This window comes from Spinacia oleracea, chromosome 5, assembly GCF_020520425.1.
Source record: "Spinacia oleracea cultivar Varoflay chromosome 5, BTI_SOV_V1, whole genome shotgun sequence".
Classification (NCBI taxonomy): Eukaryota; Viridiplantae; Streptophyta; class Magnoliopsida; order Caryophyllales; family Amaranthaceae; genus Spinacia; species Spinacia oleracea.
Window position 1 is genome coordinate 9,540,314 of NC_079491.1, and position 51,929 is coordinate 9,592,242.

Consider the following 51,929-nt stretch of genomic DNA (forward strand, 5'->3'; position numbering starts at 1 on the left):
CCGTTACGTGTTTTCTTTGGTAGAAAAGTAAAAGTATACACTTACGTAGTGTATTATTTTCAGCCATACGTTTCCCTAAGGTGAGTCTGAATCACTAACGTAAATAACAATTAATAACTCCTACGTGAGTAAGATAAAACAATTGATAACTGTTGAGTAACATTTTGTGTCACGTTAGTACTTCACCAACTTTTTTCAAAAAACAGAAGGTAGAATATAACAATTGATAACTCCCAAATAATTCCTAGCAAACCATAGTTCTCTGTTCTCTAATTGGGGTCATAACTTATAAAGTAACCTCTATACTTGTTTAAACAACTTCATATCAGTGCAGTAACCTGAAACTCTAATGAACAGTTTTTCCTTACAGACTCCTGAAATTTTTCTGAGTGATTAGTAGAATAACACATTCCTTCCTGAAATCTTCCATAGTACAATGATAAAATCTGCATAGCTTTACAAAACCTGAATTAAATTAAATAATGCCCGCCTGCATACACCCGACTCAGCACTCAGCCATGACAAGCTATTAAAACCCGAATAACTACTGATAGAACCACACTTCAAAATGCCTAGCAAAATTTGCAGCTAACAGAGTAACTTAAGGACGAAAAAACTAGGCACCTAAGGCTAAATTACTACAGTACATACAAGCCATAGCTGAACACACCAATTTATTTTACTCGGCAATACTGCTAGTTGCTCTAGCCGCCACAAAAATGCAACTAACCTACAATGTAGAACGGTTGCTAGAGCCTAGAGCAAGTGCATCCGCTCAACACATGACTGCTGCAACCATCTGTTGAGGGGCTCACCGCATCCCACAAAGCACCCAGAATTTCCATTTTCAGTAAAGAATGGAAAGCTAAACATATCAAGCAGCTCCTGAACAGACTGCCTTACCAATGATGCTCCTGTCACCTTGCTCCGTCGACCCCACCCAGTCACAATGTCGATTCTGGTGGGACCCACCCCTGACATCAGAAGCTGGCGGCGGAACCAAGCAAGTGTCCTAGAAAGGGCAGTCACTGCCGTTCCATCTGACATGACGTGCAAGTTGATTAGCCAATAGCAAGAGCTTTTCTCCCTCACGGCATCAGGGTACACATTCTTCATAGCTGCTACCTCCCACACAGAACCAGCCTCCTCCTTCAAGCCTGACTTGTGAAGAAAATCCACCACGGCATCAATCAGCCCCCGTTTGCTTTCCCTGTCTTCACTGTGCATCACATCCAGGAACCTTCCTACGTGGTCCCGAACATTCTGTCCATCAGGCCCTGATGCTGGCATATTCAGCAGAAAAACATGGGCTGGATGGCCCGTTATGGACATAAGTTGCCCACAAAAGCCCATATTGAAGGATGTTTTAGCTTCCGTGCAGCAACTGAGGAGCAAAGTGTAAGTTTGCAGTGAAGGACTAAGTCCCATGTTCACCATGCCTAAGAGCACATTATAAGCATCTGAGAGTCTGTGAACTCGAAGAAAAGCACTAAGTAGAGAGTTACAGGTTGGCACATTAGGATACAAGCCTGCTTGCAGCATTGCTTGATACCATTGCAGGGCCTTTTCAGCATTCCCAGCTTTACCCCATAAGTCCACAAGAAGTCCGTAAACAGGCTCGTCAGGAACCCACTTCTTACTCTTCATCTCAAAAAATATTGCTTCTGCCTCCTCGAGATATCCACAATGTCCTAGCACTTCCATCACTATACTGTATGTGACTTTGTCGGGCTCGTACCCTGCGTTTTTCATGTCACGGTAAATCTGCAGGGCAACAGGGTAGTTTCTTGCCTTGGCTTGCAAGGCAATCATGATGTTGTACGTAACAAGATTTGGGATACAACCTGAATCAACCATCTCACAGAACAGCTTGTGAGCAGCAGACAAATGACCAGCTTTTCCTAAGCAGTTGATCATAACACTGTAAGTAAATGTGTCGGGAGAAAGGCCTGCCTCCTGCATCCTCTGATACATGTGCAAGGCAACATCGAGATAACCTGATTTCGCATGAATATCGATAAGTGTGCAATAGGTGACTCGGTCAGGTTCACAGCCAGCTTTCTGCATTTGGTGGAAAACACCAACTGCGTCATTGAGATAGTTCGCACGTCCATAGCTATGAATCAGACGGTTGTAAGTCACTACGTTCGGTTCACATCCATCTCTGACCATCTGATCAAGCAAGACATTAATTGCATCAAACTGTTTGGCCCGACCTAAGATGCCCACCATAGTTGTATATGTATGTCCATCATGCTTAAAACCTACTCCCCGTTTCAACCAGTAGAAGAAGCCAAGTGCAGCAACGTAGTCTGGAATCTGCTTCAGAACTTGATTTGCTTGATAAGCATCCATCGAGAAATTGAGATTCTCAAGTGCAACTTCTGCTGTAGGACCCCATTTCAGCCTTTTCAATATTTCTAAAACAGTATTAACTTGTCCAGTGCTCACATACTGTCTACCAAAAGGAGCTGTTCCCGCCTGAGATTTAAAATCCCTTGCATAATTATTGACATAATGAGGATTTCTGCCAGTAAACTTAGGTTTTGAAGCCTGTATATTAGGGCTATTCGTATATGCTTTGGGTTTCTGAGAACAAAAATTCTTCTTTTCAGATGAAACACTCTGAGTTCCTATGTAACTTTTCTTTTCTGATGCTATACCCTGGGTTGCTATATAGCTATTCTTATCTGATTTTATACCCTGAGTTCCTACTGAACCTCCTACCTTTCTACTAGTCTCATGGCTCAAAGTTTCTGCGGGCCCATGATTATCGGTTTTACCTTTGGGACCCTGATAACTCACTGAGGGACTAGAAGTAGTCTCCTCTCTTGAAGAAGGTTTCTCATGTACATAAAAATCGTCTCTCTTTACAGATTGTACAGTTGATGGTTTGACAGTTGATCTGGGTCTACTATGACCAACCATGTACGTTTGAGCAGAAGAAGCCGTTTCACTTCCATCTGTCAGAGGAATCTTATAATTTACTACATCCGATATAAAACCCACTGCAGCAATACCTACTTTAACCAACTGGTCTGTTATGTGAGCTGACGACTGTGTCACGTCATTCTGATCAGAATTAACACTGGTGGAATAACTTGCACAGTCTTGTTTCCCTAAAGCACTTGAAAGAGAGACAACTTGTGGGCGAGAAGTTGAGCAGTTGACCTTTTCTGGGTTTTGAGAAGTTTTCCCAGCATCCTTTGAGACTATAGATTCAACCCTTGCAGTAGGTAAAGACACTACGGCTGATGGTTTTGGCCGAAGCAATGTAGTCTGTCTCCTTGAACCACATTTATCATCATCAGGGCATGAACATGAGCTCCCATCTGTACTACATCTTGACCCACTATACAATATGGATCTAGCACAATTGGAAAAGTTAGTGATCTGCTTGGCTCGAAGCATAGCATCAAAATGTAGTCAAACCTGCAACAACAAGGTTTCACGTGTTTCGTCAGCAAACATCATATATTGCAAATGCAATAAACTCAAGCCCTTTAGAATCCCATACTGGCTTGCAGTAGAACCAATATATGTAAACCAATGTGACAAGTTTACTACTTTGTAATGACATAACATTGCCACAACAACTAACACACAGTAGGGTCCAGCAATTATGTAATCCAAGCAGAAACAGGCACAGCCCATGTCACAACTATAACACACAGTAGGGTCCAACAATAACACACAATTAGGTCGGCTTATACATAGCTGCATGCTGTACAAAAACCAAGAGATAGTCATTTCATAACAGCTTCTGAAAGACATTTGCGACTAGATGCAAGGCAATGCAATGTTAACTGGATGACACCCTATAGATTTGCTGCCAATCACTCGCAAGACACACCACTCTCAAAAGAAGTTCAAATTAAGATTCATTTGCAATTCAAGGGTTATGAACCCATTGCAAAATGCAAGACACATGCATAGCATCAATTGTCTCGAGAAGAGGTCATGAAATCTAGGTAAAGAGCCAAATTTAGATTTTCTCCATAACATAAAAGTATCTGGCTGCTACAGCCATATTACAACATGTATAGCTCAAATGACGGGTATCCAGTCTAATCATAGACATTTCACAGTTTCAACAACATCACACATCAAACTTTCTAGTCAAAGGAGACACGGTTTTATTGGAATAGTGCTGGTCAGTACTACAAATAATTTATCCCCACCAAAGAATCCAAGAAGATGAGTAAAAAGGCTCATTTCATATAAAAGCAGATTATGTTTATCTGTGCTAATCAAATTAATATGAAATTAAGAACATATGGCAACTTCATTTTCTATTGCTTCTCACATGTTGTTCGTAGATATCCCAGTACCTACTTCCACTGTCAAGGAGACACACAAACACACAAGCACGGCAAACACACCCTAATTTCAACTGGTTTATGTTCATTTTCTCTAATAAAGAACTTAGCTTCAACATTTTAACTGCAGAGTTATTATAACCATGTTATAACTCAAAGGTTTTAAAATAAAGTATTACAGAGTAAACTAAGTACAAGATACTGATTAATGAAGAATCAGAACTCTCTGTCCAAGGCACAACTCAATCCACAGAAATAGCTACTATATATGGTGATGTATGTTGTTCGGAATAGGTATAGGGGAGAGATCAGGTCTAAGTATAAGTATGAGATTCCGAATATTGTGAATAAGACCAAACGATAACATTGCATTCAGGACAACAGGTCTTGTTCACAAGTCACAACTCACTTTTTTTAATGATACCACCAGAAATTCATCAGTAGTTAGACAAAAATTAAACAACCTAAATTATGAACAAAAACAAATTGAAAAAAAGGGGGAAAGAACAGGGAAAATGGAAGAGATCCCGAACACTGTGTTGATAGAAGCTCTCGAAAATCGACTTCCACCACCAACGATCATCTTCCATTGTCACCAAAGGTACCCCCAAGAAACAAAATTATTTAAATTGGACCCTGAGTTGCAAAAACACAGGGCATCATTAGTAAATTAACACTCTTCTTTTACAATTGACCTCAATTTCACACCAAAAATGTGAACAATTCTGGAACTTTTAAACATATTCACCCAATTCACGTAAAAACCCGCAAAATCATTCAATCATTTAATTACAATTCTAATTAAATTGCCAACATTTCCAAATTAAACCTATGAAATCTATCAATTAAGCACACGAAATGCAAGAATCAAGAATACCCATTTCACCAAGTTCTTAATTTAATAAACAGAATCAATCTTTACATTAAAGATTCACAAAATGTAGACCAGAATTAGAATGGAAACAAAAAGAAACAGAACAATTAAAGTTAATGAAAAAAAGAGTAAGAATTTTTTTTCAAAAAATTACCTGAATTCGCATGTGGGTTATGAAGATTTCACCAGGAAAATTAGAGAAAGAATGATGAAAGGTGAGCGGCTCTTCTTCTTCGCCCGCTTGCAGTCAACTCTAGAGTTTTCTCCAAGCAAGCTGGGGGAGGCTGTAAAGTCTAAGGAAACACCCTGCTTTGTTTCAGCTTTTTATTAATTTTGTTTGCCCTAATTTTTTCTTATTTTTTTTTACCTTTTTACCTGGTTTGCAAAATTTACCCCCGTTTTCAAAAGTAAAAAAAAAAAAGTTGAAATACGGAGTAGTTAAAAAGATTTAGATTGATTCCCAAAAGGCAAGAAGTTCTCCACTTTTGGCATAAGTTAAAATAAGTATTTCGAGAGAGACGACTAATGCAAATAAGTTTGGATATACCGAAAGTTAGAAGAAAAAAAAAGTGGAAATTATTATGAGGATCTAAATATAGAAGATTGAAAAACAATTTTTATTTTTAGATCTTTATACACTATGTAGCTCTTCCATATATAGTGTTGAAAATCTCTCATTAAGGTTTGAGTTGTATCGAAATATGTGAATCAAGTATATGGTACGAAAGTAACATCGATCTTTGCTTCAAAACAAAGAGGTCTCGTTTGATTTTTGAATCCAGGCTCTGTACGTCATACGTTATGAACTTATGATCGATAATCAAGTCATGACGTATTATTTGTATTTATTCCGTACCTTTTACTCCGTAGTATGTAAAAATAAAAACTCTATTGAAACAACACATACTCCGTCTCTTTGATTAGTTAACCCCAACTGTACAAGTCAACGTTTGAGCCACTATCAAACACAAAATAGCTTATAAGGCTCGACCTTTTGACCTCCAAGTCACAAGTGAGTTATTATCGAATAAATTGGATACGAGTAAGCAGTAACACTAGCCTGTAATACTTCATTTGGGTTATCATTTAGATAACATCAAACCTCGTGAATTAAAGTATCACTTCATACCATCTTAACTAGGTACAATGTATGATATATTTTCACATATAAATATAAAATACAATCTTTTAAAATAGGTACATTTTTACGATAAGTAAACTCCACTAAAAGTAAAACCGGGAGCAACGCACGGGCCAAACACTAATCTATACTAATATATTAAAAGGCGTTTTGGAAAACGTCTATGTGTCACGTAGCACTCTTCCCTTTGCGCTACATCATTCATTCACCAAGTGGTATGTCATGTCATGGATAACCAAAAATCAATACAATGAGGTTCGAACTCTAAACCTCATGTCTGGATGATAATTCTCATTACCATCTTAACCAACCACCAATTATGGTTTATTTCTTCACATTAATTTATAAATAAATGTTAACATGAAGTCTAAACCAACTAAATTTTTATTTGATTTTTTATTTTCTATGAAATAATTTGAAAAAAAAATAAAAAATAATAATTAGGACAACTATGAAGAAAAATGATGTCATGAATCTCATAAGCATCAACTATAGAAATACCTTGCATGGCTGCTTATATCTAATTTGGTGTTATTAATTTGAAGTAATTAGTTCCATTAGAAAACAAATTATACAATTGAAAGATGATCTAATTAAAAAGTTACTTGACATGATAAATGACATAGTGTGTCTGTGTAGTTGACAAACTTGATTGATGTTTTTCACTTTAAGGTATACATGCATTTCGTCAAATATTGAGCTCAAGAAAAATATAAAATTTTAACTATTTAATGTAGCGATCGGGGCATCGACCGGGTCACACACTAGTTTTTATATCATAAGGTGAGTTTTCCACCAACTTAAAGTTTCGTTGTTCCTAGCCCTGACTCCCTGAGCCTTTCATATAATACGTGGCTAACTGGTAGTGGTTGTTAACTTCTGGTCTTGTTTTGTTGGTAATTGAGAGGCAGTGTCACAACTCACGTGTTATGGGATTTATATCTTGTTGTTCAAGATAACTACTAACCACTTGTCCAACTAAAAATCTCAGTCCGTGGCTTTGTCATTACGCGTTATTATTGAATGGGCTATAACTCTATAAGGCCCATAGCTAACAAATTCATGGATATCCAACTTTATAAGTTTAGTGTTTATTGGTGAAAGATCGAAATAGTAACCGGATTTCAGATAAAATATAAACTAATCCGAAAAAGTCTATTTATTTAGGCCATGTTTTTTAGAGCTGAATTGAACTGAATTGAACTGAATTAAATGCTCCTGAACTGAACTGAACTGAATCGAACTTAACTTAACTTAACATGAATAATGAATAATACTCTCTCCATTCCTAAATGATCTTCCTATTTGGTGTTTGGGGTGGAAAGTAATAAATAATAATATGTAATTGGTTACTAAATAATTATAATAAATGACAAATATTAATAATAATAATAATAATTCATAATTCATAATTAATAACTAATAACTAAATAATTAATAACCTTAAAAAAAACTAAATAATTAATAACAAATAACTGAATAAGCCGTAATTAATTAATAAAAATAAGCATAAATTATAAATAATACATTATATTAATTAATATAAATAATTAGTTATAAATAATAATAATAATAATAATAATAATATAAATATAAATATAAATAATAAGTAATATAATAATATAAATATAAATTATAAGTAATATACTATAAGTATAATAATAATAATAATAATAAAATTGAATTATTTTTATTAAGTTAAATTGAATTGAACTGAACTGAATTGAACTGTCAAATAAGTCCTGAAACTGAAACTAAGCCAAAAAGAACAGAGCCTTAGAAATTAGAATCGTAGTCCTGACCGTAGGATCGTTAGTGAGATGAGATCGTTCGCTATCGTATAGAATCGCGATCCTACCAACGATTTTATACGATTCAGCTTTTAACCTTTTAAATGAAGCCCAAATTTGAGCGAAGCGTGTCACTGTTACTATGCCCTATAAATCCTATAATCGTCTTCTCCGCTTCTCCCCTCTTCTTTGCTCGAATTGAAGCTGACCATAGTCGTACGCAAAGATCAAATTGAAGCTCGAATCAAGGAATCCCCTCTCTTCTTTAAATGAATCAAAGTTCTCCTTTTTTGTAGGAACGAGTTCAACCAAATTTTCGACTAATACAAGGTAAATTTTTGCTTCTTGTTCTTCACCTCTTCTATTTGAGCAATTCAGATATTCTGTTAATTTTTTCGCAACATTCATTTGATTAATTGATTTTATTTTCGAAATTTCAATTTGATTTATGTATTATCGAAATTTTAATTTATAAATGTCCCGCCCAAATCAATTTCATCGAACTAAATGTTGTTACTTAACTTGATTTGATGCGATTCATTCCTGATCAATTTGTGAGTAAGTGAGTTAGTGTGTGACTGTGAGTTAGTGAGTGAGTTAGTCTGCAATTTCAGTCAAGTCTTTCATTGCAATTACATGTTAGTTTACTTATTGTAGTCTGTAGACTTGTGGTGCTGGCGTGCTGCTCCCAATTCCCATATGATATTACCATGTTTTAGTTGGTTAGTTTAGTTATTGTGATTTGTGGTGCTCCTGTTTTAGTTGGAAAAAAACTACAAATCCCAACTAACATTGTTCACTTCTGCAAGTTTTTTCTTGTACTTTGTTCATAATTCATGATTTTGTTATTTCAATTTGTGCAAAACGATCCTTGTGAATTATTGTTCAATTGTCGAATTTGATCAACCCTCATTTTTAAAGCTGTTGTGCTTCAAATATGCTAATCTGTAGCTTATGTTCATTTATTGTTGAATGTTGATTGAAATTTCACTGTTTTATTGCTTATGTTCGATGAAATGCTCAAAAGAGTTTGATAACAACTTATGAAGAAGTTGTAGTTCATAGTGTTGTGGACTGATAAGGCCATCCGCAATCGTTGTTAGTTGTTGTACATGTCATTAATTTGGTGGAGTGTTGAATAAATTGTGTACTTTTTTCTTTTTGGTTTTGCAGGTGTGTCCGTCTTATCTTCTAAATAGTTTCTCAAGAATGGAATTTTGCCCCAGTTGTGCAAATTTGCTTCAATATGAAATGCGTATGCCTGCTAGATTCTTTTGTCGGTCATGCCGTTACATATGTCCGATAGAAAAAAAGGTATATCTATATGTATCAGCTGTTCCAATAAGTTTTTAGTCCCTTAAATATATTTTAGAAGAATGAACGTCAACTCCCAATTGGTATCAGGTGAAAATAAAGAGAGGGGTAATTCTCGCCCATAAAGAGGCAACGCCAGTTGTTGTGGGAGAAAAGCAGCATGTTGGGGCTACTACTGATGGTATGTGAATCCTTTTCTATTTTCTTGAGTGGTACGTAGTGTGTTTCCTCTGCTTAACAGCTTATTGTACAAAGAACATACGGAGTACTTATAATTTCCGCAACATAGTGTGATTAACAAAATTTGATGAGATTAGAACTTTCTGTATTAGATTTATTCCGTAGTAGATTTTTAGGCATATGGTAATACGTTATGTTACTCTATTTTCAGCTGTTGAGAAACTCGAATAGCAGTACTAGTCTAAGAAATTCATTGTTTAGAAGTGTTAATTTTTGATGCGTTACCTGTAAATGAGAGGTGGTCTTATAGAACACTGAGACGGTTATACTATTTGCTTTTTATTGGCAATTAAATATTTTATTACCAAGAAGGAACACAAAAAGTACAAGGCAACAGCCCAATTACAACAAAGCTGCACCTCAAAGCCACAAAAGCCTAGAACACCAAAGAAACCACAACAAGCAGCATCCCAAGAGTCTCCACCTTCTAGGAAGGGTTAGACCAAGGAAACAATACGTGCTCAGTTTCTAATCAAAAGCATACACATACTATCAGGAACTCTACAAGCCATTTTGAAAAGAATTTCTCTATAAACCTGCAAGGGGGATTACAAACCCCTTTGAAGACCACATCATCTGGATCCAAATAGCGTACACAGCTTCAGCAAACAGCATAAAGCTCTACAGTAAAGCTCTCTGGTTGTCTGCTAAACGACACCTGAAAAAGCTCATGCCATAATGCCATAATACCATATTGGCCTAGAGTAAGGACATAGGAAGAACATGTGATCAACATCTTCTGCACATCTCCCACATAACCTGCAAGAATCAGTATCTACCACCTTCCATCGCGCAAGCCTAACAGCAGTAGGAAGCCTATCCAAGATAGTCAGCCACAAAATGAAAATGCCTTTTGGAGTTGCTAATTTATCACACACAATCCTCCTCCAATCCATGCCACTTTAGGGAAATCACCTCTTAAGTGTTGATACGTCAACTTGATAGAGTGATTTCCATTAGATTGGACATTACCCCACCCTCCAACATCCTCCACATACTTTGAGAGTTTGAGCATTCAAAAATTTTTCCTCAATATCCATGACATAGGCTTAAGGTTAACCCATGTCCCAGCTTCCCTGTTCTTCAAATAGTAACTGTTACCCACCTGACCCTGACCCATAGTTTGTCTTTCTTATTAGTAATTGCCCACAACAACTTTGAGACAGCAGCTCTATTCCAAGCGATCATATCCATGACATTCATCCCACCTGTAGACTTTGGCATACACACTGAATTTCAAGCTACTATAGCCTTTTTTGATACGTTTGCAGAGCCTGTCCAAAGGCATATCCTACATTTTCTTTCCACTTCTTTTATCACCTTTTTTTGGGAGAACAAAGAGTTGGCACCAGAAGGTTGCAAGCTAAACAGAATAACTTTCACTAGTTGTAACCGACCAGCGTAGGTTAGATGCCTAGCATCCCAAGACCTGATTCTTGCAAGCACTCTGTCTACCAAGGGTTTATACGGATTATAGCCCAACTTCTTAGTGGAAAGAGGAACCCCTAAGTACCGAAACGGGAAATCTCCAGTAGGCATTTGAAGAATTTCAAGCATTCTTTGACTAGCATGATAACTGATCCCACCAAAATACACATTGCTTTTATCAAGGTTTGCTTCTAGACCAGAAGCAGAAAAGAAGAGCATGAAAGCTTTAAACATCAAGTCCACTGAAATCTCATCCCCACGAGAGAAAAGCAATAAATCATCCGCAAACATAAGATGAGTTATTGCTAATTTCTCACATTTTGGGTGAAAATTAAAATTTGGATACTTCACAAGTTGTCTCAAACACGTACTCCTTTCCTAATGCAAACAGGAAGGGAGACATAGGGTCCCCTTGTCTCAAACCTTTCCTAGCTTCAAAAGGAGGGCTTGGCCTACCATTGATGAGAATACTGAAAGAAACTGAAGTAATACATGCAAACACCCAGTCAACAAATTTTACCTGGAAAACCCAATTGAATCATAACCCCCTGTAAGAATGGCCACTCTAAGGAGTCATACGCCTTTTTCAAGTCAACCTTCATCATGCATCCAGGAGAAATGTGAGATCTATTGTACCCCTTAGTTAACTCTGTTGCTAATAAGTTATTATCAGAAAGATGTCTCTCTGGGATAAAACCTGCTTTCTCACTCAAGGCTCACCACTTCTGATAGTTCAGTAGGAACACTTGACAAGAGGGGGGTGAATTGTTTCTTGGGAACTTGAGTAAGTTTCTTGCGGAATTTAAACAATAAAGAGACTGAGAACAATGAGCGAAGAAAGATATAAAACGGAGGAACCTTCTTGACCCTAATCAAGAAGAACCTCACTACTCTTTTGTATTAATGCAATAACTCTATTACAAATACACTCTTTAACTCGAGTTCCTCTCGAACACGAGTTCCCCACAGCAATCCCCTTCGATTACTGTGCTACTATTTCTCTCTCTGACTTAACTCTAAGTCGCTCCTTTTCTCTTTGACTTAACTCTAAGTCACTGTTTCTCTCTTTGACTAAACTCTTAGTCGCTCTTTCTCTCTTTGACTTAACTCTAAGTCACTCAAGGATCACTCAATCCTTAAACCCAAAATACAATATGATAGATAGATTCTAGTACGTAATAAAGCTTATAGTAATAAGGAACTCAAGGAACACTCTATTTTGCCAACTGACTTTTTTAAAACGTTTAAGCTCTTTAAGATAGATTTTGTAGAAATCAGTTGTGTTTTGAAAAGCCAAAACTCTTCTCCTTTTATAGGAGAGTTTTACCTAAGGTTGGGTACCCATGTTCTCCTCAACTACCCACTAACAGTTACTGCTCAGTAACATGGGCATACTTGGAGAGAAACAGGGAGACCAAATCAAAACACTAAATGCACGTTTAAACAGAAATACGTGGGAGAGTTTTAAGGATCATGGAAAATCTTTTGCTTGAGAAACAAGGAGAATGAAAACAGAATCCTATGTTTACATTTATTAATTAAATTCATTTTATTTATTAACAAAGATTTTCCAACTCTTTTATAATTACAGTTAATATATTTCAATTTAAAACGTACCAAAATACTTAGGTTCCTTTCGTTCCAAATTACGTATAAACAATATTAAATACTTACATAAATCCTAAACATAAACTCATATGTTGTAGTCTTCATGTTGCACCTTTAGAAGCTTCACTCGAAGACTTCCCAATTTGTTCCTTCTCTGGAACATCGAGGATCCACATAATATATGAGGATCTCGCCTTAGGAACTCGCCTAAGGATCTCGCCTTTGTAAACTTGCTTAATGATTATATCTTCAATGTAGTGTCTGACATGGATCAATTACTTGCTTATATTCCACGTTGCTTAGTTTATCCAACTCAGGATCTCCTTAACTTAGCATTATCCCTCTAAGGATCTCGGAACCTATTATGCAACATAACTTAACCAATTGTCAGGAGTTTGTTTTGTCATCATCAAAACTTTAGGGTCAACAACTTCACCTATCACAACTTGCATTCTTGAGGTAAGGATTTTAGAAATGATTTAATAAATCCAAGTGCAGCAAGCTATAGGTCTAAAATCTTTCACTTTCAAAGCATTTGTCACCTTAGGGACAAGGGTGATAGATGTACAATTAACTTGCTTTAACATAACCCCTGTTCTGAAGAACTCCTTGACTGCAGAACATACATCGTGTTTCACTATATTCCAACTTCTCTTAAAGAACACTGCATTGTATCCATCTAACCCTGGAGCCTTCCCATCCCCTATACCTTTCAAAGCATTATCGATTTCATCATTTGTGATCTCTGCATTCAGAAAATTCCTTGCAGCTACACTTAATCTAGTACCATCTATTATAATAGGAGTATTCACCATTGGCAGCCTTGATGCAGCTAAGCCAAGAAGCTTTTTTTTAGAATTGCAGAATTTCTTGTTGGATTTCCTTCTCATCCACCAGCTTTCTTCCTTGACTATCATAGAGCACAGTTATTCAATTCATTCGCAGCCTTTCCTTGACAGAAGCGTTAGAAAAATTGGTGATTAGAGTCACCAATCGAGAGCTATTGAACCCTAGATTTTTGCTTCAAAGCAATTTCTTCCACTCGCATCCACTTTTTAGCTCCAAGGAACCCTGACATTCAGTCAGCCTCCAGTAAACTTGTGTTCCCAACATCACTTTGCAGATAGGATAGAATTATCTCAAGCTGCGGTCTAGCCTGCTCAATTCTTTATGGATTACTAGAGAACTCTTCACTATATAGGCCCTTCAATTTTCCCTTTAACCGCTTTAATTTTCGCCAAAGAACTTCCATTGCGGTACCTGAGTTTCCTGTACCCAGACCTCTGTAACAATATCATTAAAGAGCTGTGATCACAAAGGTAATTAAAGAACTTGAACGGCCTCCCCCCTCCTTGGGAAGGAGGTAACCAGCTTATAAGAATTGGTGAATGGTCAGAAAGTAGTCTGCAACAACATCTCCGTAATCATTCATCCACTGTGCGTTACCAAAAGCTCTGTCTATTCTGCTTGCTGTCTTATTGCTCCCTGCCCCTTTACGCGAAGAGTAAAAATGACCCACGGATTTCACCTCAAACAACCCAGCAACATCCATGCACTCAGAGAAATCTTTGATCTCATGAACTGTAACAGGAGCTCCCAAAATTCTATCAGTCATGCTTAAAATTGTGTTGAAGTCTCCAGATAACAACCAAGGACCGTCTCCATTAATTGCTGCAAGTCTATGCACACTTTGCCAAAGAGGTTTCCTGGTTTCTATTGTATGCAGCCCATAGATGGCAGTAAAAAAGAAACAAGCAACACCCTGATTATTTAAGACTTGACAATGTATATATTGCTCATGAATATCAAGAATACAAATATTGAGTTCATTTTAGTTCCACCCAAGCCAAATTCTACCTCTAGGGTTCAGATCAGTATTATTCACCCAAGACCAATTTCTATCAAATTTCTTTTCTATACATTTACTCTTATAACTCTTAACTCGTGTTTCAATACGAGCAGTTAATTTTATACTATGCTTTCTTATAAACTGTTTCACCTCAGCCACTTTAAGAAGCTCATTGAGCCCTCTCACATTCCAAGTGCACAGATTCATGAAACCAGAGGGGGGATCCTGCTTAACTCACCATGCACTGCTTCCTCATTGTCATGTCCTGAAACACCCTCTGCCGCATTGTTTCCCTCCTCAAGTTCAGCAACTCCCTCCAACACAGAGAAGTTGTTGGAAGAAGGCATTTGCCAACCATCAGCATCAGATTGCATTGAAGGAAGACTCTGCCCTTCAGGAGTTTCCATACTAGGAGTGACAACATGATCTTGTGCCATACCCACTAGTTGAGTAGCTTGCCCCTTTTTAGGCACCACCCCTCCTTTTTTGAGTCACAGGCTGCTTGTTTCTAACTTTCTGCTGCTCTTTTCTTTGAAGTGAACAATCGTGCCCCACGGCTATGCTATTTGCTTTTCATATTGGGAAATTGCTTGGATATGGGTACGCAAACGGTCTACTAACTTGTGATTGAAGCCTCTGTAGTATAATTATCCCACTCAATTGAACTTTGTGCGGAGTAGTGTTTTTGATGAAACTGCTGAATGATAGGATGCCAATTACACTGCTGATAAATGATAATGCTACCATTTGCTTGTTAAGATAGGTTAAAATATGCCCATAATTTGTTTTCTTTCTTCAGTCCTTTGGTTTAACAGGATTTTGTTTGCTTAAGTTGGGTTCATATGGCCACGCCTTTTGTAAATGAAACGAAAATGATTGGCAAACTAGTATAAGTTGGTAGTTTATCCAGGAGGAACGGATAGATTCATAGCTTTGCCTTGTCCAAAGTATTGAATAGTCCCTCCATCTCGTTTTACTTGCTCGATTTGACTATTTTTTGTGAGAGTTTTTTGGGTCAAATGAAGCAAGTAAAATGAGACGGAGAGAGTACGAAACTGTGAAGTATGTTTGTAGTTAAATGACTGACTCCAGTATTCAATTTTATGGCTAGCTCCGTTCTGTTTTCTTATTGTAGCATGAATGCAAAATATCAACTTTTGACTGGCTAAACCAGAACTGATCAATCATGTATTTTTATCTGCAGCGACATGTCCAAAATGTAGCCATGGCAAAGCAGAATTTGAACAAATGCAGACCAGATCGGCTGATGAACCCATGACAATATTTTACAAATGCTTGAACCAGAGTTGTAAACATAATTGGAGAGAAGATTAATCAGATTCCTTCATCATTTGTCATCAGTTCTCGTGAAGGTTTTGCTAGCGATCATGTCATCTTTTCCTTTGGGTCGATTTTGTTTTCTTATTATAGAATTTTCTTTTTCTTTGCTCATAGTTTACAGTTTTTTCCCCCAGAGTTCATCTTGTAGTTTTCTTGGAGTTTTGGTGTTTGTGAATAACTCATGGCAGGGTTTAAGACTCCATTAGGATGAGTTATTCTCGACATTTAGGATTTGCAGTTATATACAGAATGCAATTTGTGATTAAGATCAAGGTTGTGGTTGGTATGGAAACTTCTACATTTCCTATGGAGAAGTTATTTTCAATGAATATGAGTATACTTAAAATCTCATTTTCTCTGGTTTGGTTCATTACTAGAAACTAGAAAGTAGAAAACCAAGACAAGAAAGGAAGGGAGATCGGAGATGGAGTGGACCCGAGGAGAGTCTGGGATGGAAGGGAGGAGGGAGGAACAAATGTAAAAGACGAGAAGGAAAACGTGACATTCCTTTTGCGAGTGAAAAAGTATGATACGGGTAAACTTGATTCTTCATATGAAGTACTTTGTATAAAATTGCACTAATAGAAGACAGACCGAAAAGGAAATTGGGGCAATCTTTCAGGAAATGAGGGACTCATTTTCGTGTGGAGTATAATGACCATCATAAAATCACACTCTACAACTCCGTGTTAATGGTTGAGCAAGTTCGACTAAGGAAATTATATGAAATTTAAAATCCAACATTGTTACATAATACTGTAAAACAGATCTAAAATTTGCATATTTTTCTCAGTAGTGATTATTGTGCAATCCAAAATCAATATTTTCATTATATATGCTATGGATGAACTTACGAAGATAGGACTCAATCAAAATCTACTTAAAATTAGAAAAATAAATTAAAGTTGAAGTATACTCCTTCCGTTCCTTTGTTCAATTTTCCTTTTTAAATCGTACCTAAAAGATTGTTCACTTTTCTCTTTTGTTATGAAATATCGGTTCTTATAATTCCTCTTACTTTACTTTTTTACCCCATATGTTAAATGACAAATGCACCAAACTTCACAATACAACACTAACGAAGTAAAAACCGAGAATAAACAATCTTTAGGGACCGAGGGAGTGGCGAATTGCCAACATCAATTTGGGTGGGAAAGTAGATAATTGTGTGGCTAAGTAGGGTCTAATTGACCTTGTTTATTATATGAACCATAAAAAAAGATGAATAGGCTGTAAAGTGAGATGAAAGCAACAAGAACTTTTAGTTGCAAAAGCCATAATTAAGATGATGAAGCATAATTATGGACTCACGTTTGTTGCAACCAACCTTTTATTGCTTAAATTACCCTATAAATTAGCATTATATCATTATAATTAAGTTTGCTCCAGGTATAAAGTTTCAAACTTTCAATTTTGTACTAGTATAATGCCCTACATCACATTGCTAGCTCGTACACACCCTGTTTATGTTTTTGCATGGGGGTGATGGACCAATACATTGTTTTTCTATACTAGCCATGTTTGATGCATGTATCAGCCGGGCTACGTACTACAGAGTACTATTCATGAGATATAACTCGGGCCAACAATCCCTGACCGACACAAGTCTCACACGATCGAGTCACAACACGATCTTGATTTAAAGTTATTGAGAGAAACCCAAACTCACACATAGCCCTGGAAAACGTATCGTATCAGGTCGTGTTGAACATGTCCGGGTTTAATATTTTGGATTGTGTACCAGTATAATACCCTACATCACATTGCTCGTACATACTCTTTATGTTTTTGCATGGGTGATGGCCAATACATTATTTTTTTCTATACTAGGCATGTTTGATGCATGTATCGGCCGACCAGCCAGGCTACATACTACTTACTACAAAGCAGTGGTGAGATAGGGGTGTCAAGACTCAAGAATGGGCTGCCGACCATCCAATTTTGTAAAAAAAGAATTTATACCTCTCATTTATTAGAAAAAATAAATTAATACGGATTAAATAACTGTTTACTAACATGTCGACACCCGATTCAAAAATCCTGGCTCTGCCACTGTTACAAAATACTATTTATGAGATATAACTGGAGCTGACAATTCATGACAAAAACAAGTCTTATAACATGATCTTGATTTGAAGTTATTGAGAGAACCCGAACCCACACATATACAATTCAGTTATATGTTAATTGTTTATCTGTTTATTTGCTTACATTTCATTTCAAACCAAAATATAAAACAGATGGGTTAATTAGTTGGATAAAAAGAGTTTACAATTTGCATATAATTGTCGATGTACAAATCCAGACGAAAGATGGCAAAAGAATGATTTAATTAATCTCCCATAATATGTAATCAACTTTAGTTAATTAGGCCAGGTGAAATCTTATCCCGACTCCCTAGATAGCAAATTATTACTTCTACTTTACTAAAGCTAGTTTTTTTTTGGGTTTTTTTTTAAAGTAAAATAAAAATTAGTGGCAAGTCGTAGATAAGTGGATTTATATCTTGTTCAAATGAGTCATAAGGGCATTGCTGCAGATATAAACGAAAGAGAAGGATCATAACCTATGTGTGATATGTCCTGTGCCGCTCTACTCGTATAATACAACAGATTTAAGGTACACCGGGATGAATACTCTATTTATTCGATGGATTTTTATTCGATGGATTAGGTAAACAACTTTCTTCGTCAAGCTTGTGAAAACGAAGTTAATAAAAATTGAAACTCTATTTCTAATAACTACGGAATAAGATTGTTGGTGTCGACTTAATTGGTCCTGTGAAAGTTATGGTCAAAATATGATAGGTTATTAGTAAAGTCAAACTATTGCAACTGTTTAGAAAGGGAATTTGTAAAAAAGTTGTTACTTCATAAACAATTTTCCTTTGGTGCTGTTTTGTGTTTTTATATGTGAAGGAACAACCATCTAGTAGAAGTAAACACACAATATCCAAAATCCAACCACTACATTAAAAAGATTAGTTGATGATGTTGGCACAAAAACTATATTTAGGTCATATCCTTAAATATATAATGAGTTGGCAGGAAGAACCAAAGACAAGGCACTAGTAGTAAACTTGCTAAGTTATGTTTTCAGAAATATCTGAAAGAAAAAAAATCTTGAGATATAATTCCTTTTCTTTTTTACTTTATCATCTAATTTGACTTTTATACTATTAAAATACTCTCTTTTTAACCTAGGTTATGATTCATACGTAAGGGAAAACATAGTAATAAAATATCTTATTATACTCGTCTCAATAAGTGCAAAAATATCAATTAAAACACAATCATAAGTATCAATTTAATTTTTCAAAGTAATTTCTACTTATTCATTTATACTCGTAATTAAAAGATATTGATGGTTAGCGATTGACTAGAATAAGAAATGATAAAAGTCAACCAGAACATACCACATGACATGTTTATACATCCCAGAAAAAGCACCATCTTTTTTCCGCTGACGTGACATATTTTGATTGACTTTTCTCATTTTAACAAATTCCGACATGATTAAAATCTTAAACATACGGAGTATTACTATGTACGAAGTATTTAAAAACATGATAAATGAAACAAGTCAGTTTACTAATCAAGTTAAAAACAAAAATACCAATTGCTTGTTGATTCAGTGATGATTGGGGCTGAACTTGGTAGGGAGAACTCATGTTCGATCCTCCGTAACAACAATTGGGAGGAGACTGAAACCTATCCACCCAGAACTCGCATCGAATCCGGATTAACCCTAAGGGTCAACCGGTTCTATGTTCTAACACACAAAAAAAAAAAGTTAAAAACAAAAATAGAAGAAATATATTTTATAGGATATTTATAAATGTGAAATACATTAATTATTAGATGGAAAATGGTCTAGGTCAGCGGTCAAATTGTGGTGCAGCCTTCCTGACCTCAAGTACTCTATTGGTAAACAACTTCAACAAACTCGTTTTCTTCAAGTCTTTGGTATTTCTGGAAGATGTTTGACATTTTGTACATTTTGACTCCTAACTTCCTAAGGAACCTTCTTTTATTTGTATCCATTAATCGAATTGATCTTGTCAATCGGCTCTTGCCAACGAATTATTATATGTTTCGCATTATTAAATTGATTGATACAACTCTGACATAATCCGAATATTTAATCCCGTGACTCATTACTAGGAGGTGCTTTATATAATTGAATAAAGTTTTGCTTTTTAGTTATTGAGGTATTTACGCGCTTATGAATAATAACAGTATCAATAACATTTTCATATAAACGTTTATAACATAATGGAATGGATAATATAGTGTGAAAGCATGGTTGAAAACATAGTGGTACATTGGTACCTACCTAATGAAGTAATGAACATATCTTGTGAACTCAAAAATACATTTCACACCTAGCTTAATTAGCTTGAGGTTTTCCCATCCATTTCCATTACTTGCAAAGTTTCCTTGTTAATGAGACTTTAATTTCCTAATTGGAACAAAATTATTCTACCAAATTCAACATTGAGAAAAGCAACCAAACTATTAATTGTTTATAAGTTTTATGACTTTGATTCTATGTTAGAGGAAACTTAAGAAGGTCCCACTTCTTTTGACTAATTCTAGCTAATCCACCCATACTATTACATAAACACAATTACCAAGAATTTCAACCAAATTAATATTCCTTCCGCCCGCCTAATTTTGCAAATTAGTACCTCCCATATTTGAAAACATTATGGAATTTTATGAGAGTAATACTTTTGACCCCTGTCAATTACAAGTTCTTGTATATTAAGTAATACGGAATAAGTATGATCTGATAATTAAGTAAGTATCAGATGATCTAATTGGAGACAATTATACATCAGTGCAAATAAAATTGAAATAATGGATGAATATAGGAAATTGTATGAACATATTCTCCATCCTTTTTGGAATATAAGTAATCTACACAAAGACCGGTTCTTGTTAACTAGTTCAAACAATGTATTAGTCAAATGAGATCAAGAGATGAAAGTCAAGAAGAATATATTGATGAGCTCAATATTTTTGGTGGATTATTAATTTGCAAATTGCAATTCAATGAAATATAATTACAATCTCTCTTTATTTGGACTTAGAGAGAATTGTTAATAGCCTAGGCTCCGTTTGGTAAGGCGTAAAATGTTTTCATTGTAAAACGACTTTACGTGGAAAACAGTTTTCAACGGAAAACACAATTCCAAACTAGTTTTCCTTTGTTTGGTAACTTAAAAGAAAATGGGAGAAGATGGTGAAGATTGAGTGAAAGAAAGGAGAGGGAGGTAAGGAGGAAAGAAGGAAAAGTGGTTTCCCTCCCTTTCAAATTGAAAAGGGTTTTCCATCTTTGAGAGAGTAATGGAAAATTGTTTTCCATCCCTTACCCAACCAAACAACGTAAAATGATTAAAAGGGGGAAAATCGTTTCCCATGAAAACGTTTTACGCCCTACCAAACGGAGCCTTAAAAATAGTTATGCAGACCGTATTAGATCATATTTTGGCCATTATATCCAAATTACTTAGGGTGCGTTATTCATACTTGGACCGAGGATCCTTATTAGGCCCCAATTAAAGATGTGTTATATTTACCTGATTTTTACTTATGTTTTATGAACTTATTTTAATTTGTAATAAATTATTTTAGTTATAAATTGTACTATGTAATTGAGTAAGCCTTCTTTTTCATGAACTTATCTTGTCTGAATTCATCTTAACTTATTTTCCCTGAAAAAATAGAAACAAGGTAAATATAATCGGGCGTAACTTTTTTTTTGAAGGTAAAAATTAGTTCATTGATAAAATAATCACACGACATCTACATTTAAAATCAAAACTAACAAATACTTCCTCCGTCTTTTAATACTCGCAACGTTTGTTAGTTTCATGCATGCCAATGCACAATTTTGATAATTTATATCTTAAATTCTCTTTATGCAAAAATTATAAAAAGTTAATATTTTGAAAATACACATTGAGACGAATCTAACAAGATCCCACATGACTATGTTTTATATTATACAAAAAACACTACAAATAGTCAAAGTAGATTATATGAATAGTGGCAAAAGTCCAAACTTTGCGAGTATTAAAAGACGGAGGAAGTACAAAACAATTTGGATCAAACAAAATTCTAATCCGACAAAACCATGATCGTTGTAGATGAGATCTGACAATGATGAATACCCTCTTTCACATCGCTGTTTGATACAAACTTCAACAAGGGGGTCTTTCGATCTGTTGTAGCTTTGGTATTAAATTAAATCTGATTCAATTGATTGTAGACGTAAGAATGACATCTGTTGTAACCCCGCACAAATCTTCATTAATAAATCAATTTTTCCTGCGAAATTAAAAACATGGTCCCAAACTCTCACAAAGAGAGATAAAACCCAATAAATGGGTACAGATAACCCAATAAATGGGTAAAAAAGCTCTCCAATAGAGAGAGAATGGAGTTTTTATTTCTCCAATAACCGGGCGTAACTTGTTTGAACTTATATTTTTCTAAAAGTTAGTGAAAATACGAATTATGTTACGAAGGGTGTATTGATCTTATATCTTCCCCGGAACTCGATAAGTAAGTATTTCGTAGAATAATCCTACCAGACTGAAACCTCGCATCTGAACTCAGATAGCCAAGGGATCGTTCGATATCGTTTTTTGTTTCCGATAATCTTTTTCTTTAAACTAAAATTCAAAATATGAAAACACTAGAAGTTGACAGTTTCCAAAATCAACATGATTATTATAGTTATGACCATATTTTAGTTTATGATTCAATATTTAGGCCATGTTATGTTCACCTTATTTTCACTTATTTCAGGAAAAATAAGTTCAGTTAAGTTCAGATAAGATAAGTTCAGGAAAAATAAGGGTTGACCAAGTACAATTTATAACTAAAATAAGTTTTGATAAGTTCTAATAAGTTCAGATAAGTTCAGATAAGATAAATTCAGAAAAAATGAGTGAAAATCAGGTGAATAGAACGCAACCTGATATTCAAGATAAATCATAGAAGTATATAACTTTTAAAACCAACACCAAAAATTAAAAACGGATAGTGATAAAATGAGCCATAAGGAAAGTACTTAATAGTGTGATTAGTATCCTAACACCCCTTCTTCATATGATAAGTAACACCTACTAATTAATCTAACTTTTCAATTTATATTTTGGTATATAGGAGTATAAAAAAATAAATTCACCAACTTTCGTTGTTTTTTGAAGAACACCATTTTTCTCAACTGACCCCTTTTTCTTCTTCTTCTTCTTCTTCACTTTTCTCTCTTCTCACCTAATTTTCTCTCTCCTCCTCTCAAACCAAAAATGGGAAACTGCAACGCTTGTATCAGACCGGAAGAACTCCCTAAAAAAAACCCACAAACCAAAAAGAAAAAAACCCGACCCAACCCATACTCCATAAACCAACCCCAACCCGCCCCGGTTCGTGTCTTAAAAGACATAATCCCCGCCGTCGGACCACGAATCAGCGACAAATACGTAATAGGCCGTGAACTAGGCCGGGGTGAATTCGGAATTACGTACTTATGTACGGACCGGGAAACGAAAGACCGGCTCGCCGTTAAATCGATTTCAAAAAGGAAGCTTCGAACCGCTATTGACGTAGAAGATGTAAGGAGAGAGGTGGCAATCATGTCTACACTTCCGGTTCACCCTAATATAGTCCGGCTAAAGGCGGTTTACGAAGATAATGAGGCGGTTCATTTGGTGATGGAGTTGTGTGAGGGTGGTGAGCTTTTTGATAGGATAGTGGCGCGTGGACATTATTCAGAAAGAGCGGCGGCTACGGTGGCGAAGACGGTGGCGGAAGTGGTGAAGATGTGTCATGATAATGGTGTTATGCATAGAGATTTGAAACCGGAGAATTTCTTGTTTGCTAATAAGAAGGAGAATTCTCCTCTTAAAGCGATTGATTTTGGCCTCTCTGTTTTCTTTCGTCCTGGTAAGTGTTCTCTTTGCTTTGATTGTTTCTTAAGATACGAGGAAGTCTATGGTAATATGTTGACGTCATCAACCTCACAAAAGTGAGTAGTGTTGGTCAAGTAATCATGTGCGTAAGGCTGTATGAGACTGATCAATTTCGGATATGAACATGTCTATACTTTTATTTAAAATGATTACACTTGTGTAAGTTATGTTACATAAATGGGAGTGAGAGAAGTAATTTTAGGACTTCAAAACTTTTTATTAGAACTTCATTAGGCTGTTTAAGTGTTTTTAAAGAGGTATTTCGAGTGTTATTAGGGGAATTTGGTAAATGGTGTGATTAGATGAATTAGAAAAGCCCTAAAGATCACTAGGAACCATTTCATTTGTTTTTGTTAAATTTAGGGTTTAGGTCATGTTCTCTTCAACTCATTACTCCCTCCGTCCCGGAATACTCGACCCGGTTTGACCGGCACAGAGTTTAAGGGATTTGAATTGACTTATTTAATTTAATAGGTAGTAGTTGATAGTGGGAAATTATTTTAATGTAGTTAGTGGGAGGTGGGTTAAAAGGTGGGGTTGGGGGAGAGTGATTTTTAATTATTTTTTGTATGGAGTAGGGGGTAGGTGGATTAATAGGGGTGGAGTGAGAAATAATATAATATTGTTAGAATATTTCCATTTTTAGAAACAGGTCAAGTATTAAGGGACGGCCCGATAAGGAAAACCGGTCAAGTATTCCGGAACGGAGGGAGTATTATTATTATTATATATTTTTTGTTAAAGTTAGACCAAATCACAAAAAACACTCGCATAAACATTTAGATTAAGCCATATCAGATCAGAAAATTTTAATTAGATCAGATCTGACCAGATTAGAAACCAGGAAAATCAACCATACAAAAAGAACATAGCCTTAGCTTATTTACTTTGTGTTGTGATACATGTCGGATCTTATTTGATCTTATCCTTCAAGTTCAACATAAAACACAGAGTAAAGGTAGTCTAGAAACCATCTCATGTTCTCATTCATCTACTACGAAATGAAACACTATAACATGACATCGACGTTACAATGTAACACTTGCACTATTATATTTTCATAAATTCGGATCCCGGGTCAATTTTCCTAATTGGTAGCAAGTCTAATTATTCCCTAATTCAGTCTAATCGCGTAGATTATTCAAATCTTAGTACAATTATATAATTTGAACAAGTATTTTGACTAGAATAGTGGAAATTTTCAAATGAAATGTGACTAATTCTTAATTAATTATGTTGATTAATTTGATTTTTTGGATAATTAAAAAAAACAGGAGAAAGGTTTACAGAAATAGTGGGGAGCCCATATTACATGGCACCAGAGGTGTTAAGGAGGAATTATGGGCAAGAAGTGGATGTTTGGAGTGCGGGTGTTATTCTTTACATTCTTCTTTGCGGTGTTCCTCCTTTTTGGGCAGGTAGTATATTTTCTTTATTGCTTCCCCACCTATTCCCATCATTTACTCTTTTTGCTCACTTACTTTTTTGCTGGAATTTGTAAATATAAAGTGCTTATTTTGGGATAATTGAATTTCTTTTGGTTTGCTGATAGCTTATTTTAGCTCATCTACTTTCAGATCGTCTAACACATAGTACTTACGGAGTAATAGTTAGGACTTAGGAGTTGAGTTACATGACACCCGGTCTGACAAGTTAGTAAATTGTTAGGCGTTACTTAACATACGTAGTATGATTTTATTTTAAAGAACTTTAGAATCATGTACATGCAAATCCATATTCATCTGCTAAAGGGAAGGCATTCACGGTACAAGATTATATGTTGCTTTTCTAAATGGTCAAATAGCTTTTGTTGTACAATGAAGTCTTGACCTAGTTGTTAAGACTGATGGCTTAGGTCACATGTTCGAACCCCCCAAGGCCATACCCACATAGATATTGTCGTACTGGAGTGGGTAGTCATCAACGTAAACATGATTTAAAGTAAGACTAGAATTTATATAATGCAATGCACAAATTGTTGTAATATTGTTGTTGTAGTAGAATTAATATCTTATATTTATAATTAGTGTAGGATAGACTTGTTGTGGAGATTGAGAAATTATACGGAGTAATAGTTTTGATGGCATTATAGGATGCGCCATTGTATAAGTTACTTATAAGTAGAGCATGGATTCAACCATAGAAGTTAATCGTATAGCCTTATTCTGTTTTCGATTGCAGAGACCGAGCAAGGTGTTGCATTAGCGATATTGCGAGGAGTGCTTGATTTTAAGAGGGAGCCATGGCCTCAAATATCTGATAGTGCCAAGAGTCTTGTTAAACAGATGTTGGATCCTGACCCTAAAAAGCGATTGACTGCTCAACAAGTTCTTGGTGAGTCTTTTTGTTTTTGCTGCTTGCTCATTGTTATCATTGAAGTCGCAACTTAACCAACACAAGTTGGTGAGGTCACTAGGTCGAGCCCCCATCAGCTGCGAAATGCTTGGAGTGACTCAAGCGCAGACCTACAAAGTTGGACTGACTAGTAACTAGCTAGTCCTCTACTCCTCTATCATGGGATGGTTATGGGGCGAGTCTGGGGCGGGTCCAATGAGACCTAGACCCATATCCATATTTTTTACGTGGATCCAGACCCGCCCCCAAATTCACTGGTTTTGAAAAATTCAAACCCTTACCCAAATCCAATGGGTATGGCGGGTCTTGGGTCTAAGATGGGTCCAAAATGAGTCTTGATATTTTATTCATTTTAACTTTTTTTTGTCTCTAATTTTTTTTAAAGGACATTAGTTAGACCATCATTTACAATTACATTCGTGTATAAAATATCAAAAGTTAATGTATATTAATTCCCATACAATCTAATGTAAAAAATATGCCCAAAAATAAGTTAAATTTAAGGCTATGTTCTGTTCGACTTATTTTGAATTATTTCAGACAAAATAAGTTAAGATAAGTTCAGTTTAGTTCAGATAATATAAGTTCAGCAAAAATAAGTTTTTTTCAGACATTTTCTCACACAAATAAAATTATTTCAGACAAAATAAGTTTTTTCAGATAAAATAAGTTCAGATAATTTCAGTTAATTCCAGTTAAGTTCAGATAATATAAGTTCAGTCAAAATTAGTCCAATAGAACGGAGCCTAATATATTTTGTTATTTTATTAATTGAATGTGTCCATAGGTCAGATATGGACTGGGCGTGGGTCTAAAAATATTTGACCCTGACCCAGACCCATTTGTTAACAAATGGACCAGATCCGCCCCAGATCCAATGGGTTTAACAAAATTGGACACAGACCCTAAATTATGGGGCGGGTCCTAGACCCATGCCCATCCCGGGCTCTATGTATGATAGTAATTAGGTTAGCTTGGAATTGCTTGAAGATTGACTAGCAAAAATGATGTTTCTCCTTCTATGTCCTTTCCTTTGTGTTTTTGATAGTTTGGTTTGAATTCAAGCTAACTTGCATCTTTTATCTATTTGCAGAACACCCTTGGTTACAGAACGCAAAAAAAGCTTCAAATGTCCCATTGGGAGATATTGTTAGGACAAGGCTAAAGCAGTTTGCTGGGATGAATAGATTTAAGAAGAGGGCACTAAGGGTAAACATTTCTTATACTTTGTACTACGTACATTTTAAGCATTTTTGTATTATAATCTAATTTTATCGAGTTGAATGTTATATGTAGGTCATTGCTGAACACTTAACAGTTGAAGAGGTAGAGATTATTAGAGATATGTTCATATTGATGGATACTGACCGTGATGGAAAAGTAACATACGAAGAATTGAGGACCGGTCTTAAAAAGGTCGGTTCTCAACTTGGCGAGCCAGAGATAAAACTCCTCATGGAAGTGGTAAGCTTTCATGAACATGTTTTAGCTGATAAGCTTCTATGTCATGGTTACCAACTTACCATATCTTGAAAAGCGTATATTGTTCTTCGTTTGATTTTTCTAGTTTATGGTATAGTCTGGTCTGGATGTTTCTGGTTTGGTCTGATTTTTTCTTATCTGATCTGATTTTTAACAAGAATAAGTACGGAGTAATAAGCAATAAAATAAGGTGGAGGGAACATATAATAAAGCCTTACATCGTTTTTGTTTACCTTTTGACATAGCATTGTAATGTAAGGTTTCCATGTGTTTTCCTTCCTTTATAATCTAACTCTTTAGTGTATGTTATGATTATGAAATCTGCTTGACATTGTAATATTATGGTCTCCTATAGTACTTTACAGTCTTGCTTAATCAACAAAATGTCTGGTTCATGGCAGGGAACGAGCAGGTGTACTTTAGGTTAAATGAAGAGTCCGAGTAATGTAGTAAACACACAAAAAATTTAAGCAAAAAATTACTCTTCTCTCTTTGGTTGATTGCTGATATGTTACAAAATTTTGTGTTCAGGCTGATGCTGATGGGAATGGTTACTTGGACTACGGGGAGTTTGTGGCAGTGACTATACACTTGCAGAAAATGGAGAACGATGAACACTTCCACCGAGCATTCATGTACTTTGACAAAGATGGAAGTGGTTACATCGATCTAGATGAGCTCCGAGATGCCTTATCTGACGAATCAGCTGAAACTGATGCTGATGTTCTAACTGAGATCATGCGTGAAGTTGATACCGACAAGGTTTCTTTCTCTCCCTTGCCCCGGCCTCCCTCTCTGATTATCAATATCCATTTTATTAGTTCATTTTCTGACATCTTCAGTAGTTCATTTCCTGACATATTCAATACTATCAGTAGTTCATTTTCTGACATATTCAGTAGTTCATTTTCTGGCATATTCAGTACTATCAGTAGTTCATTTTCTGACATATTCAGTAGTTCATTTTCCGACATATTCAGTAGTTCATTTTCTGACATATTCAGTAGTTCATTTTCTGACATATTCAGTAGTTCATTTTCTGACATATTCAGTACTATCAGTAGTTCATTTTCTGACATATTCAGTAGTTCATTTTCTGACATATTCAGTACTATCATTAGTTCATTTTCTGATATATTCAGTAGTTCATTTTCTGACATCTTCACTACTATCAGTAGTAGTTCATTTTTCTGACGAATTCTGTGTTTTTTTCTTCCTAGGATGGTCGGATTAGTTACGAAGAATTCGTAGCAATGATGAAAGCCGGGACTGATTGGAGGAAGGCGTCTAGGCAGTACTCGAGAGAGAGATTCAAGAGCTTGAGTCTAAACTTAATGAAAGATGGTTCACTACAACTTCATGATGGTATGACTGGTGAAGCTGTTGTAGTGTAATACAATAGAGGACCGAAAAAAGTTTTTGGGTTGCCTTTTGTTTTTGTTTTGGCACTTCTCCTTAACCTCAATTGATCTCTAAATGCACCAAAAGCATAACAAAGCAGTTGTACTTCATTCACCTACATAGTATTGTACCATAAAATCGACGAAATTTTGTCTCGGACGCTCGGATTGTATGTCAGCATCGCTGAGGTTGGGTTGCTTCAATGATATAGTGTTGGCCTTTGAAGCTTCGATGAGGTTGGGTTTGTAATTTGTATATGTCTTCTTTCCTTTCTTTATTTTTTTGGGTGTCCAATTGGTATTCCATACTTCTTTCTGTATAGATTTTCAAGTTCTTTTTCAACATGTAACATGTATTATCAATCATTGGGAATTTCTTGTATTACTTTGTTCCAAATTAATAGGAGTTGAAGTTTTTTTTTAATTATTCTTTTTGGATGAAAATATTTCTCCCTCTGGGCCTTTTTTTTTAGATACTATTGCAAATAGAATCTAATACTTCAACGATAAATATATACGGATTATGAAAACCGCATTTATTCTTGATTTATAGTTTTTTTAATATATTTTTTGACGTACGTACCTATGACAGTGTTACTATGGACTATGGAGTATACGCCGAGGGCCGGTGCAGTCCGCCCAACTGGGCTCATTTTTAGATTTTTGATGGGTTATTCGGGCCTAGTGGATAAACTAAGGCCCGAAGGTGGTTAAATGGTTTTTTGGGCTTTTGTGAGTGGTGATTTGGGCTGATATAGTTTTCGAGCAAGTCCAATATCAAGTACTTAGTGCAGTCCAATTTGCAATCTGGTATAATTAATAATTCAATCATTTGATTTTAATTTAGTGATATGCAATTTGGTGTGTACAATAATATTTACTCGTTTCTACCGCGAAATTTGTTGTTTACAATAATCATTACTAAGAGTGAACACAAAGTTAGGGTACCATGAATTGGAATCGGAACTTGTTGTGCAGGTTTCGGTTTATAAAATTGGGAACTTGTTGTAACAAGTTTCGATTCTCATTTTTGCGGAATTTGTTGTGTATCATACACACACAAATTCTAATATGAAGCACCCAAAATAAGGGAAATGGTCCATATAAAAATGCTTCATATGCCTAAAATATAAAATAAACTAAGCTAATTTTTTAGAAAATATAAATATAATGACAGGTCAAACTATAGAACAATCAAAGCCACATCATAAAGTAGAATTTTTTTCAATAAAATATTTAAAATTTTAAAATGACAGGGTACCCTGAAGTAGATTAAGTTCTAGTTTCGATTCTCATTTTCAGTGCAACAGGTTCCGATTCCTGGAATTTTGACAGGGTACCCTGTTGTGCTCACCCCCAGTCATTACCCCACACTGGACAAAATAAGTGTCAGGATAATTTGGTCGTTTCGAGTCAAAATCTGTTTAGATTATACTCCATAATTTGGGGATTGTTAAACTCCGTTTAATGTTATTTTACGAGTGCGTCTCAACTACCCCTTATATTTAATTCCTCTTTCACCATTTTTACTTTCACCTTTTACTTGGCTTCCAACTTCAACAAATCCCATCACCACTCAATTTCGGTAGCACAATGTTCCAACGACCACTCCAGCGACCAAAATTCCGGCAACCACTCCTACGTTGACCACCAATGTTCCTAGACGGCTTAGCTTTCTTGTCAAAATTATAGCGCCCACCACAACAAGTTGGACTAACCTCTCTAGAAGAGAACAAATGGGTCAAATTGCTTACATATCCGGCGGGATCTCGACATTATCACAACAAGTAGTTTTTATTTTTTGTCCGGCAAAAACAACAATTTTATGTTGTTTGAACTCCTACCATGACAGGAGCTCAAACGGAAAAACTCTATGCCATTGTAGATACTTAAAATGCGAAAGTCTTAGCAAAAACTTGGTGATCATTGCATCATGTGATACCTTTGTGTCTTAAGTGTTTGCCCTAATTTAACATGTGCGAATCTAGCAAAAGGCGAAAGCTCAATTCTCAAAATTCTAGATATGAATGTCTTTTTTCAAAAACTCACCAGAGTGCCCGAGTGATGTCGCTCGATGTTGCTAGAGTTGGCCGTAGTTGAGTGGGTGTCGAAATTTGATGTAGAGACGAGGGATGAAAATGGGTGAGTTAAACACGAGGATAGTTGGTTAAAAACGAGGGATGAAAATGGGTGAGGTAAATACGAGGATAGTTGGTTAAAAACGAGGGATGAAAATGGGTGAGGTAAACACGAGGATCGTTGGTTAAAAATAATAAGTTAGGATTTAACGCTACGGCCGAGTAATTTGAGTAGGATAATCGAATACGGTTCAGTTTTGGCGTGTCAAGTGAAACAGCACGTCTCCTGTGAGACCAGTCACACCATCAACTTGATGGTGTGACGAGCGCGAAATCAATAGCGTGCCTCCCCTAAAACTAGAAAAAAAAAAGGTAACAGATCTAAACTATAGAAGTAACATACCTAAACTAAAAAAGTACCTCCTCTAAAATTATAAAAAAAAAAAAAAAAGTAACATGTCTAAACTATAGAAGTAACACTGTAACATACCTAAACTAAAAATGTACCTCCCCTAAAACTATTCCGTATAAATAAAATAACATGTCTAAACTATAAAAGTAACATACCTAAACTAAAAATGTACCTCATTTAAAATTATAAAAAAAAGTAACATGTCTAAACTATAGAAGTAATACATAAACTAAAAAGGTAACTCCCCTAAAACTAATCCGTATAAAAAAAAGTAACATGTCTAAACTATAGAAGTAATACATGAACTAAAAAGGTACCTCCCCTAAAACTAATCCGTATAAAAAAAAGTAACATGTCTAAACTATAGAAGTAACATACCTAAACTAAAAAGGTACCTCCCCTAAAACTACCCCGTATAAAAAAAAAAGTAACATGTCTAAACTATAGAAGTAACATACCTAAACTAAAAAAAATACCTCCTCTAAAATTATTTTAAAAAAAAGTAACATGTGTAAACTATAGAAGTAACATACCTAAACTAAGAAGGTATCTCCCCTAAAACTACTCCGTATAAAAAAAGTAACATGTATAAAATATAGAAGTAACATACCTAAACTAAAAAAAGTACTTCCTCTAAAATTAAAAAAAAGAAGTAACATGTCTAAATTATAGAAGTAACATACCTAAACTAAGAAGGTATCTCCCCTAAAACTACTCCGTATAAAAAAAGTAACATATATAAACAATAGAAGTAACATACGTAAACTAAAAAAATACCTCCTCTATAATTATATAAAAAAAAGTAACCTATCTAAACTATAGAAGTAACATACCTAAATTCGCAAGTGTAAACTGATCTCACCATCGGTGAGGACAGTCTCATATAAGAATTTGGGCAATTGAAAATCGTTGTACTGAAAATTCTCTCTCAACGACCGTATCTCCTGTAGGGCCCATCTCCACACGTTGTGTCATCTTCTTCCATATAATCCACCACCATTAACAAACTCTGAACTTTCTCTCTCCTCCCCCCTCTTCTCCTCCACTTACACATCTACACGTCTCCCCCTTCCCAACGGTAATATCACAAACATTCAAAATCCCTAATAAAAAAATCCCTAATTTTGGATTCATGCATTTCCCAGAAATTCAACCTAGATAATCAATCAATTACTTAATCAGCAATCAAAAGAATTCCGCAGGAAATGGGGGTAGATTACTACAACATTCTGAAAGTGAATCGAAATGCAAGCGAAGATGACCTCCGGAAATCATATCGTCGATTAGCAATGACATGGCACCCAGATAAGAACCCTAACAACAAGCGTGAAGCTGAAGCTAAATTCAAGCAGATTTCTGAAGCGTACGATGTTCTCAGCGATCCTCAGAAACGTCAGATCTACGATCTTTACGGCGAAGAAGTTCTCAAATCAGGGCAATTCCCTCCTCCGCCTTCCGCCTCTCATGGTGGCGCTTCGGCCTCGCACCACCGTCAGCGCAATCATCATAGTGGAAACCCTAACCCTAATTTCTCGTCATTTCGGTTTAATCCCAGAGACGCGGATGATATTTATGCGGAATTGTTTGGGGAAGGCGGGGGTGGTGGTAGAGCTACTAGTAGAGGGAGATCGTATAGAGATGGGTATTTTCGGACGTCGAATGGCGGCGGTGGTGGAGAAGGGGCGGGCCCACAGGTGCAGAGGAAAGGGCCTCCAGTGGAGAATAGTTTGCCTTGTAGTTTAGAGGATTTGTATAAGGGTGCTAAGAAGAAGATGAAGATTTCCAGGACTGTAGCTGATGCTACTGGGTATGTAATATTGTTCCTTAAATTTATGATTTTTTTTGTTTCTTTGTGTGTGGATTTTATCTCCCATTTTGATCAATTTTGCTGATTATAAAACTTATTTTGTTTTTGCTGTTATGTGTGATTCTTTATTTTTTATGAGCATTAGTTTGATCAATCAGATAATTAGGCATTTCACAATTTCTATTCTAACCCAAGGGTGTTTTTTGCTAATTTGGGAGAGCTCCAAGCAAGGAAATAACGAAACTGTGTAGTGAACATTCTAGCATGTTTTAGTGTTTGTTTGTGTGCAAGAGCAACATAGCATATAAGAATGGATACCAAAGCATAGGAAAGAGTATTGTGAGAGTTGAACGCGCAGTAGTGGCTCATTGTATTAGTGTTTGTTAACTTGTTAACTCACCGCGTTATTGTCTGTTTAGTGTTAGTTGCATTTTTGGTGAAACACGAGATATTGTTGGTGAGTGCTTTCTATGATTCAATTAGAAGAGAGTTGAGACAAAACTGAACCTTCTAGGCTGAAGCCAAATATTGACCTAAGAGTTATGCTTGTTATAAATTTTTTAGTTCTAATTGAATGTAAGAATGAGCATGATATTAAGATGGTTATGGTGGTATCAGGTTGTGTGCCTATGAGAAATATGATAGATAAATAAATCTACAATATGAAGCGTTTTTTATTCTTCTTGTGGTTTATGGTGGTCTTTGTGGTGGTTGAAGCTGAAGTTATGTGGATGAAATTGGAATTATGGACCTTATGGTGGCATGTGGGACGTGTTATTGCTAGGAATAGCTGAAGTAGACAATAGATTATTAAAGCTTACCTTAGGTTAATTATGGTTGAATGGAGATCCGAGGATGAATTTACAATCCATAGTGGGAAATCTGAGCATTGGATTATCTTGGTGATAGGCTAATAGGTTATTGATCTTCTATATTTTAAGAAAGAGTATGAGTTAAGAAAGAGTATGAGCTGTATCATTACAAATCAGGACATTTATGGTTGGTTGGTACGGGGTTGTTATTGTTATAGATTTATGCATACTTTTACTGAAGATCATGATATATTTACTTTTTATGTTTTGTCAATGGAGAGTTTGTCAAGGACTTGCAGCGTTCTATGGTGGCAATGTAGGACATATGTAGTTGAAGGACACCTAGTGCTGGATTGATAATAAAAAACATGTATTTGAAGAATAGTTAGTCTCTGGTTGATAATCTTTTTGCTATGTCATATGTTCTACTATATGTGTTGGCATAGGTATCAAATTGTTTGAAAAGTAATGATAGGAATCTTAGATCCTTACTTGGAATTCGCACTTTCGCAGTCTTGCATAAATAAGTGATTGGTTCTTTTGATCCTGTTTTTTGAGGTAAAATAGCTCAAGGAGTTATTTCAACATTGTTTGGAGTTACATTTTGAACTTGATAGCATGGGAAAACACAATATTTTTGGAAGAAGTGTAGTACTATTACTATTGGAGTATTATTTCTATCCTTTTTGGTACGTATTTTAGTGATTAGAAACTTTGGTATGTTTCAAGGAATGTCCTTAAATCATCTTGCAGCTATTGTTGCAATTTGTCAAATTGGAAGTGATAGACCTCCAATTAGATATTGCACCAAAAACAGTTTCTCATGGATATTTCCTTCGTTGTGTATTTGTATATTATGGGTTAAGTCATTGATAAGACCGCTTTCAATGACACATGCACCACATCGATAAGATTTTGTCAACATGAAGTACCCTAAATTGCCAAAATTGAACAAAATTCAAAACCTTGAGCTAATTGGTGGTTCATAAAATGTGCATCAATATGTATATAGTACTGCTGTTTTCTTCTTAACAATTAAGGTCTAATAAGTTCAAATAAAATCACTCTCAAAATAAGTCATAAGCTCAAATAAGATAAGGGCTATTATGTACAAAATAAAGTCTTATAACTTCAAATGGATTAAGGGGACCTCAGGTGATTAGCACCTAGCCTTAATAATGGAAAAAAAAAGTTTGTTACTAGGAACTAAGAAGTACATTCTAGGTAACATTCAAAACTTGAGGTGCTAGAATTGAGACGTAAAGCATATTGGAGATGTGGTTAAATGTTTAATGATTCCCCCTTTCCTTTCCGTTTGTGGATCAACAGCTGGCTGCTACAGGAATTTATGCTGTTAAATGTTTATTGATTCGTTTGTGGATTTCTATTGCGGTAAACCATATTCCAAATGGCCTAGCATGCGAAATAGATTGTCATTTGTAACAAGGAGGTGGATGGTAAATTGGGTAACTTAATATCACTAAGCTCTGCTTGGAAAACACAAGGAATACAGATTGGTAGTTTAAGATGCATATCATTGTTCTTTTGCACTACGGTTTATATCACCCCTCCTTCTCAAGTAAATGACTAGATGGGATGAGAAAATTTCTCGATGCATCTTAACCTGTTGAAGTGAATGTTAGAGGTGTTTTACTAACTTTGAGTCTAGACTCTAATTTCTATTGTATTTGTTTTGTAAGCGCTTAAATATTAGCTATAGGAGCTGCGTGCCGTTTCAACATTTGGCTTTTCATTTTGCAATCAAATATTTTTACTTCTTTTTAGCTTAACAGGCTGGGGGACGGGGACATAGCCGTCGCTTGTGTTGTATTAAACTCTTCATTTCTTGGTTGGGTGGAGGGGGAGTTTAGATAGTGCTCCTATCACATTATATCTGGTTTAGATTACGATATTTTTTTAATTTTACGCCAGAAAATAGAATGGCATTGTTCTTTGACCTAATAATATTTGTATTACAGTTTTAAGCTTCTTATATCCTATCTCTTCGATTTCGCTTCAATCCATATGCAACTGTTGCATTATCCTCTTTACATCCTCCGATGTGTTGTCTCCCTTCTCACTCATACACGTCACCTACTCCACTTTGTTTTGCTTTTTTATGGGTCTCTTGGGCCTTTGCTTTCTGCCACCATTGTGCTGATTACCATTCCCTTTCACAACCTTTAAGCAATGTTCCAGCTGCAATGTCTCACCATAACACTCTTTTACATATTTTCCCTCTCGGTGGAGTCAACTAACGTAGCACACTGGAACTGGTATCGTCATCCTTGTGTGGTTCTCACTTGTATCTACTTTACATTGATCCTTCTGACTAATGATTTTCTCTTTTTTCTATGGCTCTATGCGCCCATATTTGTTTCTAATTCTAATGAAATAGAGTAAAAATGACGGATGCAGAATGGTGGCAGTTGATTTTAATCAGAACAGTGGCTGTGAACGTTTATAATCTGCTGTAATTTTTTTTTTGGTATCAACGACAATGAACTATGTGGTAATGCAAATTGTTCCAGATGTTTATGGTCAGGTTTTAATTTTTAAGGCAGTTTTAGCATTAAGGTTTCTGTGACAGCTGTTTGCTAGTGGTAAAGAGGGACATCTTGCCCTTGGGACCAGAAAGACATGCCCTGCCTATAACCCCTCTTGGAGGAAGAAAAAATTAATTTTGACTTAGTTTTTGGTTATATTCAATGGTGAGGAAAAATGTGGTAGTTGTTTGATGATATCAGTCAGCACTTCTTACTCAGCTAGCAAGTCTGTGTTTTGAATTGGGGGTTTAATGGGAATAGCTTCTTGGTTACGACAGACTTAAAGTTACTTACACATGACAGACTCTGGCTCTATCTTATCCCACCGTTCTCTGTAATGTCATTATGTTGATATGTGGCAACTACGTGTAGATTTTTCTGTATATCTGGGTTAATGCTGGCTGACTTACTGAGACCTGCAGCAGTTGTAGGTGCTGGTGGTTTGGTAGAGTTTAAGACTAGGTAGTACTTAGAGGGTTAGACCGCCCCCAGAAAAAGAGTGTAGATGTTGGCTATCTGAGGCAGAATCCTGAACTTTCTTGCTCAATTGCATTTCTCAGTAATCGGGTTATAGTGAAACATCCATTGTAACTCCACCTACTTTTGCTTGTTTTCTTTCTCCATCCCCCAACCAAGTGTATTCATTTGTTTGTATGCATCAACTATCTGAGTTCATGTGTAATGTAGCTTGTGTTTGTGACGCAACTCACACATATTACAGAATAGTATTACGTTTTTATTTCTCCAAAGAAAAAAAAAAGAGATAAAAGAGTACACTTTGGCATGCACAATATGCCCTTCTTTTCAAGATAATATTTGGTTTACATTTTCTGGTTTTTTTTTTTTTTTTGTCGCAGAGCGGTCCGAACTGTGGAGGAGATACTGACAATTGACATAAAACCGGGTTGGAAGAAGGGCACTAAGATCACTTTCCCTGAGAAAGGTAACCAAGGGCCTGGTGTCATTCCATCAGACCTTATATTTGTGGTAGATGAGAAACCTCATCCTCTCTATAAAAGAGACGGTAATGATTTGGTGGTTGATCAGGAGATAACTCTTCTAGAAGCCCTCACTGGAAAGACCCTTGAACTGACATCCCTAGACGGAAGGAGTCTCGCTATCCCTTTAAATGATATCATAAAACCTGGCGATGAGGTCGTTATATCTAATCAAGGGATGCCAATCTCAAAAGAGCCAAATAAGAAAGGCAATCTGAGAGTTAAATTTGATGTCAAGTACCCATCAAGGCTCGCCGAAGAACAGAAGGCTGATTTACGAAGAGTTTTGGGTGGAAGCTTGTGAAAGGAATCATTTTCCATTGCTGTCATGTGTAAATACAGAACAGATGCAAAATTGTGAATACTAGCAAGCATGAAAGTAATTGAAGGTTGCGAGTTTTCCACTCAGGAGAGTAGATTATTATTAGGTAAGTACGAGTACGAGAACGTAGTAGTATTATTTTCATCAGAAGCCTCAGTATTTATGTTGGTAGTGTTTTCTCCTGGAAAAGAATGGGATGAAAAGATAGTCTAATTGGAACATTTTAGATTTTTTTTTGACAGCAAATTTTGTGCATTGCTGCTTGCAATACTGGTTTCTTTTTGTATTCTGTTCAAGCCCGAAAAAGGAAATTCTATTCCCAGGTTTTGTTACAAGGAAACTGGAAATAATCAAGGGTGCTTGTGATTGTCATTGGCTTTGGATATTACCAACACTTTTGTGCTTACTTGCATTACTCATACCTAAAGATATACGTAGTGTGTACTATGTAGGTCGGGCCGTGCTTTGTGTCAAGCGCATGTTTCTTGGGCCTAAATGGATCCAGCCCATATCGAGCCCACTTGTCTTTTGTCGGGCTAGACCATGTCAATATTTTCAAAAAGGCGTCTGGCACAGCATAAACCCTCATGTTAGGTCGGGCTGTGCATAAAGTTAATGCTACGGAGTATTTGATTTAGTGCGTTGGTTGTGTCTTGTCGTTTTTTTCCTAAAAAATTACGGCCCGAGCCCAGCCCTAGCCCACAACTTTGTCCTTGTGTAGGTCCGTGCTTTTTTCATGTCTATTCGGACTGTTTTTTTTTTTCCCCTGTTGGATCGCTATGTGCATCGGGCTGGCCCAGAGTAATAAGATTATTAAGATTATATACAACCGATTAAATCATGCATAAACTATTCCAAATGAAGTACAAAAATAGATTATCATGCATAAACTCTTCCAAATGAAGTACAAAAATAGCCTCGATTATACTGTATAACCGATTGTATAAAATTCCTTTAAACATATTTTTAAGATTGTCACGTTTGGTACGTAATGAATTTTCCAAATGTGAATCCACATGCTTTTGGTTTCTAACTATGTTATTTTATTTTTTATTTTTTGCAATGATATAAAAAGTAAAATATGGTTGCCTAAAAATCTACTATGACAAGTATTTGACACCCTCATATATACTTCGTGTCACGTATGTAGCACGTCGAGAATTTATTTTAAATGACGTCATTAATCTTAATTTCCTGGCCTGATGTCACACTCCTGGAATCTCTTACCAACCACAAAATTAGCGTGAGTTATCCAGAATAAACGTTACTTTCTAATGCATGACTAGTAAACTAATTAATGTGATGTGAGAAAAATGTGTAACATTGTGATTTGTGATTACTGCTTTTCTAAGTAAAGAAACTATATGAAATGACTGGATTTCTAATCTTTTGACTAAATCCAAATCACATGTCTTTTGATAGATGGAATTTTGTTAATATTAGGAATTTTATTTGGAATTTTAAGAGCGAGCTTTTGAAACTTAAGACAGACAACCGGATTATGATAGGTACATAGTAGTATAGTACAAAGTATGTCTTGACTTAATCGAATATATAGTGAATATGCACAGGAACACATGGATGGGTGTATGTGGATATCTATCGGATTCAGTGGCGTATTTCTATATGCCTAGGACGGGCCCTCCTAGCAGAAAGTTATGTAATGTATTTTTAGTTTCAGCACCCCTAAAATTTTGAATATAATTGTAATATGTACTTCATATTGATTAATTCTTCTACTAACTCCTGCAAATTTATTCAAGATCGGATTTGGTGATAAATTCTTCAGTACAGGTAAAGGCTGAAGATATCATAGAGAAGAATAATGGTACTGGTCAAATTGGTTGGTTTTGTTAGAATTTGAGAGCATCTAATCTATGTTATATAGCACTCTCCAAGTCAATTAATTGTGTTAGGTTGAGCTATCTTTAACTGCTTGAGAGTTGAGAATTTGAGACCAAGAAACGTTTTTGGAATAAGAACAAAAGCTAGCTATGAGTAAATAATTGATCATCGAGTGTATATTTAACTTAAATTTTACTACATTTAACTTAAATTTTACTACGTAGTTTTGAAAAAAAAAAAATTCCTTAGCATCAGTTGCTTGTAACTAACTTCATTTGATACCTCACAACAGTTACAAGAGTAGTGATATAGACGAGATTTGATCTCATTTTTTTATAACCAATTTCAAGATCAATTTTACCAACTAAACTAGGTAGCTGACATTCATTCGTTTGATCTAGGTTCTCTAACCACCATATTGTGTTTAGGTTTATATGTAACAGGAATGTTACAAGTCCGTGCTAACTCAAAGTTTGTGGTAATTAATCATTATATGTACATCTAACTATCTAAGGGTTTTTTTTTTTGGGACTATCTAAGGTTCTAATTAAATTCACACTTTACTTCCCACCTTTCTATTTTAGTACAATGCTTTTTTTTTGGTGAATTGAAATGAATATAATGATTAATGATTATGCATGAATTATAAGTATTTGAAAAGGTCTAAGTTTTAAACTTTTAATCTCCCCTGAATTTTCCGAAGTGAAGTATAAAGAAAGGGGGAAAGGGCTCGCTTTGTGGAACATGCAAGGCCCAAGGCTTTTTGGTACTTTTTTTTTACAAGAGACTTTTTGGTATTGATTTTAAAGTTTTTTTTCCCCTTTTCATTTTTCTTCATTACTCGGTAAAAAGAACTGTTCTATTGGGTTGAAACTACGCAATTGTCATTTCTGTCCAAGAATTTAAAAGGGTTAACATGAACAAATAAGAATGTTTCTCCGTTAATTAGGTGGATCTATCAAGGACTTCCATCATCAAAAGAACATTACAAGAGCGGATAAAGAAAAATAAGAAGTTTTTGAAAATTCGTTTTCTAATTAGCTTAGGTATGTGGCATATCTTAAGATAGGAAATAGATGCAAATAAATGAAAAGTATTAAAAGTTCCTAACACTATTAAATGTGATCGACGTCTTATGTTATTTTCAAATTAGATGTCTACGTAATTGTTACAGACGATTGGACAGAGAATATGTATGTTATGCAAATTGTTGGGTTCTCTCAAAGAGAGCTAGGAGATCACGGCAATTTATCATCTAATACAAAGATACAACCAAAGACAATCCGATTTGAATACGACTTAATAGGCGCAATATTTTTTTTTTTTTTTTATTTTTTTGACAAGTATAGGCGCAATATTAACAACCCCTCTTATCATTTAGACTTGAGTAATAAACTTTTCATGCATAATAAATAGAATTTAAAGTAGAAGGAAATTTTGAAAAGGATAAAAAGGTTACTATTATGTGGCTTATGTACACTTTATTAACAACCTATTTCAAAATATGGACCTACTCATTTAGATGACAAATGCTATTTTCTTTTGTGAACTTACTATGGTGTACAATTAGGATGCACGTAGACATTATTAAACATTAATGGATGATTTAGGCGTTGTTCTATTTATCTTATTTTTACATATTTAGGAAAAATGAGATTAATTTAGGAAATATGAGGGATATATCTTACTCAAATATAATTTATAACTATGTTAATTTGGATAAGTTTAGATAAGTGAAATAAAGTGACAGGTAATTTAGTACACCTAGGGTCATTTTATGTCGTATCATAAATGTATCTATTACTAAATAGTGTTTATCTAAAATTGATTTTCGAGTTCGGTTACTTATATATGTAGGTTTAGATCACATCAAAATCTAGTTACTTTACTACATAGTAGTCTTTATTAGAGTTTATTTAGGTCAAAATCAAGTAATTGGATACGAGTTAGATTTACTATGTCTAGCCTAAACTTAATAAACGAACATGGAAAATGAATTGCTCGATTAAGTAAGCTCGTTAATATGTATAATTATACGGGGCCGTTTGTTTAGTGGAATAAATAGGTAGGGAGTGTATATAAAAGATATCTAGTGTTTGTTTAGGGGATGAGGATAAGAGATTCATGAGGTTATTTTAGTAAAATGGTATTTTGGTGTTCTCCTATAGAATAGACTACTCTCTCCGTCTCAGATTAGTTGTTATACTTATCTTTGCACAAAATTTTAAGTGATAAGTGGTTGTTGAGGGCGTCAAAATCGCAGCCAAGCATGTATTATGAAATACATGCCATGGGCTTGTTTGTAATTTCCCAGCCATTTTGAAATTGTTGAATAGTCAACCCCGTTTGCCAACTTGGATCCCGTTACTGTCAATTTTGTAATATGAATACCATTTTAAAATATTTAGCACCATTTTTGTGATATTAATACCACTTTATAAAATTTAGTACACGACGAGTACCATTTAAGGAAAATGAATTTCATTTAGAAAAAGTTTAGTACCATTTTTGTAATACCAATACCATTTTTCTAATGAATTGCCAAGTCAGCAATGCCAAGTCAGCACCCCATTTTACAAGTGTACAATACCGTTTTATATTTTCCCCCAAAAATATTTACCATTTAGATTTACCTTTTTATTTGGAGTTGGCATGTTTTTGCAAATACATGCCTGGCATGTATTTGGACTTCCTCGTGGTTGTTTGGTTATCAATTGTTATTTTATTGAAAAAGTAGATATGATAGGAGTTAGTGGGGTATTTTCTTAATTGAATGAGAGAGATTGTGATGACAAAAAAAAATTCGTGGGAAGAGAGAGACAACATAATAATTGTGGGGTCATTCCTAATTTAGAAGTGTGACCATTAATCTGGGACGGATGAAAAAAGAAAGTGTAACAACTAATATGGGACGGATGAAGTATAATACCCCTTGGTAAATTTACAATTCAACTAAATTAATTTTTTTTTTTAAAACTAAATTTTAATAATTCTAAAAACTAATTATTTAGTGCCATGTTGGCATGTTGCAAATAAGGAAATAAAATCTTTCATTATTTAGTATCTATTACTATATACTAAAAGAGACATCAGGAATGACACGTGTCAATTCCTGGTGCGATTTTTACCCGCCAAAAATCACTTTCCCAAAAAGTGTACTTTGTATCTGTTTTATTTTATTTTTATTCTCTACATTTTTTATAAACTATTTATGTATGGAAACAAAATTTAGTTTATAAACTAGATTTTGGGCTCGGGCGATGCCCCGAACGCCGAGTCATCACTTGAATAATTGTAACTATGCCTATTTTTCTGTAAAAAAAAATAAAAAAAAAATCATAATTAACTCTTATTTTTATTAAAATCATTTTTCTTTCTTTACTATCACTTTATTATATCGTTTGCAAAATATAACACGTAAATTTGCATAGCCAAGTGGATAAGTCATTAGTGGTTCTTATCACCAAGTCATGGGTTTAAATCTTGTATTTGTAATTTTTGAATAATATTGGATGACACGTAATTACATGTGTCAAATTGAAAGAGGAGGGCGCCACGTGGCATTGTATACTTTCCTACAAACGCCTTTTAATATATTAGTATAGATTATGGCAATAATAAGATACGACGTAATAATAATTATTCGAAATTGGTAATATTTTAGGCAAATCGCTATATTAATAATGGAAAATCTATCACTCAATATTTTCGTCAAATTACCATATTAGCATTTTAAATATGCATATTAGATGTATAAATTTAAATAAATATGTTAAAAATGTTATAACTATGCAGTAGTTTAGGGGATATTCAATTAAATATTTTGTGAAAAAAATGAACAAAATCCGTGCGTGCATGGGATCTAATCTAGTATGAAAGATATTTGCAAGTTGATCAAAAGTCAACAACAAAGTTAGAATAATGTTCAACCATCTAAAGTGTGAATCCTTAAATTTCCAATCCCTTAATTCACTCTCCCTTAAATTTGTAAACCCTTTATTTTCTCTCCCTTAAATTTGTAATCCCTTTATTCTCACCTTAATTCTTACGATTTGCTATCATCTATCAAATCCCCTTTTGTAACCGCTTTCTCCTTGACTGTAGCCCTCCAGAGTCACAACCTGGTCATATTCGCTTCTTATCGTGGTTTCTTGCCGCCGCTATAGCATGTTCACCCATTTTATAAACTTTATAGATCGTTAAGAAGGAGTGCTAGTAGACATTTTATAAATCAAGTCTCATGTTATTTTAGGTTAAGATATAATAATGCATTTTTTCCCTTTATATTCACATGCATGGCGTGCATACAAGACTAGTAATAACTTTATAACGGGAGGGGAATTAAGAGTTATGTTAGAAAAGACAATTTTACCCTTAAAGAAAAAGAAGGGAAAGGGGAGAGAAGACGATAGGTAGTAAGTGTAGAATGGTAAGTTTAGTTATCCTAATTATATATATACTAACCTATCTCAAACAAAGGTTAAAGACTTTTTTTTATCCTTCTCCCTCCTTATCTCAAAATATGTATCCCTTGTTTAAACGTAAATATGGTGCTAGGTCTGGTCAGTCCGGGCACGATCCGACACGAAAAAAACACGGCCACGAAAAAGCACAATTAGTCACGATCACGAAGCCTTGGGACGGGGACGTCACATTTTTTTGGAAAAAGAACGACAACACACGACCTGACATGATACAACACGCTAAATTGGGTAAAATTATGCTTAAGCACAATGGCCCGGCACGAGGGCACGTGAGTTTGGGGTGTGCCTGGACTGTATTTTTTTAAAAATTATTCGGCCCAGCCTAACACATCATAAGTAGACTTTACGTAGACCGGGACTGTTCTACCCCACAACCCAAAGCCGACCCGATATAGGCTCAGAAATGCAACCCAATCGTTTGGCTCTTATTTTGCATTGGTCCGGAGAGAGGAAGCGGATTGGTTCGAATCCAATCCGTGAGATGGCAGTGATCTTTAGCCGGGCATGGCTAAGGGAAAACCAATCCGTTTGGTTTAGGCTATAACCTCAGGGAATGCAGAACAAAGAGTGAAAGAGGAATTAAAATCCGAGAGTAGTTTACCTGAGTGTTTGGTAAGGGGCGGTTTTGAGGGTCTGCGAGGTGAGCGACGGAATAGAGCCTCCAAATGTTAAGAATATAACATAATTAGTTTCTGTAACACCCCGACCTCTAAATCACTTATTAAAGCATAATTAGCAGCGGAATTAACCTAACTTGGTCGGGACATTACCTGTCGTAATTCCCTCTTGGAAATTACAAGGCAACTATCATAACATAAGCTATCAAAACCCAAATTATTATAATAATCCTTTATATTCCCAAAATACAAGTACATAAATTACTAAAAGTCTTTAATTAAACTATTAAAACATTAAGCATGAACTAGGTGAATATTAATAAAGTGAAGTTCCTCGCCACTACTCGTGTCCATTGTTCCCCGCAGTACCTAAAACGGAAAACAAAACGGTGAGCCGATGACTCAGTAACGACTACCCTAGCAACGTAAATTCATTTCAACTCATTTTATTTAATAACACAGGGAGAATAGAATCAGTAACACGTTTAATAAAACATCATAATAAATTCATTCATAAACTTTTTAATGAAAACGTCATTCATAAACTTAATTAACATGCTAGTTGTCGGCAAGTACGAACCGTGAAGGAATTCTCCACTGGGCCTGGGCCCATAGGAGCCTGGGCTCATCATCGTAACATGGGTCTGGGCCCTGGGCCTGGGCTCATAAACCATGGGAGCCTGGGCTCGTAATCCATGGGTGGACGGGTGTCCGTGGTGCATGCATGACCGGTAGATAGGAAGATGGTAGTTTATATACCGCCAGACAAACTATGTCTTTCACTTTCATTTATCATGTTTTATGTATTTTTACTAAGCCTTGGCTTGTATTTCAGTTGAAATAACATAACTCATTTAACTCATAAAACATCATTTTGATCCTGGGATCAATAAAATATCAATTCTTTCATAGCATTGCATAAACATCATTTTATGAGAAAACTCAATCAAATCATATTATAGGAAACAATTCAATCAAATCATATTTCATCCCACAATCCATAAAACACATCAAAACATTTAATTCATAAATTCAATCATAACGTCATAATTTCATAATACATTTATAAGGGGATTGCGGTACTAGCATTAGCCGTTACCTCAACCGAAGTTTTCTACTTCCCGTCTGATGGATCGTTCTTCCTGAGCCCCGAGTCCAATTTCTTTCAAAATATTAAATTATTGAATTAGTACTTAAAACGATAAATAATCTAAAACCAATATTTCATAAATAAGTTTATAAAGAATTTTCAAACAACGAACTTTAATAAAATTATAATTTCATAAATTTAACGAAAATATTATTGTTAATCGAAATTTCAAAAATATAAATTTATAATTCATAAATCGTTTTACATGAAAATTACTTAAATTCCCTTTTTGTTAACTCAAGCTAGTAACTTAATTTTAGTAAAACCGAAAATTAAATATATTTAATTTCTTACCTGAAATAATAAACAATTTTATTAGTAATTATTTATATAAATATATATTGAAATACTTTATCAAATTTATTTAGAAAAACATGAAAGGTAAATTCATAAATCTGAAAATAGAAATAGGGAATGAGCTTACCAAAACCCAAATATTAAAATTGGGCCCAACCCTTTTGTTTTGGATTTGCTAAAACAATAAAACGTATTTTGGTTTCTGGTTCCTGGAAGCCGACCAAAAAGGGGAGGGAGTGCGAAACAATGGAGCACGAAGGGGAGGAGGAGAGGAGAGGAGAGGAGAGGGGCCGATAGCTGGGAGGCGCAGCGCTGGTGATGCGACGCCGATGGTGGTGGCTGAGCGGCGGTGATACAGGCGAGAGAAGGGGAAAAATGGGCTCGGTTGTGCGAAAGAAAAACAGGGAAATAGGGTGCTTCTTGGTTGGGTCTGGGCGGCGGCTTGTCGGGAATTGTGGGTGGCGGAGGTCAGTGAATAAGGTGGTGAGGGTGGACGGTGGTGGTGGGGTGGTTCCGCGGCGGAGAAACAACAAGGGAGGGGGAGGGTGGTCGCGCGAAACAGGGGAAAACAAGGGATTTTTTTTGTGTGTTGGTGTGGTAGTTTCGGGGGGGTGGCTGCGGTGGTTTTCCGGCGAGGTTAGTAGCGCAATCAGCAAGGGAGGTGGCTGAGGGGTGGTGGTCGCACCGTTGGTGGTACGCCGGAGGAGAAAAAGAGAAAGAAACAGGGGTGTGCGAAGAGGGAAAAGCAGGGGAGATGGAGTGGATGTTTTGGGTCGGTTTCTTGCCGGCGATGAAGACAGGTGGGGTGACCGGTGATTTAGGGTGGCGACAACCACTGATGGTGGTGGTTGATGGTAGGCAGTGGTGGTCCGAAACAGGAACACAACAAGGGAGGTGGTGGAATTTGAAAGGGGACTTTGTTTTTATTGAAATCTAACTGGAATTGTGGATGCTTTTGTATACATGTAGAGTAAAGAACAAGTTGAAATCCTTGGGGTCCAAGGAATGAACAAAGACTGAAATAAGGGAAGAAGAGAATGAAGAGATTGTTTCCAACTTCATACGTGAGGAACAAGCAGTAAGAGAAGAAAGATGCCAATTTGCTCTTTAGGGGCATTTTGGTAATTTCATTTAGTTGGGCTAAATTTCTGAAATTTGTTGCTATAATTAGAAATTGATAAAAATATGAATCCTTATTTAAAACAAGTTTGAAATAATTCTTTATAAAATATCGATAACATAAAATAATTTTAGTTTTCGAGTAAATTAAGAATGTTCAGAAATTATAAAAAAAATTCGAAATAAAAATAAAAATATAGTTTAAGCTCGTAAAATTAAATTATAAAATTTTAAAAAATAAAGCGTGTAACGATATTAAAATTTAATCGCAATAAAATTCGTTAATTAATTAAAATAAAATTTGAAGTTAGGATTTAAAACGATTTTAAGCTAAATAAAAATAATTAGGCATAATTAATCAAGTTTTAAAAATTTGGGGTATTACAGTTTCCTTAATATAAACAAAAACAAAGTTGGAGTAGTGGTTAAGGCCTTCCTATATGATACGATTAGGGATGGAAATCAAGTGGATGATACATTAATCCGGTCACCCGCTATAATTAAACGGGTGAAAACCCGAATTAAATGGATGAAAAACGGGTGATGGGTGAAGCGAGTGATGGATGTTGGTCGAATGCGGGTGATGTTTTGTGCATATTATTAAGTGGTGAATTTTTAATGGTTTATAATTTTCACCCGAATATCACCTGTTCCACCAGGTTCACCCGTGGGTGATAATGTATGGACGGAATGTGGGTGATGAGTAAAGCGGGTGACAGATGGATCAGATGTAGCGGATGAATGCGGGTGATGCTCCACCGGATCCAAATCCCATCCATTTACATCCCTAATCATGACGTCATTATAACCCTGACACTAACCGTTTGCATCACTGGGATTAAAATCTTTAGTTGGATCGCACTATCTTTAATCAAACGCCCCTAAACATGAATATGTTGATTGATTGTAATGTTACGGAGACAATCAGGCAATGGCCCAATGCAGACAAAGCAAGCACTACGACAATATACATACGAGTGCTTTTCTTGTACTACGTACTATCACGTACTAGCAGTCTAGCAGTAGGCTTTTTGGTCGTTAAAACTTTTGTAAACCCAAAACCATGTGCCATGCTCTTATAACCCTTTAACTTGTGATCGAATTGCATGTGATGCATTTGGCTCATAGGACATGGACATTTATTAGTACTCACATAAATCAACAACAACCAACAAGTGTTTGTATCACCCAAAATTCGCTCCGAATCCGGATTACCCCTAAGGGTGCTAACGTCAAAAAAAACAAGTGTTTGTATCAGTTGATAAATGAGTTATTCTAGATTTCTAGTCCAATAAAGGTTTCGTGTACGAGATTTAGGATCGTTGTTAGGATAGGTTTTCGGTAATTGGGGCATGGGCGGACTCAAGTTTAGATTAGTCTGATTCTATTAGGCTCTGGATTATCAGGTGATACATCCCTTAGAAAAATAAAAACTAATAAATTAACTTTAATTCAAATGAATCAACCAACCTTACAACTACTAGACAAATTGTCTTTGTTTTCTTTCTCTTTATGATAATTGATACACCGTACTACGGACTATAGATTATAGGATACATACGAAGTATTCAATCATGTTGTTTGTGACTTTCGAGTTTCAATCTAAACATCACAATTTATAGTGCCAAATTAATAAAAATGATTTTTTCCCTTAGTTTAAGAGGTCGATAAATGGACACCAAAAGTATGATTACGATAATGGTCTAATTTATCGAAGTTAGACAATCTTTGTTCTATAAGGGAGCATCTGAAATGTTTGATTTTTTTGTATTTCTCTTATTAATTACTTGTACTATCGCGGTATCGCCTATCTCTAAATCTCTAAATCTCTAATAAATCACTACGACATTGAGATACCAAATATTATATCGATCCGATCCCAAACAATTTCAATTTTTTTTTCCCGGTGCAAATAAGCCACGAGGCAAAACAAATTACGAACGGGGAGACTCAAATTGAGGCTTATTATACAAAGGTCTTCGGTTTTAGCCACAAGACCAAGATATCATTGGTTCCAATTTGGAAAATGTAAACATACAAAAAATCTACTACTAATGTACGTAGTACATATTTTTGTTTTCTATATATTGTGATGTTTGTATGTGTTCAATCCTCTGCTATTGTACATATTTTTGTTTTCTATATATTTTCGCACGCATCGCGTGCATATAAGACTATATTTAATATGGCGGGTGGATGACCTACACCGCCTACTCCATCCCCCCCTCTACTATGAGGCCTACACCGCCTACTCCATCCTCTTCTCTACTATGAGTAATGAACCCAAGAGGGCCAAGAGTAGACCTAAATCTTGAAAAAGTGGGTACCTCATTAATTGAGAGTTAATAATACACACCCAATTCTCTATATAAATTGTTCATCTAGTTCTTAGTATTTTCTTAGAGACTTGCAGGAAGGATCGAAGACGTACGTTCAACACGAATAGACAATTGACCATATTCTTTATAGGGGTCGGGTAAGTAACTCGGTAGCTAGGTTATAGCAGGGTTAGAATTTTAAAATCGGGGTGTCGACAACCAGACATGAGATTACAATCAATATCTAATTCGTGGTTATATACCTTTTTAATAAATACAAGGTATACACGGTTTTAAAAAAATAAAAAATTGGGTGGACAGCAACCCACACTTGTCTTATAGTGGTTCCTCCACTGTAGCTAGGTACGTGCAGTGTTTACTAAATATTAACTAGCTCATGACATATTGACATGGCCCAAAAGGCTACCAAGAATGGCAAGAAATTAATCATGGGTTGCGCTCGGGTTGTAAGTTTTATTGGAAGAAGCACGAAATGATATAACATGTCACAGTCCAGCACGACAAAGCACGTTAAATTGAGTGATATTATGCTCAGGCATGTAGGCATGCATGACACGAGAATTTGGGTCGTGCATGAGCCGTCCATTTGAAAATTTTGACATGTCATGAAATACGTTGGTTGAACGTAAGCCAGTCTGGACTCGGCTCGACACGGCCACGACCATGTTATATATAAAGATCTTGAGCGTCCGCTTATGAAGATCTAAGGCCGGGTTCCAAACATAGTTACTCACAATTACTACTAAGGTTGTACGAATTAAGTACAATAGCAGAGGATTGAACACATATGCATGCAAAAGTGTGACACTTTTCCCACCATAAAATCCAAGTTGGTTGCATGCAATGCATAGATAAATACGGATGACTTTTAGTAGTATAGTAGTACGGATTTAGTACGTTTGAGTCCTGTTTGGACGAGACAAAATTCATGTGGGTGTGGATTAATGTGAATATGTGATAGCCTGGAATTAGTGGAGAAAAATCTTCCCCCTTCTTTACATCACAACATGCAGCCAAACAGATATTATGTCTCACAATAAGACAATACCCACATGACCATAAATGTTAACCTTTTTAATTAATAATTATTTGGTGTTACTCCAACCAATTCACATGATTGGATCTTATGTTTTGCTTTTGTTTCGAATGATTTTTTTTTAGAGATTCTGTTCTATATAATCGTGTTCTTCAGGTAATCTCTACTCACTTGTCTTGTATCTCCTTAATTACATAAGAGAGTATATAAGTCTTGTCTTGCCGTGTAGTGTAAAGTTTATGTTTTTGTGATTGTGTCATTAAATGTAAATGAGATTACATGTAATAAAATAATAAATCAAAGTTATCAAAAGAAAAATGTACTCGTATAATATGATCTAGGTATCGTGTCGTGTGAAATTTGTGTTTTTGTGATCGTGTCACACTGTCACTAAATGTAAACGAGGCACGTACAACCTAATTAAGAAATCAAAGTTATCAATGGATGTAACCTAGGTCATAAATCAAATAAATTAATTAATGAGCTAGTGACACTTTATCTAAGTCGTGCAGTGTAAAATTTGTGTCCTTGTGGTTGTGTCACTACATGTAACGAGAGCTACGAGATTACGTATAACCTAAGGAATCAAAGTTATCAATGGAAAGTTAAACTCGTACAACGTAACCTAGGTATTAGGATATTAATGGGTGGCACTTTATCTAAGTCCTCTTATAGTCTTATTGATGTTTTGACACCAATTTCTCTTTTACTCCTATTAAACTATACAAATTTGTCTCTAAAAAATAGCCCGTGTCTATGTGACTACGTGTTAAAAGTTATATTAAGTAACATGCAATCAATTTTAATATACATAGTAATACGGAGTATAGTTGGTAAGACTTTAAACATTAAAGTTTTCTTAGTAACATGCGGCAAATTTAAATACGTAGTAATACGGAGTACGTATAGTTAGTAAGACTTTGAACATTTCCACAGTGAAGG

At 35.5% G+C, this 51,929-nt stretch overlaps 4 protein-coding genes and 1 long non-coding RNA gene across 7 annotated transcripts; 3 read left to right on the plus strand and 2 right to left on the minus strand.

Annotated features, from left to right (window-relative positions):
- Nucleotides 1-393: 393 nt before the first annotated feature.
- Nucleotides 394-5,670, minus strand: LOC110804918 (pentatricopeptide repeat-containing protein At1g18900-like). 2 transcript variants are annotated; one of them, XM_022010516.2, is made up of 3 exons: nucleotides 5,348-5,501; nucleotides 4,853-4,955; nucleotides 394-3,432 (listed from the first exon to the last, which is right to left on the minus strand). In XM_022010516.2, exon 3 carries the CDS (start codon nucleotides 3,409-3,411, stop codon nucleotides 757-759), a length of 2,655 nt encoding a protein of 884 aa, XP_021866208.1. In that variant the 5' UTR covers nucleotides 3,412-3,432; nucleotides 4,853-4,955; nucleotides 5,348-5,501; the 3' UTR covers nucleotides 394-756. The 2 variants fall into 2 exon arrangements, with proteins under 2 accessions (XP_021866208.1, XP_021866207.1); XM_022010515.2 differs by lacking the exon at nucleotides 4,853-4,955 and having other exon boundaries at nucleotides 5,348-5,670.
- Nucleotides 5,671-8,230: 2,560 nt separating this feature from the next.
- Nucleotides 8,231-16,255, plus strand: LOC110804938 (uncharacterized). Its single transcript, XM_022010537.2, has 4 exons — nucleotides 8,231-8,454; nucleotides 9,298-9,438; nucleotides 9,529-9,619; nucleotides 15,768-16,255. Exons 2-4 carry the CDS (start codon nucleotides 9,334-9,336, stop codon nucleotides 15,896-15,898), a joined length of 327 nt encoding a protein of 108 aa, XP_021866229.1. The 5' UTR covers nucleotides 8,231-8,454; nucleotides 9,298-9,333; the 3' UTR covers nucleotides 15,899-16,255.
- A 6,853-nt stretch (nucleotides 16,256-23,108) lies between these two features.
- On the plus strand, nucleotides 23,109-29,549 carry LOC110804932 (calcium-dependent protein kinase 10). 2 transcript variants are annotated; one of them, XM_022010533.2, is made up of 7 exons: nucleotides 23,110-23,862; nucleotides 25,163-25,306; nucleotides 26,070-26,222; nucleotides 27,337-27,452; nucleotides 27,540-27,707; nucleotides 28,257-28,487; nucleotides 28,946-29,549. In XM_022010533.2, the coding sequence occupies exons 1-7, from the start codon at nucleotides 23,226-23,228 to the stop codon at nucleotides 29,117-29,119; spliced, it is 1,623 nt and encodes a 540-aa protein (XP_021866225.2). In that variant the 5' UTR covers nucleotides 23,110-23,225; the 3' UTR covers nucleotides 29,120-29,549. The 2 variants fall into 2 exon arrangements, with proteins under 2 accessions (XP_056684699.1, XP_021866225.2); XM_056828721.1 differs by lacking the exon at nucleotides 25,163-25,306 and having other exon boundaries at nucleotides 23,109-23,862.
- Nucleotides 29,550-32,533: 2,984 nt separating this feature from the next.
- On the plus strand, nucleotides 32,534-38,506 carry LOC110804929 (uncharacterized). The gene is made up of 2 exons (XM_022010530.2): nucleotides 32,534-33,422; nucleotides 37,638-38,506. Exons 1-2 carry the CDS (start codon nucleotides 32,821-32,823, stop codon nucleotides 38,080-38,082), a joined length of 1,047 nt encoding a protein of 348 aa, XP_021866222.1. The 5' UTR covers nucleotides 32,534-32,820; the 3' UTR covers nucleotides 38,083-38,506.
- Nucleotides 38,507-45,222: 6,716 nt separating this feature from the next.
- On the minus strand, nucleotides 45,223-47,518 carry LOC130460915 (uncharacterized). Its single transcript, XR_008921143.1, has 3 exons — nucleotides 46,621-47,518; nucleotides 46,146-46,208; nucleotides 45,223-45,415 (listed from the first exon to the last, which is right to left on the minus strand). It is a non-coding gene; the product is annotated as an uncharacterized lncRNA (long non-coding RNA).
- Nucleotides 47,519-51,929: the final 4,411 nt, after the last annotated feature.

Bases quoted from the DNA above. Each gene is read 5' to 3' on its own strand.
- LOC110804918 (XM_022010515.2), bottom strand. From the start codon at position 3,411: ATGCTTCGAGCCAAGCAGATCACTAACTTTTCCAATTGTGCTAGATCC.
- LOC110804929 (XM_022010530.2), top strand. From the start codon at position 32,821: ATGGGGGTAGATTACTACAACATTCTGAAAGTGAATCGAAATGCAAGC. The intron at 33,423-37,637 runs GTATGTAATATT...TTTTTGTCGCAG, and splicing joins ACTGTAGCTGATGCTACTGG to AGCGGTCCGAACTGTGGAGG.
- LOC110804938 (XM_022010537.2), top strand. From the start codon at position 9,334: ATGGAATTTTGCCCCAGTTGTGCAAATTTGCTTCAATATGAAATGCGT. The intron at 9,439-9,528 runs GTATATCTATAT...AATTGGTATCAG, and splicing joins TATGTCCGATAGAAAAAAAG to GTGAAAATAAAGAGAGGGGT. The intron at 9,620-15,767 runs GTATGTGAATCC...TTTTATCTGCAG, and splicing joins TGTTGGGGCTACTACTGATG to CGACATGTCCAAAATGTAGC.
- LOC110804932 (XM_022010533.2), top strand. From the start codon at position 23,226: ATGGGAAACTGCAACGCTTGTATCAGACCGGAAGAACTCCCTAAAAAA. The intron at 23,863-25,162 runs GTAAGTGTTCTC...TAAAAAAAACAG, and splicing joins CTCTGTTTTCTTTCGTCCTG to GAGAAAGGTTTACAGAAATA. The intron at 27,453-27,539 runs GTAAACATTTCT...TGTTATATGTAG, and splicing joins TTAAGAAGAGGGCACTAAGG to GTCATTGCTGAACACTTAAC.